Source organism: Malus domestica, chromosome 03 (genome assembly GCF_042453785.1).
Source record: "Malus domestica chromosome 03, GDT2T_hap1".
Taxonomy (NCBI): domain Eukaryota; kingdom Viridiplantae; phylum Streptophyta; class Magnoliopsida; order Rosales; family Rosaceae; genus Malus; species Malus domestica.
Window position 1 is genome coordinate 4,363,819 of NC_091663.1, and position 66,182 is coordinate 4,430,000.

A 66,182-nucleotide genomic window follows, 5' to 3' on the forward strand; every position below is an offset into this window, starting at 1 on the left:
ATGACAAGAACTCGTTCGCTCGAGAAAGACGAGAAAGAAGATCTCAATTTCATCCAATCATAGAATCTTTGATGCTGTTATAGCTTGGTGCCTGATGGCATATTGTAAGTTGTATTGTAAGCATACTGGTGTGAGCGATCTTTGTTCAAAACCTGCAACTACTGCAAACTGGTTTCAGATGTCCTACATCTTTGAGTTAGTTTTACTTTCTCCAAAACCTGCTCATTCTTGAACTTCTTGCGGTAATTAAGGTTTGTGCTTGCGCCTAATGAAGTCGGATTTAAATTATAACTAGCTGCAGACAAGAAATTATACGTTTTGAACAAATTGAAAAGGAAATCAAGTTGAATTTAAGAAAGCAGTTCTCCATTATTTGGTCATCAAATTTACAAATCATCAGAAGTAAAATTACTGGAAAAACGGAGACAGTTCATTGATAATTTTACATGATCATCCGTAACAAAACACAATAGGCAATTGACGAACACTAAAATTAATAAGAGGGGAAATTAAAGCCGGTGAAAATCGTGTTACAAATCTTCATTCAGTACCAAGTTCTGCAGGTAGTGAAATTAATTACATCAAAATATGTGGCATGAACTGATCTTCCGTAAACAAATAACTATTCAAGTAGCTGCTTCCGAACAATGATTGGTCAACCACATTGTCGAAGGCACTTGGATGATAAGCTTCCTCTACTCCTGCTCCATCAGCAAACATAAAATCCCTGTAGAGACTTGGATTCCGAGGTTCCTCTTCTTGGGTTTTAGAAAGCCAATATTGCTCTAATAAACTTGGATCCCAAGCTTTCTCTTCTACGGTTCCATCTTCAGCAGTCCCAGATGATGCTGGCAAAGGCAGTTCTCGGGTTTCAGGAATAAACTCCCCTGACATATTAGTATACAAAGCTTGATCTTCTCCTCCATCGGCAACGACGGATGAAACCGGCAGTTGCACATCTTTTCTTTCTTTACCCAATAACAATTCCTCTGAGGCAGAAGCTGTTGGAAAAGGCGCTTCTACTGCCCCATCGGTCGGCTCTTTAGCCAATAGGTCGTCTAATTCGTCAGCAGTGATGGTGAATCTCGGATCATTATCATCATAACCATAATCAACATAATCACCGACCATAAACTCATTGTTCTCTTGATCAGAAACCACAAAATTACTAGTTAGACAAGAATTGCCTTGTCGTCCTTCCTCGTCAACAACATTGATCGCAAGCATGTTTTGTTCGATCTCTTCGTTAGCCCGCTTCTTCTTCATCTTCGGCACTTCCTCATCCTGTGAAGATGAAGTCGAACACTTCCTCTTGTTAATACCAGACGTGTTCCTCAACCGACAAAGCACAAAATCGAAGTCGTAACTTGTATGGCTGTTGCGCTTCCTCGGAGATGCAAAGAGACTGTATTCGTCTAGTTTCCACCCGCCGTGGTCCTCGGTGCCTTCATTCTTGTACCAGAAGGTTCTCTTTAGTCCCATACAGGAAGAATTGCCCTCAGTCCCTTCAACCCAAGCGGGCACCGACTTGCCTTCCCAAGTACCTCCGAGCCCCATCTTTCGATCAAGTTTGGAACCCTTGGGGGTTATCTTCTTGAGCTCAGAGAAGAAGTACAAGGCGGGTTGATCAGTAGCGCCAAGTTGAAGTGCCGCTCCTCCCCCAAAAGCTTCCCAAATCTGAGAGGGTTGGAATTTGTTGCCGAAGAGGTTGCACTTGTGCATGAAGGTGCTGTGCGGCGGCGGGGGCAGTAGCCGCGGTGTCTTCACCAAAAAGTAGTGGAGAAAGCCACCGACGAGTTCTTGATCGGTGGGTTTGAAGCGGAAACCGGGCCGGAAAAGGGAATGGTTCTCCATTAACAGCACAACGCAGAAAAAGAAGAGAGGAGTCGAGTAGTGAAGTAGGTTTGTGCTGCGGTTGCTGTGGATTTTTATGTGACGATTAGAGAGGGCGTTGTTTGGGTATTTATAGAATGCAATCTCCTGAACCTATTAGGATTTACTGAATTTGAATTTAGAATTTTAGAGAGAGAGAGAGAGAGAGAGAGAGAGAGCAAAGAGTGAGTGGTATATTTAGAGAGAGATAGAGAGGGGAGTGGCAGTGTAGTTGCTTGGAGGGTAAGTAAGAAATTAGAAACCCTAAATTTTAAGTCGTCCTGATTGTATTAGGAAATAGAGAGAGAAACCCAATTTTAGTAGGATTCTCTTCATTTATGTCAAGTTTTATAGCCGTTAAGTCATTTTAATTTTAACTTATTTTAATTCAAATTACCCTATATTTTTCGTTAGTTGTTTTAATTTCAAAAAATTGTATACGGTCGTTCTATTTTCTCTTTTATATAATTTGCTTATATATATATATATTTTTTTTTTCCATAAAGAGAGACAACTGACGGCAAACCACAATTATCCACCTTTTATGGGCCAGAGAGGCTATGGGGAGTTTCACTCTGTGTGGCCACAGTCAAGCCGATTCACTAGCTTGGAGCATTGAACCGAACCTTCCATTTTTTGTTTATTGGGAGTCGTAGTCCGCACTCTTACCACTGGGCTAGTTGATGTGGTTTATTATTAAGAAATTTCGAGTTTTGGTATTTACCAAACTCAAACTCCAACTTTCTTTTTCACTGCGCTCCTCGCCGCGCCAATTTCTCTAGCAACCGGCACTGTGCCATAGGTCCCGCCACAACAATGACTACGGAACTGGAAGTTGGAAAGCCGGGTTGGGTCGGAGCTCAGGTATTAACTTAATCTCTATATGTAATTTGGATTGGGTTGTGACCAGTCAGTTGTATGCATGTAAAATGTTTGATAAAATGCCGTACTGTCCAGCTTAGTGGTTGGTTTGTGTTCGCTTTGTTCTGTTTTGCTTAAATATAGCTTCTTTTAGTCTTCTCACAATTGCTAACTTGCATTGTAAGTACATATGCGTACATTGTTGGTCAGTTGTGGCGTACATGGCTTGTGTTTCGGGCATTGCAGCATTTGCCTCGAGACAAGGTTCAGCTGGCTACAAAATTTGGTCTCGTAAGGTTTGACACTGATGACGCTGTAGTAAATGGCACTCCTGAATATGTCCAGTCGTGTTATTGAAGGTAGCCTGGAACGCCTTGGTGTGGACTACATTGATCATTATTATCTGCAACGTGTAGATACATCAGTCTTCATAGAGGACACTGAAAGTGTTACCTATACTTCCTCACATTTAGTTGCAATGTTAAGTCTTTTAGTACCATAAGGAGGGCACATGCAGTTCATCCCATTGCTCCCAAACAGAATGGCGGTTTTGGACTCTCGGCATTGAGAAGAAATTATCTGGAGCTAGTCCAGACACAATAATGTGATCATTTTCCCTCCCATTGTTGGCAGGAAAACCATGTAGAGGCACCTGAAGAGTTCCCAAAGAAGGCTAAAACTGTTCTTCGCTCATGCTGCTGAAATTTGGAATGCTGAGTTTTACTCCAAATTCAACGATGATGTTTATGCAACTGTTGGTCAGTATTATCAGTTATTAGACGGACACGATCACTTTTCAATTTGCATTTGTATGATACTTGAGTCCAAATTAATTCAGATATAGTTTCTTTCAGTCCTTGTTTTGTTTTTCAAATTTTAAACTTGCTGAAGTTAAAATGGTATTTCTTTTATTGAATACAGATTAATATGATCATATTGTGAATGGCTCTGTCTGGAGATTGCACAATTCACTATTGGCACTTGAGTCGGATATATGTGTCCCATTCATGTTTTGCAACTAGCTCTGGAACTATGTTGCAAATAAACGGCAATCATTGGCACCTTCGGACTACCAAAATTTGATCTCCTGATGCTGCTCATTGCCATCGTATCTTCTCTTGTGCTAGGGATTAGTTTCCTCTTAGATTAGTGCTAAGACTAATCTCCTGAGGCTGCTTTGTAATTGTATCTTTCATGACTCCTATATGCCATTTGATGCGGATTCAATGTGAATCCAAGGCATCAAATGCGAGAGCACAATGGCAAAGCGTCCATGGGAAATCTATGGTTTCACAACTGACGCGTTGCTCTCCAGGTTTCTTCATTTCTTTTCTTTCCGCCTAAAATTAGATATTCTTTAATCATGTGACTGATTGGGATCAAATTAGAGTAAATTAATCTTTGTTCAACCTTTTTGAGTTTTTACTGGAATAACAATCTTTCTACTTGTACTGCCCTGCTTTGATATCTGCAAGTACTGCAACCTGGTTTGAGCTGTCTTACATCCTGAGTTAGTTTTACTTTCTTTCGCGAAATCCTGCTCATTCTTTACCTTCTTGCGGTAATTAAGCATTGTATTCGCGCCTAAAGAAGTCGAATATAAATTATAACTAGCTGCAGAAAAGAAAGTATTCTTTCTGCACAAACTAAAAAGAAAATCAAGTTGAATTTAAGAGAGCAGCTCTCCATTATTTGGTCATCAAATTTACAAATCATCAAATGTAGAATTACAGGAAAAACGGAGCCAGTTCATTGATAATTTGACATGATCATCCGGAACAAAACACAATAGACAATTAAAGAAACACTAAAATTAATAAGAAGAGAAATTAAAGCCGGTGAAAATCGTGTTACAAATCTTCATTCAATACCGAGTTCTGCAGGTAGTGAAATTAATTACATCAAAATAAGTGGCATGAACTGATCTTCCGTAAACGAATAACTATCCAATTAGCGGCTTCCGAATAATGATTGTTCGACCACATTGTCGAAGGCCCTTGGATGATAAGCTTCCTCTACTCCTCCATCAGCAAGCATAAAATCCCTGTAGAAACTTGGATTCAGAGGTTCCTCTTCTTGCGTTTCAGCCAGCCAATATTGCTCTAGTAAACTTGGATCCCAATCTTTCTCTTCAACGGTTCCATCTTCAGCAGTCCCAGATGATGCTGGCAAAGGCAGTTCTCGGATTTCAGGAATTAACTTCTCTAACATATGTTGTGCTAGGATAGCACCAAAACCTTTTTGGAACCAACTCAAGCTAACCCACAATAAATTTATCAAATGAAAATGCAAGAACAAAATATTAAAAACACCAAGATTTTAACGAGGTTCCTCAACAGTCAGTGTAACTGGAGTACGTCCTCGGAGCAGTAGGAGCTCACCCACTAATCCACTATCAACCAAATGGGAGTTTACAAAGTGTTGGCAATCTCACAACCCAAATAACCCAATACACCCAATAACTCTCACACTCTAAAGAAACAAATAGAGAAAGAAATATAGTGATTAATTTTTTCTCTATACAAAGCTCAAAGCTATTACAACAATAACACTTTGATGGAGTGAGAAATATCCAATGAAAGGAACAACAACTCCTTCTCTGAAAATGGTACTGCAGCAGTACCTTCTTTCTCTCCCTCTCTTCTCTTCGGCTCTCTAATTTTTCTGCTCTCTGCAGCTTGCACTCCTTTTCTCTGCAGCTCTCTCCTATCTCTTCTCTAAAACAAAATGAGCTTTTATTTCTCACCCTTTCTTCTACCCGTGACTTCTCACATGGACCAAAGAAAAACTTTAGACAAAGTGTGCTTTTCTTTTCCCCAAAACAAGGAAGAAACATCATCATGTTGTCTTTTTTTCTTTTGAATTGTTTATAGCCAAAAGTTGGCCACTTGGCCACATACTCCAACAACATATTTGGATTCAAAGCTTGATCTTCCACTTCTCCATGGGCAACGACAACGGTGGAAAAAACCGACAGTGGCACTTCTTGTCTTTCTTTACCCAATAACAATTCCTCTGAGGCAGAAGCTGTTGGAAAAAGCACTTCTACTGCTCCATCGGTCGGCTCTTTAGCCAATATTTTATTTAATTCGGCAATAGTGATGGTCAATCTCTGATCATTATCATCATAACCATAATCAACATAATCACTGACTGGAAATTCATTGTTCTCTTGATCAGAAACCACGGAATTACTAGTTAGACAAGAATTGCCTCGTCGTCCTTCCTCCTCAACATTGATCGCATGCATGTTTTGTTCGATCTCTTCGTTAGCACGCTTCTTCTTCATCTTCGGCACTTCATCATCCTGTGAAGATGAAGTCGAACACTTTCTCTTGTTAATGCCAGACGTGTTCCTCAACCGACAAAGCACAAAATCGAAGTCGTAACGTGTATGGCTGTTGCGCTTCCTCGGAGATGCAAAGAGTGTTGGAAATTCAAATAAAAAAGGCCATGTGATGTCTAGCTGTTTGTCCATGTGATGCTAGCTATTCTTTCCAGGTTGTTTCCAGTAACTACAAACATCATTGCTCCCTCCATTTGTTAGCCGAAAGGTGATTACAAGACAGTAGTTGTTGGATATATGTCAACAATCCGCAATAAAATAAATATCCACAATTAGTTGAGTCGATTTGAAATGTGCTATTCATGTTTTGCAACTAGCTCTGAAGGTGAGGAGGTTAAGACCAAGTTGGATGACAAGAACTCGTTCGCTCGAGAACTGCACCTACAAGATGATGAACACTGTGAAGGATGAGAACGAAGATCTCAATTTCATCCAATCATAGAATCTTTGACGCTGTTATAGTTTGGTGCCTGATGGAATATTGTAAATTGCAAGCATACTGGTTTCAGCTGTCCTACATCTTTGAGTTAGTTTTACTTTCTCCAAAACCTGCTCATTCTTGAACTTCTTGCTGTAATTAAGCTTTGTGCTCACGCCTAATGAAGTCGGATTTAAATTATAACTAGCTGCAGACAAGAAATTATACATTTTGAACAAATTGAAAAGGAAATTAAGTTGAATTTAAGAAAGCAATTCTCCATTATTCGGTCATCAAATTTACAAATCATCAGAAGTAAAATTACTGGAAAAACGGAAACAGTTCATTGATAATTTTACATGATCATCCGTAACAAAACACTATAGGCAATTGAAGAACACAAAAATTAATAAGAGGAGAAATTAAAGCCGGTGAAAATCGTGTTACAAATCTTCATTCAGTACGAAGTTCTGCAGGTAGTGAAATTAATTACATCAAAATATGTGGCATGAACTGATCTTCCGTAAACGAATAACTATTCAAGTAGCTGCTTCCGAACAATGATTGGTCAACCACATTGTCGAAGGCACTTGGATGATAAGCTTCCTCTACTCCTGCTCCATCAGCAAACATAAAATCCCTGTAGAGACTTGGATTCCGAGGTTCCTCTTCTTGGGTTTTAGAAAGCCAATATTGCTCTAATAAACTTGGATCCCAAGCTTTCTCTTCTACGGTTCCATCTTCAGCACTCCCAGATGATGCTGGCAAAGGCAGTTCTCGGGTTTCAGGAATAAACTCCCCTGACATATTAGTATACAAAGCTTGATCTTCTCCTCCATCGGCAACGACGGATGAAACCGGCAGTTGCACATCTTTTCTTTCTTTACCCAATAACAATTCCTCTGAGGCAGAAGCTGTTGGAAAAGGCGCTTCTACTGCCCCATCGGTCGGCTCTTTAGCCAATAGGTCGTCTAATTCGTCAGCAGTGATGGTGAATCTCGGATCATTATCATCATAACCATAATCAACATAATCACCGACCATAAACTCATTGTTCTCTTGATCAGAAACCACAAAATTACTAGTTAGACAAGAATTGCCTTGTCGTCCTTCCTCGTCAACAACATTGATCGCAAGCATGTTTTGTTCGATCTCTTCGTTAGCCCGCTTCTTCTTCATCTTCGGCACTTCCTCATCCTGTGAAGATGAAGTCGAACACTTCCTCTTGTTAATGCCAGACGTGTTCCTCAACCGACAAAGCACAAAATCGAAGTCGTAACTTGTATGGCTGTTGCGCTTCCTTGGAGATGCAAAGAGACTGTATTCGTCAAGTTTCCACCCGCCGTGGTCCTCGGTGCCTTCATTCTTGTACCAGAAGGTTCTCTTTAGTCCGATACAGGTAGAATTACCCTCAGTCCCTTCAATCCAAGCGGGCACCGACTTGCCTTCCCAAGTACCTCCGAGCCCCATCCTACGATCAACATTGGAACCCTTGGGGGTTTTCTTCTTGAGCTCAGAGAAGAAGTACAAGGCGGGTTGATCAGCAGCGCCAAGTTGAAGTGCTGCTCCTCCCCCAAAAGCTTCCCAAATCTGAGAGGGTTGGAATTTGTTGCCGAAGAGGTTGCACTTGTGCATGAAGGTGCTGTGCGGCGGCGGGGGCAGTAGCCGCGGTGTCTTCACCAAAAAGTAGTGGAGAAAGCCACCGACGAGTTCTTGATCGGTGGGTTTGAAGCGGAAACCGGGCCGGAAAAGGGAATGGTTCTCCATTAACACCACAACGCAGAAGAAGAAGAGAGGAGTCGAGTAGTGAAGTAGGTTTGTGCTGTCGTTGCTGTGGATTTTTATGTGACGATTAGAGAGGGCGTTGTTTGGGTATTTATAGAATGCAATCTCCTGAACCTATTAGGATTTACCGAATTTGGATAGAATTTTAGAGAGAGAGATAGCGAAAAATTAGAGGTATATTTAGAGAGAGGGGGAGTGGCAGTGTAGTTGCTTGGAGGGTAAGAAATTAGAAACCCTAACTTTTAAGTCGGCCTGATTGTATTAGGAAATAGAGAGAGAAACCCAATTTTAGTAGGTTCTCTTCATTTATGTTAAGTTTTATAGCCGTTAAGTCATTTTAATTTAACTTATTTTAATTCAATTTACCCCATATTTTTTCGTTAGTTCTTTTAATTCCAAAAAATTGTATACGCTAGTTCTGTTTTCTCTTTTATATTATTCGCTTTTATATATTTTTTTTCATAAAGAGAGACAACTGGTAAAAAACCGCGGTTACCCACTTCTTTCGGGCTAGAGAGGCTATTGGGAATTTCATTCCATCCATGCCGTGGCCACATTAAAGCAGATTTACCAGCTTAGAGTATTGAACCTGGAACCTCTCATTTTTTGTTTATTGGGGAACGGTAGTCTGCACCCTTACCATTGGGCCACTTGATGTTGTTTATTATTAAGAAATTTTAAGTTTTGGTATTTACCAAACTCAAACTCCAACTTTCCTTTTCACTGCGCTCCTCGCCGAGCCAATTTCTCTAGCAACCGGCACTATGCCATAGGTCCCGCCACAACGATGACTACGGAACTGGAAGTTGGAAAGCTGGGTTGGGTCGGAGCTCAGGTATTAACTTAATCTCTATATGTAATTTGGATTGGGTTGTGAGTCTTGTGACTAGTCAGTTGTATGCATGTAAAATGTTTGATAAAATGCGTCCTGTCCAACTTGGTGGTTGGTTTGTGTTCGCTTTGTTCTGTTTTGTTTAAATATAGCTTCTTTTAGCCTTCTCACAATTGTAAACTTGCATTGTAAGTTCGTATGCTTACATTGTTGGTCCGTTGTCGCGTACATGGCTTGTGTTTCGGGCATTGCAGCATTTGCCTCGAGATAAGGTTCAGTTGGCTAAAAAATTTGGTCTCGTAAGGTTTGACACTGATGACATTGTAGTAAATGGCACTCCTGAATATGTCCAGTCGTGTTATTGAAGGTAGCCTGAAACGCCTTGGTGTGGACTACATTGATCATTATTATCTGCAACGCGTAGATACGTCAGTCCCCATAGAGGACACTGAAAGTGTTACCTATACTTCCTCACTGTTAAGTCTTTTGGTTAGTTTTTTTCCCCAAATTCCTGGTTGTTTTAGTTGATTATTGAAGCTAGTCCAGAACAATAAGGAGGGCACATGCAGTTCATCCCGTTGCTGCCAAACAGAATGGTGGTTTTGGACTCGCGACATTGAGGAAGAAATCATCTGAAGCTAGTACAGACACAATAATGTGATCATTTTCCCTCCCATTGTTGGCAGGAGAACCATGTAGAGGCACCTGAAGAGTTCCCAAAGAAGGCTAAACTGTTCTTCGCCCATGCTGCTGAAAATTGGAATGCTGAGTTTTACTCCAAATTCAATGACGATGTTTATGCAACTGTTGGTCAGTATTATCATTTATTAGACGGACACGAACGCTTTTCAATTTGCATTTGTATGATACTTGAGTCCAAATTAATTCAGGTATAGTTTCTTCTCAGTCCTTTTGTTTTTCAAATTTTAAAATTGCTGGCAGTGAAAATGGTATTTCTTTTATTGAATATAGCTTAGAGTAAATTGTATGATCATATTGTGAATGGCTCTGTCTGGAGATTGCACAATTCATCATTGGCACTTGAGTAGGATATCTGTGTCTCATTCATGTTTTGCAACTAGCACTGGAACAATGTTGCAAATAAACCGCAATCACTAGCACCTTGGGGGTACCAAAATTTGATCTCCTGATGCTGCTTATTGCAATCGTATCTTCTCTTGTGCTAGGGATTATTTTCCTCTTAGATTAGTGCTAGGACTAGTCTCCTGATGCTGCTTTGTAATTGTATCTTTCATGACTCCCCCATATGACATTTGATGCAGATTCAATGTGAATCCAAGGGATCGAATGCGAGAGCACAATGGCAAAGCGTCCATGGGAAATCTATGGTTTCACAACTGATGCATTGCTCTCTAGGTTTCTTCATTTCTCTTCTTTCCGCCTAAACTTACTTAGTTCTTTTAATCTTTGTTCAACCTTTTAAGGTTTTACTGGAATAACAATCTTTCTACTTGTACTGCCCTGCTTTGATATCTGCAAGTACTGCAACCTGGTTGGAGCTGTCTTACATCTTGAGTTAGTTTTACTTTCTTTTAGTTTTACTTTCTTTCTCCAAATCTTGCTCATTCTTTACCTTCTTGCGGTAATTAAGGTTTGTGTTTGTGCCTAATGAAGTCAAATTTAAATTATAACTAGCTGCAGACAAGAAGTTATTCTTTCTGTGCAAATTAAAAAGAAAATCAAGTTGAATTTAAAGAAACACTAAAATTACTGGAAAAAAGGAGCCAGTTCATTGATAATTTTACATTATCATTCGGAACAAAACACAATAGACAATTAATGAAACACTAAAATTAATAAGAAGAGAAATTAAAGCTGGTGAAAATCGTGTTACAAATCTTCATTCAATACCAAGTTCTGCAGGTAGTGAAATTAATTACATCAAAATAAGTGGCATGAACTGATCTTCCGTAAACGAATTACTATCCAATTAGCAGCTTCCGAATAATGATTGGTCAACCACATTGTCGAAGGCACTTGGATGATAAGCTTCCTCTACTCCTCCTCCATCAGCAAACATAAAATCCCTGTAGAAACTTGGATTCAGAGGTTCCTCTTCTTGCGTTTCAGCCAGCCAATATTGCTCTAGTAAACTTGGATCCCAAGCTTTCTCTTCAACGGTTCCATCTTCAGCAGTCCCAGATAATGCTGGCAAAGGCAGTTCTCGGGTTTCGGGAATTGACTCCTCTAACATATTTGGATTCAATGCTTCATCTTCCACTTCTCCATGGGCAACGACAACGGTGGAAGAAACCGACAGTGGCACTTCTTGTCTTTCTTTACCCAATAACAATTCCTCTGAGGCAGAAGCTGTTGGAAAAAGCACTTCTACTGCTCCGTCGGTCGGCTCTTTAGCCAATATTTTGTTTAATTCGGCAATAGTGATGGTCAATCTCTGATCATTATCATCATAACCATAATCAACATAATCAACATAATCATCGACTGGAAATTCATTGTTCTCTTGATCAGAAACTACGGAATTACTAGTTAGACAAGAATTGCCTCGTCGTCCTTCCTCCTCAACATTGATCGCATGCATGTTTTGTTCGATCTCTTCGTTAGCACGCTTCTTCTTCATCTTCGGCACTTCATCATCCTGTGAAGATGAAGTCGAACACTTTCTCTTGTTAATGCCAGACGTGTTCCTCAACCGACAAAGCACAAAATCGAAGTCGTAACCTGTATGGCTGTTGCGCTTCCTCGGAGATGCAAAGAGACTGTATTCGTCCAGTTTCCACCCGCCGTGGTCCTCGGTGCCTTCATTCTTGTACCAGAAGGTTCTCTTTAGTCCGATACAGGTAGAATTACCCTCAGTCCCTTCAACCCAAGCGGGCACTGACTTGCCTTCCCAAGTACCTCCGAGCCCCATCTTTCGATCAAGTTTGGAACCCTTGGGGGTTATCCTCTTAAGCTCAGAGAAGAAGTACAAGGCGGGTTGATCAGCAGCAGCAAGTTGAAGTGCTGCTCCTCCCCCAAAAGCTTCCCAAATTTGAGAGGGTTGGGATCTGTTGCCGAAGAGGTTGCACTTTTGCATGAAGGTGTTGTGTGGCGGCGGGGGCAGTAGCCGCGGTGTCGTCACTAAAAAGTAGTGGAGAAAGGTACCGATGAGTTCTTGATCGGTGGGTTTGAAGCGGAAACCGGGCGGGAAAAGGGAATGGTTCTCCATTAACACCACAATGCAGAAGAAGTCGAGTGGAGTGGAGTCGAGTAGTGAAGTAGTTTTGTGTTGTGGTTGCTGTGGCTTTTGATGTGACGATTAGAGAGGGCGTTGTTTGGGTATTTATAGAATGCAATCTCCTGAATCTATTAGGATTTACCGAATTTGGATAGAATTTTAGAGAGAGAGAGAGAGAGAGATAGTGCAAAATTAGAGGTATATTTAGAGAGAGGGGGAGTGGCAGTGTAGTTGCTTGGAGGGTAAGAAATTAGAAACCCTAACTCCAAGTCCTGTTTGTATTAGGAGATAGAGAGAAACCCACTTTTAGTAGGACTTCGACTCTCTTCATTTATGTTAAGTTTTCATAGCAAATGAGTCATTTTAATTAATCGCGTGTTTAATTTATTGTAATTCAAATTTCCCCTTATTTTCGTTGGTTCTTTTAATTTCAGATAAAACTGTATATGCTCCCTTCCTTTATGTGGATAAAATTTTAATTGTGACGAGAACATGAGTGGTACACCACGTGTTTTTATGTAAATGGTGGGAAATTTAATTTTTTAAGTTATTAACTTTTTAACACACATATCCCACAATTTAAATAGTGACATGTGGTGTACCATCCTGTGTGCCAGTCACACTTAAAAATCTCTTCTTTATGTGATGTTTTCATAGCTGTTAAGTCGTTTTAATTACCCACATGTTTAATTTATTTTAATCCAAAATTTTCAACTTTTTTTCGTTAGTTCTTTTAATTTCAAAAAAATAAAAAGTAGTATGTACGCAAATTTATGAAAAAAATAGTATATGAAAATTAGTTAATTCTTTTAATTATGATTGATTGAGATCATATTAGATGCAAATTTATCGAGAATTGTATCCTAATTGTCTTTTACATATTTATATTGCATGTACTCTTTCATGGTTTGATTAAATAGAAGTGTAACGCTTCCAGCAATATGATAAATAGCCACAAATTTTCGAACATCGATTTGCACCCATTATCGAACTTCATGAAGAGGATGAGAGATTGTTACAAAGCTGAAGGTGAGGAGGTTAAGACCAAGTTGGATGCCAAGAACTCGTTCGCTCGAGAACTACACCTACAACATGAGGAACTTCATGAAGGATGAGAATGTTGCTGGGAAACTGGACCCTGCACGCATGCTTTTGCTGCTACGGACTAATAGAAAGTTATACCTGTACACCAAGTATTCTGCTGGTTGTCCACACCTGCCGGAATAGATGAAGGCCAAGCTTTGAATGACCGTACCTGCAGGAAGAAACATCAGATTTTATAGTTCGTAATCCAGCAGTTGATCAGCAAAATGATACTGGAAAGATAATAACAATGTATATGGATGCAATCAAGAAGTAAGATGTTGATTGCACAAAGCAATTTAGTTTCATCACATCAGATAAAAGCGTAAAGTAGTGTTGAACTGGGACAAAGGGATCAATTAGCAACTATAGCTGCAGATAATGATCAGTCGCCCAGCAGAAGCTATCTCAGGCCTCGGACGTGGAGCTGTGGTAATGTACTTACAGCTCCAGCTCCGCTATGCAGAAACATTTTATTGACCTACAACAAAGGAGAAGCAAACAAGTGCATGATTGTTCTTATTGTTTGGTCAAATAATTTAGAGGAGTCATTGTCATATTTGCCTGACGGCACATTGTAGGAAGCAAGTGTGAAATATTGTTTAAATCTTACAGGCTTCAGTGAAATAATTTTGTTCCCGTTGCCACTCTAATCACATTGTGTTTGTTGTATATTACATTCCATCTGTTCTACTTATGTAGAGGAATTCTGAAATTTGACAATGGCGGTGTTTCCAGTTTTATGGGGTTGAAAGAATTTCAGTACAATTAGCACCTGACTTGGATTCAACTGAAGAATAAATGATTGATTTCCTGCAAATTAACTCTTAACCTGCTTCCGCTTAAATTTTTTGTGTTCAAAATTTGAATGCTATGTTTCCTAAACATGATTAAAAGCAGCCAACAAGATCTTGCAAATTAAAAGGAAACTGTGAACACGTAAAGCAAAGGAATGACGACATAAGACTCAACTTATAGAACAAACAAAGTTAGTTCATCGTTGAAACTGAAGAAACACAAAAAGTACTAATAGAAGAAATTAAAGCCGATCAAACTATGGTGGCATGAACTGATCATCCATAAACGAATTATTCCAATGGTTGATGTCGAATAATAATTGGTCGACCACGTTCTCAAAGGTACTTGGATTGCAAGCTTCCTCTAAATAAGGAAACATCCCAGTCGTAGTCGGAAAAAGCTCTTGTTGGGTCTCAGCAAGCCAATATTCGTCTAACAAACTTGGATCCCAAGCTTTCTGTTCTACGGCTCCTTCTGCAGCAACTACAGAAGCTGCTGGCAGAGGCGGTTCTTGGGTTTCAGGAGTGAACTCCTCTAACATAAGTGGATTCAAAGCTTGCTCTGCTACTGCTTCACCAGAAACAATCCTGGAAGCTTCTGGCACAGGCAATAATTCATCAACGGTGAGTGTTTCATCAAGGAGATCATGATCATAAACAACATCATCCGCATCTGTAAACTTATTGATCTCACTCACGACCACGATCTCACTACTTAAACAAGAACTGCCGTGTGGTGCCTCCTCCTCAGCAAGATTAATCACATTGGTATTTTGTGATGATGAACCTTTTGACACCACTTGATCATCTTCTTTTTTCATCTTTTTGTTTGTACCGCGCTGCTTCTTCGAATTCGGCAGTTGATCCTTTGATAATGATGAAGTCGAACACTTTCTTTTGTTAATTCTGGACCCTTCCTTCTTCCTCAACCGACAAAGTGCAACATTAAAATCGTAACTAAAATTACTCTTGTTATTCCTAGGACCAGCCAAATGACTATATTCATCTAACAGCCACCTCTTGTGGTCCTCCGAACCTTCGTTCTCGTACCGAAATGTTCTTTTTTGTCCGATATCGGTAGGCCTTCCATCAACTATCCCCTCAACCCGTACGGTGACTGATTTTCCAGTCCAAGTGCCTCCACGTCCCATCTTGCGATCGATGTTGGTACCCTTAGGGTTTAGCCTCTTGAGCTCGGAGAAGAAATACAAGGCTGGTTGATCATCAGCAAGTTGAGTTCCTCCATAGGCTTCCCAAATCTCTGAGGGTTCTGATTTGTTGCCGAAGATGTTGCACCCATGTATAAGGGTGTTGTGCGGCGGCACTAGCGGTATGTTCTCCAAAACGTTGTAGAGAAAGTGGCCCACGAGCTCTTGATGGGTGGGTTTGAAGCGGAAGCCGAACGGCACAAGGGAATTATTCTCCATAGCTAAGGTAACACCAGAAGAGACTGAGTCAAGTGAATTAATGTTGTCTGTTTTCTTGTGGTTTCGATCGGACAAGAACTAGCGCAGTTTGTTTCTTCTCCCTGTAGTTGTTTTGGTTTGAGCAAGTGATCGTGAGATTAGTGAGTGGGGTTACTTGGGTACTTATAGGTTCCAACGAGTACAGGGATTTTGGTAAGTTCCATGGAGATTAGGGATTTAAAACTCCTGATGCTAGTAGGAATTACTGACAGGATTATGGTGACACGCATCGATCCCGATATTCCCCGAATACCAGGATAGGCACGTGCTGGCCGACACCCGAGAGTGACGAAAGCTATTTATTGAGTGCAAAAGCTGAAAATAAGGGATAGATAAGACTTATAAATATAAAATATAATGAATGTACATTTAAGGAATATGTTCAGAGCATACAACTAACTAGAACACTAAAAGAAATAATATAAAATGGAATGAAACAAAGGATAGATCCTACACTGAGAGGACTTGAAGATGCCGATGCGGAAGTGCCTGGATGCCGGGATTGTATGCCTCGATTCTAAGTCCTGAAGGGGACGCAAAACAAACATGAGTGGACCAAGTTTATATATATATATATATATATATATATATATATATAATATGAAACAGTTATCAACATATTAACCCTCATGTTTTATGAAAACACATATATATCATGATAAACATAGGTTTTCCGAAACCTAGCATGCCGTGCAATGTCTCAAATCGTAACTTGTATATATAATAATCACTAGTGAATGTCCGATAACTCTCCAGGCCCCATGCCGGCTCCTCGTCTCTGAGCAAACAGTCAGAGGAAAATAACCCCCAGGTCCCATGCCGGCTCCCTGTCCCTGTGCTAATAGCCAGAGGAAAAACACTTCAGGTCCTATGCCAACACCATAATTGTCGCTCGGAAAGGACTAGAATCTATCCATACATCCCGTAGCAGAATAAGGACCACTAGTTAAGTACAAAACCATTGAACATACACATATATTGAAAAACAACTTCATAGTATAAAGTCATCCATCATCTATACTATAAAGAGGTGTTCAAAACATATTCTAAATATCATATCGTCATCCATCAGATATTCTACAAGAACACGAGCTATAGGAAAAATAGTAATAATTCAGAATAGCCTCAATAAGCATGTTATCTCAAAGCGTTTCATAAAATGTAATCATTAAATCATGCTTTTCATGTATGCATTTCTACTATTAAAACATGCATTTTAGAAGGGATCCACTCACAGATACTTCGTCGTTGAAGAGCCACGCAAATTAGTGAAGACAGAAACGCCGCAATAATTGTCCCTAAGCACATACAGGGCCCAATTAATAAAACTCTATTATAACAATTGAATTTGGGAAAACGGACGTCGAAAACGGATTCAGGACCTTAAATTATCCTAAGAAGGGTCCCAGATAAATTTCGTAAAAGTCAATAGAATATTCCCCATAAAGGGTTTGGGCCGGCTAGGGTTTAGGGTTTGGACTTGGGTTAGGTTTAGGTTTAGGTAGGTTGGGCTTAGGATAATGTGTTAATGGGTTAAGGGTTTTCTAATTTAAAAAGGGTTTTGGGTTAATAGGTTAGAGGATTGGGTTAAGGATTTAGTTTCAAACAAATAAAATACATAAATAAATAAAAGGGTTCCAAGGCCCAAAGGCCATATCTGATGGATTTTGGGTTAATGGGCCGAAGGCCTTAGGCTGCACAAAAGGGGCTTGGGCTTAAAGGCCCGGCCCAATTCATTTGGGTTTTTATAAAATTAAATAAATAAATAAATATAAATAGATTAAAGGATTTGGGTTGGGTTTAAAAGGATAACGGGCCTAAGGCCCTACGTTTAGCACGGCCTAAAAGGCCTGGTTCAAAAGGATCTCGGCTTGAAAGCCCGGCCTGAGTTCAGAACATGGGTCACCAGACCTAATTGAAAGAGAAGGCCGGATTTCGGCCGGAAATCTGGACAAACTTTAAACGTTTATAACTTTGTCAATACTCAATGAAATCAAGTGATTCAAAAATGAAAGTTGTAGTCTTAGGGAGACGAATAGATTGATACGTTGCACACCGCCAACTCGCTGTGGTTTGACCGGAAATTAGCTCGAAAGCCGTCAATTTATCGCCGGAAATCCAGGGAAGTCTCCCCGACGTATTTCTTCATGATTTGACGTCCAAAACACAACCACGGGGTCAGAAAAGAACTACAGGGATGAAAAGAGAAGCATTTGGAGTGTTTTGAGGCTTACCCAAAACGGAAGGACGAGGAACTCGCCGGAGTTTCTCTGTGCTCCACAGAGACGAAGAGAGAGAGAGAGAGAGAGAGAGAGAGAGAGAGCTAACGTGGTGATGATGGTGATGCTATCGTTGTTGATGGGGTGTGGGCACATGTGTGTGTGGGTTGGTCCTCGGGCAGAAAAAGAGAGTTGCAGAGAGAGCCGAGAGAAAGATAAGGGAGAGAAGAAGAAGAAGAGGGAGAGAATAAGAAGAGGTTGACTCGAGGGAGAACATAGAGGAGAGAGACCGGGGACACAAAAGCAAGGTGGGCCCCCTGGGCCTATTAAAATCCAAAAACAATTTTAAAGCAAGGTAACCTCAACCTTAGTGAATATACAAATTAAATGAGGGGGGGGGGTGTGTAACATAGGGTTTTGGTAAGTTGCTTGGAGAGCAGGGAATAAAATCCTAAAGTTACTAGGATTTAGTGGATTAACCATAACCGTTGACGGTACATGAGAGGTCTGAAAAATTAAAAGTTAAATTTTGCATAGGTAATTAAGAGTCACTCTGTTAGGTAATTAGTATAACTATACTATGAATCCTTAACTCAATTGGTAAGTCTTCATTGCTCAATCTTAGACGTTAGATAGTGATAGTTTATGCTATGATTTCGTTTTATTTTCATCGTTAACTCCAAAAAATTTTAAAACGGAAATTGAATAAACTATGGAAATTTTTAAGAAACAAAGGGAATAAGCTTTGGAAAAATAATTTTTAACATTTCTAACTTAACTATAAAAAATGGTCACCCTTTTTTCTTTTTTACAAGAAATAATATGCTTCCCTAAAGAGAAGAGGTTTATGTGACATTATCAAACAGTCAATAAAATTAGGAATCTTCTGAAACATGAGGCTTGTGCAATGGTTAAAAATCTTAACTTATTCAAATTTGTTTATCTTCTACTTAATACATGCTCTATTTTTAGTACAAGAAGTAAAAATAAATTAGCTCTAGCTGTTTGGAATGATATTCAACATCTCTTCATGGATTGCCACTTCCTATATAGGATAAAAACGTGACTCAACTTAGAGATTCTCTCAAGAATGGCAGAAGAACTTTAGAGAATACTATGCTGAAGGCGATTCTAAATTAATTGTTGATTGTATTATGAGAAATAGTTTTTGAGTATCAAAGAACGTTTTACAACTCACATCTTTGTTCCTAAAGCCCAACTCTAATGTGGTTGAAAACAATCTTATTATAATTTTGTTCCTATATTTCCGATATGAAGTCTCATCCAAAGCATTAGATAAAGCTGCTATTGAGATATTGGTCCCTTATGGTATCTCGTACACATATGTAGAGAATTTTACTATATTCTATGGGCATCATGTCTTTCGAAAAACAGAAGATGATTCTCTATTTAATATCATTGTTTGTTTGTATAGAACTGTGTGTGTAAGAATCAATGTTCTTAACCACTTTAACTGCACAATCTCCTATGCCACTAAACTTCCTCGTCTATACAAGATGGTGTTCGTTGCTTTACTGTACATATTTTCTCACTCACTGTCCTAAAAGACTCCCGCAAACTGAAGTTTGCTGGAAAATCTCCAACATCCTTTGACAAGGAAAGAGGCAGAACCTAGTCAGATATGGGCTTAAAATAGTAACAAAGGAAAAGCAGCCCATTTACCCATTCCTGTGGGCCTTAAAATCAGAAACATAATTTCTTAAAATATTAATTACTCTCCATGAATTCGGGAGAAAAAACAATTTTTTTCTTTTTCTTTTCTTTTCTTTTTTTTTTTCTGAAAAAAAAAACCCTAAAATCCGATTTTCTCTGGAACCCTAATTACCCAAATCTCCCAATTCATCTTGTATCCCAACTTACCTTTCGTTGTGGTTGGCTCAGTAACCCCATACCGCCCTTCTGCTCTCAGACACTATTAAATCCGAAAGATGCAACCTTCAACCTCTCTCCTTTGATAAACCCCAGTTTATGGAGATAAATTCCCAATCCACTCCAACCCAACACCAAATCAATCAATTTATCCGAATCCGACCCGAACCCATTTCCAAAACCAAACTTTCCGACGACCCATCTCGCCGGCCGCCGCTTTCTCGCTCCCCATGGCCACCGACGCCACCGCCAAGTTCCAAAACCCGGACTTTCACCCGGTTTCGAAGCCGCAGGATTACGTCCCAACCCCCACTGTCTCGCCCCACGACGGCCTACACTACTGGCAGTTCATGATCGCCGGTTCGATTGCCGGCATGGTCGAACATATGGCTATGTTCCCGGTCGACACCGTTAAAACCCATATGCAAGCTCTCGGGTCGTGCCCGATTAAGTCTGTCGGGGTCCGGCAGGCCCTCGGGTCAATTTTAAAGTCCGAGGGACCTGCCGCGCTATACCGCGGTATTGGAGCCATGGGCCTCGGCGCGGGTCCGGCGCACGCCGTCTACTTCTCGGTGTACGAGACGTGCAAGAAGTATTTCTCGGGCGGGAACCCGAACAACCCGGGCGCCCACGCAATTTCCGGCGTGTTTGCAACGGTGGCGAGCGACGCCGTTTTTACCCCGATGGATATGGTGAAGCAAAGGCTGCAGCTGGGGACTAATTTGCACAGCCCTTATAAGGGTGTGTGGGATTGTGTGCGGAAGGTGTTCAGGGAAGACGGGTTTAGGGCGTTTTACGCGTCGTACAGAACGACGGTGCTGATGAATGCGCCATACACGGCGGTGCATTTCGCGACGTATGAGGCGGCAAAGAGGGCTTTGAATGAGATTTCGTCGGAGCATGCGGACGACGAGCGGTTGATTGTTCATGCCACTGCTGGTGCTGCCGCTGGGGGGTTGGCTTCGATGGTTACTACGCCGCTTGATGTGGTGAAAACTCAATTACAGTGTCAGGTATGGTAATTGTTGGCCTTTCCATATTAAGATTCACTTGTTGGTTTGATTTAAATACATTCGGATGCAATTGATAACCTTTTAGTTTCATTATACAAACAATCACTTCAATGCCCCGTTAGTTTCAAGCCCACGGTACTAGGCTCGGCGATAATTGATAGCCTGTAGTTACTAAGAAAATGTAGACACTGATTGCTCAGCTGTGTGATCTTTTCGATTCCTAGCATCTAATAGAGATGTTCCATAGCGATAAGGTGGTAGTTCTGTTTTGTAGGTTTTAGCAAAATTTGTCTACTGATGAAATCCTAGGTTATTGTTACGTGGACTGGATGTTTGTGCTTGCATATTGTGTTTTTCTTTTTCTCATTTAAAGAGGTAATATGGGGCGGAGAGATCAAATAATCTTGTCTAAAGTCGATTGGTTAAAGCGCTCTCTTATGTGATTCAGTGATTGTATCTTTTTTTGTGTATAGTCCTGTTTAAGCGGTCTCTTGAAAGTGGGATTCTGTGTCACAATCACGATTAGTTAGTCTGGTTGGACGACATACTATTAAGAATTGGAACGAATGGCTGATAAATCATAGGCCTTAGTTGTAATGGAATTATGGTAACTGATGATTCATATGCCTGTAGTTGTAATTGAATTACTATATCCGTTGATTCTTCCGATGATTCACATACCTTTAGTTGTGATGGTATTACTAGGCGTTGGATGATTTGATTGAATGTTTAAATACTCGTATGAATACAAACCTGTCTGAAGCTTTTCTGCTTTTCTTAACATGGATTTGTTGTACAGGGTATTTGCGGATGTGACAGATTTAAAAGTGGCTCGATAAGTGATGTTTTCAGAACAATAGTGATAAAGGATGGATACAAAGGGCTTGTGAGGGGGTGGGCTCCGAGAATGCTTTTCCATGCCCCAGCTGCTGCCATCTGCTGGTCCACATATGAAGCCTCAAAAACCTTCTTCCAAGATCTCAATGGTGGTAGTAACAGCGGCACTGTAACCTGAAGAGACCTCTAAAGACAAACGAGATTTGTCCGCTTCATTAGCGATACATCTGTAGCCTGTATAATGGACAATCGGAGTTGCTTCACACAAAGGATGAGTAACAGAGTAAGAAAGTCGATCGGAATTTTTTCATACCTGACTCCAGTCTAGTTAATGGGCGGTGGTAGTCCGGTGAGTTGGATTCATTGGTGTAGGTTAAATTAATTGTACTTCAGCATTGTTGTCTGTTTTAATAATTTTTTTCCCGGTCACAGATTTTGTTCTAATAAACGTAGAAATCAAATGTTTTGTTCTTTCATTCCTCAGAGTTCGTCTTACATGAACGAAACCCTTTGGAGTCTTTTTCATCATTGGGTTTCTTCTTGTTGTATGAATCTATCAATCAATCACTCATAAAGTTTGGAATTATATTTGATCTCTCGAAAATAATTTTGGCGTGTGTTGTTGATTTCTGCTTCATCATAGAGCCGTATCGGTCCTACTTTTCTAGACACTTTCTGTTAAAAAATTCAAGTGCTTCTCGGAAAAGCACTTTGAACGTACTATTTCCATAAGTACTTTTACATCTTTTTGTCAGGCGTTATTAGAAGTGCAATAATGATATAAAATGTTAATGTGGCTTAACCGTGACTGCACAAAATAGGAGGGGATGTGATTGTATGGAAACTGGGAGAGCAGAGAAGCCGGGTCCCAATTTTAATGGGCAAAAGTTTCACTTTGCTGTAAGTTTCCGTGGATCTTTCACTGTTACAAGACCATAAAAATAACAGATGAAAATCGACGAAACCAGGAAAAGGGAAAGTTTGTATTTGAAGTTTCAATCTCTAGGAGGAGACCAAAAATGCTTCATAAGCTTACAACCTGATCAACAATCAGAGTGATATCATCCGGCTTTCCACCTGCACAACAGAAAACTCAGGTCCGTCATGACATCGAAGATTGAGGTCCTTATCGTCATAGTATAAACCGAGATAGGTCGTGCCTGTAAGCTTCATTCCGAGAATCTTCTTCCATAAAGGAGGCTCGAAACCCTGAAAGGTGTTACGGAGGAAGGGAATTAATACGTAATTATGTTTTCGTTGAGAGAGAGTATTATGATTTCGAAGTTGGTTAAGTCGGATAGATTACCTTACCCTTGATCTAGCCTCCATGGAGTAGGGAGAATCAAAGTTTGAATCCAGTGAATGATTGTTTGCCCAATTAGCTAATGCCTTTGCTAGCATTAAGATCAGTTTCAGTTAGAAAGAACATAAATCTTACGCTAGCTGACCCTCTCACATTTGTTTGATTTCGGAAATACATACCGGCCTCAGCAACGTCTCTGTATCCGGCCACTATCGAAACTATTTCATGGTGCAAAACGTTGTCAAAAAATCCGTCGGAGCCCATGACTACGGTGTCTCCTTCCATCAGCTCAACATTGGAAACCTGCAAATGGAATGATTACTCCACAAGCATAAAGGTCGTACCCAGTGCACAAGGCTCCCGCTTTACGCAGGGTCTGGGAGAGGTGAATGTCGGCTAACCTTACCCCCATTTATGGAGAGGCTGCTCCCAAGTCTCGAACCCGAGACCTACCGCTCATGGGCGAAGGCACTTGCCATCGCACCAAGTGCGACCTCTGATTACTCCACAAGCATAATCACCAAAAATCATCATATCACAAAAAGGAATTAGATTTAGGGCAAATCCAAGACGTTTTGGAAATCTGTTTATTCGTTTGTTGTAGGTTCTATGCAACTATGAAGTAGTGATTGTTTTCATACCAGTACTCGAAATTCGTAGATCCGTTATGTTTCAATGTAGAGAGCAGCTAGAGGAGATATAAAACTCCCTAAGATATTTGTGTATGTGTGTGGAGTTGATTCGAAGTAGAACGCAGGACTAGAAATGTTTGACAGTAATCGTGTACTGTTAGTTCGGTGTAAATACCATCGCATCATGGTACGTTTGGCCAACGATCTCCGAATAAAGTTGGTATGGACAATCGAAATAGTGTTCTTGTGGAGATGTGGAAAAATTAATTTTACCTGCAATTCACATTTACATGTCATTTGAAGATAGAGCAATCGAGGGTTGATCAGAACTTGTGCACAAGAAAAACATCCGGTGTTACCTTCACGAATAACCCTTAATCCGCAATCCCCGACATTGGCAATTTTCAGAGTCCCATTCCTCTCCAGCACGGCAATCATTCTACTTAGATAAAGGAAAGCTAAAGTAAGAATCTCTTGAACAAATATGGCAAACTACAGCGAAGATTTCTTGATCGAAATGATGAACTGACACCGTAGCAGAACCTATCGAGGAAGTATAAGCATGTGCCTTTCGTATCAGAATATGAGGATTGTTGTTCACCTGCTATATGGACGTGCATTGGGTTTCTTAGCAAACACGAAATTTGCACAAGCTCGAAAATCTACTTAAAAATAGTGAAAGTGGTACTTGGTTTTGTGAGAAACTACCTCCTCATCTCCCACAAAATTTGAGGCATTGGCCATCAATTCTTTGGGGAACGAAGAAGGATCCACATCCTGTTCAGCACAACTGCCAAGCCAAAAAATGAGAAGATCAGAACTTCCAAAATCAACAGTTGAATTATGTGTCCACTCCTTGGAGTTTCTTAAACCAAATTTCCCTGGATTTCTTGTTCTTTTTTGAATCGTAAAACGTAATAGGGTAGATAAGCAAGCCAACATAAGTTCCATACCCAGAAACACCATCAGCAATAGCAAGAACTCCTCCATTGTAGCTGCTCACAAAGAAAACATCTTCCCCACCTTTTTCAACACACAAAAAAATATATAAAGTATCAAGTATAGTATACACTGAATTAGATAATTCAAAGTAGAAAATGGATTAGACGTGAAGGATCTTATCCCTCTTAGTCCCCTCCCCACAAATGGTAGAATTGTAAGGTGTAAGATCCTTCAATTAAAATCCCTGAAACCTCTTCAATTAAAATCCAAGTGGAAAAGTACCTACCTTTTTCTAGGGATAATACATGTGTCTATCTTTAAGTTGCACGTCATTGTTAACTGTTGTAATTAATGTATTGTTTATCGTATAAATATTAGTTACTTTCAAAATTATTAATTTATTTCATACATATACATGATTCAATGATACTAATCTGATTCTTTTCTCTTTTTTTTTTCCTGCAAATATAATGTTACAATGATGCCTGTTGTGATGTTTGAACAGTGAAATATACGTCATAAAAAAATAAAAAATACAAAATAAAAACTGTTGTCATAGACTGACAAAAGTATTTTGTAAAATGATAAATACACTTTTTTTAGCTTCTCACACAACCCTATTTAATTTTGGCCGCCGTTTTTATTTGATTTATTCAATCCCATAAGAAAAGACAAAGAGGAGTATGTATTAGGCTAAAAGGAGTGTGTGAACATCACTCGAAAGCAATTTATTGTATTTACCTCTCAAGTGACATCAAAGCACCAGTGGTCTAGTGGTAGAATAGTACCCTGCCACGGTACAGACCCGGGTTCGATTCCCGGCTGGTGCATACCTTTTTTCTTTTTTTTTTGTTTCTTTATATAAATCGCTTCCAGTTCACATTTTCCGGTCCGTTTCCCCCAAAACGCTCTCACTCTTCTCATATTTTTGGTTCTCTCCGCCACCGAAACGACGACGATGAACGCCACAGCTCCGCCTGATGTCATCCAAGGTTTCGTATTTCCCACAAATTTCTCTTCTTTTTCACTTAATTTTCCCTACTCGATTATTTACTATTATTATTGATATGTGCATTCTAATTTCAGTCACAGATTACCAGAACGGAAGCGATTCCGACACCAACATCGACGACGATGACGGCGATGCAGCCGCCGCCGAGTTCTACCAGCCAGTCTCCGCCGTCGACTCCGAAGACGACGAAGACCAGATCGGAAACGACGCCGTCCCGATCCACTCCCAGCTGCACTCCAACGGCGTCACCGTCAATCAGATCGACAGAGGAATCTCGTCTCTCCAGCTAAACGACGGCGTCGGGCGCAATGATCGCTTGAACAGCAGCAGCGATGACGAAGCGGAAGCAGAAGAAGTGGAGGAGGAGGTCGCTTCCGACTCGGAGATAATTAGGGCTTTCAGAGAAGACGAGAATCGCAGAAACGCGCCGCTTACGGCGGAGAACGCGACTAGGGTCAGGGAGGCCATGCGTGGAATTTCCTTCGCCGGAGCTCCTCCGCATTGGGCGGGTCTGATCCCCGAGAACAACTGGATGGACCGCCTTCGCGGGCTCGGGCAATCTTCGTCCCGGAGGTGAAAATGTTTAAATCTTTGTACCTCGTTTTCTCGGATTGGAGTGGATTGCAAATTTTCAAATTTGTTGGATTTGCGTGTAATCAGACTTATATGTAAAATGTAATTTCAATAATATTAGTTCTACTAATCCAATTCTTCCAGCTTATTATGCACTACTAATTTTGATTAGTTCTACAAAACTCTAAAACAGTAGTAAATTCCGGCAAAGTTTTGCCGTTGAAGCGGCTTCATCTGCCCCGTGCTCTCCATTTGCCGCCTACAGCCGCCAGGTGCCGCCATTAGCAAATGTATTGCATTGTAATCGGATACCGTTGGAGAAGAAGGTACATTATGGCCTTTCTCAAGCAGCAATGTTCTCAATGTCTGCACTTCTGTCCATTCTCTTCACAATGCCAGCTATAACCTGATACATGAGCCATACAACTTTAGAATCGAAGAAATTAAGCAACCTACGACGAAGATCAACTGAAGTTCTATTAGTGTTCTGTGTAGTGTTGTGTACCTTTCCGGGTCCCAATTCATAACTCTTCTTCAGCCCCTTGCCGAGGAGGGTCTTGACGGTTGTTTCCCATTGAACAGGATAAGTCACCTATGATTTTGAGTTTAGATCTTGATCAGTATCTTGGTTATGGGACGTGATAAGGAGGGGACTGTTCTAGCTAGCTTACCTGACGAGCCAATATCTTCTTAATTGTCTCGGGATCTGAATGTGGCTGTGCGTCAACGTTGGAGATAACTGGTATTCTTGGTGTCCTGATCTGTGTTTCTGCCAACTTAGCTTCCAATCTTGACACGGCTGGTTCCATAAAACTAGTGTGGAAAGCGCCAGCAACAGCTAGACGCACCTGAGCATAATGGAAAAGGGAAGAAGTGCGTTCGTCATCACTAGTTAATAGGAGAAGAATGAAATTACATCGAAGTAGGAAATGAAGAATGGTACCGTCATTCGGGCCTTGAATGACTTTGCCTTGGCCTCTACTGCTTCTATTCCCTTCACACCACCAGATACAGCATAATTTCCCTACCGCAACAAAATCATGCCACGGTCAAAAAATTTGTTAAAATCGACGAAGATGCAATCAACAAGTCAGGGTTACTAAGTTGAAGTCCTTACGGTGCATAGATAATTTGCAATCTGAACTTTGTTAGCTTCATCAACTTCTTCATTGGCCGCATCACACAACTGTTGGACCTTGTCTGAGTCCAACCCAATGACACTGACCATGGCACTTTTGGCAGCATCGGCAGCTGCCTGAAGTAAATTGTATAATAGGAAGCATGTTAGTGTAACAAATTATGAACCCATTCCCTCGAGGAACATGAATCGACACGCAACCAAAAATTTACCTGCATGGCTTCTCCCCTCAGTTTGACCAACTTGAGCCCATCCTCAAAGCTTACATATTGAATCAAGTCAACAAAAAAAATTAGTACAAGAAGGCGGCCAAGTACTACGACTACATTAACATTACTCTTCTTTCCTAAACCTAGTACTAGGTGAACAACGAAAGCAATGCTTCCTCTCCCTCATATTATAAACATGGAAAGGCGGGATAACAGTTGAATTCATGTGTAAACTCTTTCATGCTCCCGCCATAACAGAAATGAGATCAACAAGTTTAACAGATTTATTCGTTCGGTATGCATCCGTGATGTTGCTCAGTTCGACGACTCACCTGAATGACTCGGCAAATGCTAGAGCAGTATATTCTCCCAAACTTAGGCCACATGTGACATCAACTGAATCAATGATCAGCTGACCACCTTCACGTGCACGTAGTAACTCAACGGCAGCTAGACTTGTGACATAGATAGCTGGCTGCAAAGTAGTGGATACTTATCAACGACAATCACAAAAAAAAACCTCATCCTCGAACATTTGACATAGAAGAACATAAATGTTGCATCCCGACCCCCAAGATCATTGACTATAGTTTATAACGTGCACATTCAATACATATATAGAGTAAAACAATCTTGTTTCTGTAGAACTAAACTACCTAACAAGTAACTCATCACATACCTGGCTTATAACGGTTGAATCTAATTTCTCTTTTGGTCCATTGATACAAACATCCAAAAGATCAAACCTGCACACAGCATAGACGTTAAATCACTCAAGAAAACCACTTTTCGTTCACTGAAAGAAAATAAGTATATTTTCAGAGCAAAAACTAAAATAAAAAGAACTGTATTTGAAGTTACCCTAAAATATCGTTCGCTTTCTTGTATAACTCTGCAGCAGCAGGAACACTTTGAGCTTCCTTTCCCATTCCAACTGCTTGTGCACCCTGAGTTGCAAAAACAGTACAACATTAACAGAATGAAGCTCAACCTAGAATTCGAAATCTCTATCTTTAGCACCATAACATGATGAAATTCCAAACAAACTAACACATAGGGCTCGTTTGTGAGTGTTTCTGTAGGAAGTAATTCTACTCATAAGCTCTTTTGTAAGAAGAGCTTTTATTAAAAGCATGTTAAATAATTTATCAAAAATCCAATTGCTTACTAAAAGTACTTTAATGGGCCATAAGCACGTTTGACTTCTTCTACAAAACGGAGTTCAAAGCGCTTTTGGTTGTTTAGAAGAAGCAAAATTGAAGTATTCAATTATAACCCAAATTACAGTTTTTCCCAAATTAAAAACCAGCATTCTAATTTTAAATTCTATTCCTACATGAGAATGACTAAGTTTCTTGGTGAATTCAGAAGTCACTATCTTTAGCACCATAACATGATGAAACTCCAAACAAACAAACACGCATAGTCTGTCCGGGTAGGAATTATTTCTACTCAAAAGCGCTTCTGCAATAAGCACTTGTAGCAGAAGCATATCAATGTATATAATAAAACTCCAAGTACTCCTTGTAAAAGCCCTGCACTAAAAAGTACTTTTATGATCCATAACCACTTTTGAGCTTCTGAGTTGTTAAAACTATTCAATTAGTTACCCTAATTACAAACATTTCATATAAACTAGCATGCAAATTTTGGATTCAATTACTAAATTAGACTGAAATTTGAGCAGTAAAGTAACGACATTGTTCACGTTAAAGAAATCAGATGGCAGCGGAGAAACAAACTCACTTGGCCAGGGAAGAGGAAAGCAGAGGAGGGCTTATAATCGGCGAACAAGGCGTCGCTTTGCAGAGTCTGCGATCCGACGGAGGCGGCCATGGAAACTCTAGATTGTCCGAAGTTTCGGACTCCGAGCTGGGCTCCGGCGCCAATCCGGATCCCCGAGAAGGATGAGGAATTGAGAGAAATGGAGGACGGGAGGGCTATGGAGGCGGCCATGGTGGCAAGTGAGGTGCGAAGGATAAGAGGGTGGTGGAGGTTAAGCCTGAGGGAGGTGTGCATATAAGGAGGGGTAGGCGGATTGAGTGATATAGTGCGCAGAGGGTGTTGAGGTTAGCGGAGTTTACAAAGGTGGACGTTGGAGGTGGCCATCAAAATCAAGAAATACCGTCCAACTGCTTTTTAGTTTTTGTGTCTTGGTTTGGTCATCAGAAATTACTGTAAATTTCATCTTTCATTATTAATTAATTAATTAATTATAAAATTCGAAAAAAAAATCTGACATAAGTTTAGCCGAGTTGAATAGAGCATTGGGATCATTCTTATGCACTCAATTTCGAAACCATTTTTTTTGGGTCAAAAAAAGGTCGAATCCTCCCTAAAATCGAGCTATTAGAATATTTATGATGTTCAAACAAATAACAATAGTGAGATGATTTAATGAGCTATCATAGTGTTGAAAAATATCCATGTCAACAATATTGAGATGGATTTTCAAGAGAATGCAGGGCTTTTTTTTGTTTAATTCATACTCTTTTAGATGACTGCTCACGTATCGTTAGAATTAGACTAGTTGGTCTTTAGTGTTTCTTTTCTCTTTTTCTTCCATGTTGCTAAAAAAAATTTCAATTTAAACACCAACCCAATGATTAACATTTGCAATTACAATTCCCAACTCTTGTAAAGTAAGAAAAGTTTAATTTTACATAATCTTCAAAAAAATCTTAAAGTAATGAAACTGAATGGGTAGTAAAGCCAAATCAACTTGATTAAAGTAAGAATTCAAGACTCTTGTGGGAATATATATAAATATATGATACAATGGCATCTTTTCTCTCTATTTTTCTGCTATTTTGGTTGACAACGGGGCAAGCTCGAAAGAAAAAGAAAAATTACATAAAAATATCACGAGATCATGAGACCTCAGCTATATCTGCAACTAGCAATTGATGATAAAGAAGAGAAGCTTGCTTAAAAAAACTGAGCCCAAATTGCATGACAAACCCAAATGAGTCAAATTAGCAGCAACAAAATTCTTTTCACGGTAAATATGACGAATTTGAGCAAAAAATGGTAAATATTCTTCTCCTACTTCTGCTCTTAATATGGTAAAAAAAAAGGCGTTACTCCTTTACCGACGTTGAAGTTACTCTTGTTTCTGTACAAACAATTTGAGTCATGGAAAACAACTTGTTTGCTCGTCTCTATATATAATCAGACAACCATTAATTCACTGGATGGATCCTTCTTGCTTCTTATAACTCTTGCTTTGTTGTCTTTTATCTCTAGAACCTGTAAAACATAGTTAAAATACAGATTTAAAGAATTTAATCCCCGTTAAGCATTCAAGAAACTAGCATCTGACAGTAATGCACGGAAGCAGCTGAACTTAAGTTTACCTCGGGTCTTGAATTAAGAACTCCGCTGGACATCCCAACATCAATCCGCCATATGCTACAATCGTACTCACTGCAAAGAAGTCCATAACTCAAGAACTGTATCTACAAAAGTACTTTCATTTGGAGCACAAGAACCAAATTGCACAGAAGAACGATTGGTGTCATACCAGTTTGCTCCCGTAGGTTGAGGAGTATGCCCCCACAACCATTCCCTTGGCGCCAACTGCTTGTAGCGTCTGTTGAAGAATGTAATTGATCTGAAAGATGATTTAAACAAGTCAGTATAAGACAACATTCAGGAGGACAAGAACTCAATCTTGAACCCCAATCTCGTTAGAAGAAGAGGGACCGACTTATATGATAGTGAAACAACCAAGGATTTCCAAGATATTGTCCAATGCAGTCAATGAAATCTGCTGGCGGTTCTTTTTAATTCTAATCGAGTTATTTTACCCTGAGTATTGAAACAACTGAATATGAAAAGAGAACCAAAACATTGTCACTGACATGCCTGGTTAATTAATCTGATAGTCATCTAAATCTGATGTATCTCTCGAGTACAAGCGGTTCCAAACTACACCGTCATATCCCTTGGTGGCGATGAAAGGGAAGTGTGGGTTGTCATGTTGTGCTAGGATAGCACCAAACCTTCTGGAACCAACTCTTTATAACCCACAGGAAATATATCAAATAAAATGCAAGAACAAAATATTAAAGACACCAAGATTTTAACGAGGTTCCTCAACAGTCAGTGTAACTGGAGTACGTCCTCGGAGCAGTAGGAGCTCACCCAATAATCCACTATCAACCAAATGGGAGTTTACAAAGTGTTGGCAATCTCACAACCCAAATAACCCAATACACCCAATAGCTCTCACACACCAAAGAAACAAATAGAGAAAGAAATATAATGAATAATTTCTTCTCTATACATATAGCTCAAGGCTATTACTACAACAATTACTTTGGTTGATGATTACTAATCAAATGAAGCAGCAGCTTCTTCTTCTGTTTGGACTCACTGCAACTCTCCCTTGCTCTCTACAAAAAGAGCTCTTGGTTCTCCCTTGTTTTTCAACAAACCGAAATGAGCTCTCTCTATTTTTCTGTTTGCTTCAAAGGCAACTTGTACCCATATTGAACCAACACCCACGGGTGTTGAAGAGAACAAAAAACCTTTTCCCTATTTTCCTCCCCAAAACAAGGAAAGGTGTTGTCCACCTTCTTTCTTTATAATTTTTTTATAGCCAAAAGTTGTTTGGATTTTTGTGTAGCCGAAAGCATTTGCAAGTTGGCCACTATCCAACAATCTCCACCTTGGCCAAATTCCGAAAAACGCCATGACAAGCCAACCAACACAATTGATACACAACATCACTCCTAAACACTAGCAAGAGAACAACTCATGCCGAGCCAATTGCTCCAAAACTCCTACTGCTCAACGCCTTCTTTATATAGGCATAATGTGAGCCAAGTTCAAACAGTGAACAAACTTGGCTACACCAACAACCTTAGTCAACATATCAGCGGGGTTGTCTTTAGTTGGAATCTTCTGGAGAATGATTTCCCCTTCACCAACAATTTCACGAACAAAGTGATGACGCACATCTATGTGCTTGGTCCTCGCATGATGAACCTGATACTTAGCCAAATAAATGGCACTCTGACTATCACAATGTACCTCCACCTGCTTCTGATCAACCCCCAAATCTCTAATCAGCCCATGTATCCAAATGGCCTCCTTTATAGCTTCAGCAACTGCCATATATTCAGCCTCTGTAGTAGACAAGGCAACAGACGACTGCAAAATGGACCTCCAACAAACTGGTCCTTTAGCCATAGTAAACACATAGCCTGTAGTAGACTTCCTTCCATCCAGATCACCTGCATAATCTGAATCAACATAACCAACTGCAAAATGACCAATACCAGAGTCATCTCTCTCAAAGCATAAACCAACATCTCGAGTACCATGGAGATATCTCAATATCCACTTAGCTGCTTGCCAATGCTCTTTACCTGGATTATGCATATATCGACTCACCATGCCAACTGCATGAGCAATATCCGGTCTAGAGCATACCATTGCATACATCAAACTACCAACCAAATTTGCATATGGTATATTTTTCATTTGCAGCTTCTCTTTATCATTTTTAGGACACTGTAGAGAACTCAATTTAAAATGAGGAGCCAAAGGAGTACTAACCGGTTTGGTTGAATCATGAACTCCAAACTTCCGAATCAACTTCTCAAGGTATTGTCTTTGATTCAAACTGACCAAACCCTTCTCTCTATCTCTAGTGATCTCCATGCCAAGGATCTTCTTCGCTTCACCAAGATCCTTCATCTCAAACTCATTCTTCATTTGCTTCTTCAATTTTTCAATCTCTTCAACATTTTTTGAGGCAATCAACATATCATCAACATATATCAACAAATAAATGAAAGACCCATCTTGCAACTTCTTGAAGTACACACAATGATCATATTGACTTCTAGAATAATTTTGGCCTCTCATAAATTTATCAAACCTCAAATACCATTGCCTTGGAGATTGCTTCAAGCCATAAAGCGATTTCTTCAATTTGCAAAACAAATTTTCCTTCCCTTTCACTATATACCCATCCGGTTGACACATATAGATCTCTTCATTCAAATCACCATGTAGGAAAGCCGTCTTCACATCGAGTTGCACAAGCTCAAGATCATATTGTGCAACAAGAGCTAACATAATACGAATTGAGGAGTGTTTCACAACTGGAGAAAATATTTCATTGTAGTCAATGCCCTCCTTTTGTGCATACCCTTTAGCAACTAATCTTGCTTTAAATCTCACATTGCTTTTCTCATCAGCATCTTCCTTCTTGGCATACACCCATTTGCAACCAATAGCTTTCTTGCCCTTAGGCAATTTAGCTAACTCCCAAGTCTTGTTCTTCAAGAGAGAATTCATCTCATCACCCATGGCATTGCACCACCTATTCTTCTCCTCACTCTCAATAGCTTCCTCAAAATTGGATGGAATCTCTTCAGTGATAATAGGAAGAGCAAAAGCAACATAATCACTATAACGAGCTGGCTTAGTAATTTGTCTCTTTCCTCTGTTCTTGGCAATAGACTCTTGAGGTGAAACTTGCTCTTCAACTTGAATAGAATCTTCAAGTTCAACTTCTTCATCCTCATGGTCTCCCACTTCTTCACTTGTAGTGGCTTCGACATCAGCGGAAATAGGATTTGAAGTACCAGAGGTAACTTTCTCAAGCTCCACCTGTTGGACATCTTTCACATTCTTCTCAGAGACTTTGTACATACTTTCTTCGTCAAATGTCACATCTCTACTAATTACCAGTTTCTTCATCTCTGGACACCACAACCTGTAACCTTTGACACCACTACTAAAACCAAGAAAAATAGCCTTTTTGGCTCTAGGATCAAGTTTATTTTCAGTCACATGAAAATAAGCAGGTGAACCAAAAATACGGATATAGTCATAATCAGAAGAAGGTTTTCCAATCCATACCTCCATTGGTGTCTTACCCTGAACAGCAGCTGAGGGTAACCGATTGATGATGTGACATGCATAATTAACTGCTTCTGCCCAAAATGACTTGCTTAAACCCGACTGAGACAACATACATCTAACCTTCTCAAGCAAGGTTCGATTCAATCTTTCTGCAACTCCATTTTGTTGTGGAGTTCCCCGAACACTGAAATGTCTCACAATTCCTTCCTCTTTGCAAACTTTAAAGAAAGGATCGGATGTGTATTCACCACCATTATCCGATCTCAAAATCTTAATCTTTCTCCCAGTCTGGTTCTCAACCATTTTCTTCCAACTCAAGAAAATGCTCAATACCTCACTCTTGTGCTTCATAGTGTAAACCCAAGACCTTCTTGAATAATCATCAACAAAGGTCACGAACCAATGTCTACCACTCAAAGAGGGAGTCTTTGTAGGACCCCAAACATCCGAATGCACATAATCAAGAATGCCCTTTGTCTGATGTACAGCAGTACCAAACTTCACTTTAGTTTGCTTCCCCAAGACACAATGCTCGCAGAAATCAAGCTTACAAGTCGTGGCACCTTTTAGAAGACCTTGTTTCACAAGCCCTTGTAGAGCTTTCTCACCGGCATGGCCTAATCTCATATGCCACAATTTAGTAGTATCTGAATCAGATGTGCCCATATTTTCAGATACTACAGATGCTTCACCTGTCACAGTGCTTCCCTGCAATAAATACAAATGGCCACATCTAGGAGCTTTCATCACAACAAGTGCACCATAAGTAACTTTCAATGTCTGTCCATCTGAATGAAACCTGAAACCCTTGGATTCCAAAGTACCTAAAGAAATAAGATTTTTCTTCAAATTCGGTACATACCGAACACCTGTCAACTCTTTAACCATGCCATCATGCAACTTCAAACGAACTGTACCAATCCCTTTTGTTGTGCAAGGATTGTCATCTCCCATGAACACAACGCCACCATCAAACTCTTTCAAGCTTGAAAACCAATCCTTGTGAGGAGTCATATGATGAGTACAACCCGTATCCAACACCCACTTAGTAGCACAATCAAATGATGAGGAAGTGGTTAAAGCAAAATCAGAAAAATCTGTTTCAACCTCAGCAACATTAGCTTCAGAACTTTCTTTGCCTTTGGTCTTCAATTTTGGACAATCTTTCTTCCAATGGCCCTTATTATGACAAAAGGCACATTCATCCCTTTCCAAAGGTTTTCTACCTTTAGAGTTTCCCCTAGGTCGAGACTGTGATTTTTTCCTACTAGAAGATGACCTCCTCTCCGATGATCTACCTCTAACAAATAAAGCTTCAGAGGTACTATCATGATTTTTATCTCTATGCCTCATTTCATAATTCATCAAGGCATTTGACACATCTTCAAATTTCACAGTTTCTTTACCATGCATAATAGTTGTAACAAAATGCTCATAAGAGTCCGGCAAGGAATTCAACAATATTAAGGCCTTATCTTCATCCTTAATATCCTCGTCTAAATTTAACAAGTCGGCAATCAACTTATTAAAAGCATCAAGGTGTCTAATCATTTTTGTACCTTCTTTGTATTGGAAGCGGTAGAGCTTTTTCTTCAAGTGTAGCCGGTTCTCTGCACTCTTCGTCATATACTTGTCTTCCAATTTTTGCCACAATACACTTGCTACCGTCTCCCGCATCACAAAATACTTCTGAGTTTTTGCAAGACACAACCGAATTGAAGAGCAAGCCAACAAATTTAATTTTTCCCATTCCGGCTTCGACATAGCTTCCGGCTTCTCTCCTAAAGCGGCAAGTAGATCTTGTTGAGCCAACACATCTTTGACCTCACATTGCCACATCCCGAAGTTGTTTGTGCCATCAAACTTTTCAACTTCAAACTTTGCATTTTGCACCGTAGTTCTTGCAAACCCGGAGCTGCTTCCAAAAGGATTTTCATCTTGCCCGTCTGACATCTTTGGCAACTAAACAGTACCCAAGAGCAACTAGTGCTCTGATACCAATTGTTGTGCTAGGATAGCACCAAACCTTCTGGAACCAACTCTTTATAACCCACAGGAAATATATCAAATAAAATGCAAGAACAAAATATTAAAGACACCAAGATTTTAACGAGGTTCCTCAACAGTCAGTGTAACTGGAGTACGTCCTCGGAGCAGTAGGAGCTCACCCAATAATCCACTATCAACCAAATGGGAGTTTACAAAGTGTTGGCAATCTCACAACCCAAATAACCCAATACACCCAATAGCTCTCACACACCAAAGAAACAAATAGAGAAAGAAATATAATGAATAATTTCTTCTCTATACATATAGCTCAAGGCTATTACTACAACAATTACTTTGGTTGATGATTACTAATCAAATGAAGCAGCAGCTTCTTCTTCTGTTTGGACTCACTGCAACTCTCCCTTGCTCTCTACAAAAAGAGCTCTTGGTTCTCCCTTGTTTTTCAACAAACCGAAATGAGCTCTCTCTATTTTTCTGTTTGCTTCAAAGGCAACTTGTACCCATATTGAACCAACACCCACGGGTGTTGAAGAGAACAAAAAACCTTTTCCCTATTTTCCTCCCCAAAACAAGGAAAGGTGTTGTCCACCTTCTTTCTTTATAATTTTTTTATAGCCAAAAGTTGTTTGGATTTTTGTGTAGCCGAAAGCATTTGCAAGTTGGCCACTATCCAACATGTCATCACTCTCAACAAGGCCTCTCATCCACTCAGATACTTCCCTGTTCATCCTCTCTACTCCGTATGCAACTGCAGAAGGATCAATACTCCTATCAGGCAATGCAAACAAGAAATATATAAGCTTCTTCTTTAAAAGTTTGAACAGCCATTGACACCAGAAAACCGCTTTGTTCAGATTGTAGTACTATTTTACGATGTTGAGGAACAAGACCACCGTGACAGAAGACCCAGTCATTAACCTTAAGAACAACAGCATGATGTGCTAACTCGCATGCCAGTGGACCTCCTGGCCTTAGAAGGATTGATCTGGCAATCACACCTTTTTGCTTCTGTCCTAATATTCGGAAAAATTTATCAGAAGAAACATTACGAAATAGTGACGGGAAAAGAATAATAAGTGAAACAGTGGATTTCAGTACCCTCACTAGATTCCATGGATCCCAATAATTTTGGGGCGTTTTCCTCTCTTCCTTCATCCTTTTAGAGACACCAACCCAGGCAACAAAGGCTTCTTCCCAGTCATCTCGGTTGTCATCCAAGTATTCCAGGAAATCAAGACACTCATCAAATCCTCCAGCATCCACGAATCGGAAATCCCCTTCCACATTGATAGTCTCGTGATTTCCATTGACCTACAACATTACAGAGAACACCGTTGAGATTACTAACTAGGAAACAATCTACATACACAATTCTCAAAATTACATCAAGATCCCCAACTGTATATACACAAGCCCATAAACGCACAAATATTTGTGAATAATGCTACAATGGTAAGCCTACGAGCTGAACCTGATATCGAAAACGCTAAAGATAGTGCTGATCACACCAAGCATGTTAGCAAGAACCTGTTCATAATATCAGATTTCCAATTCCAACATTGGCATGTCTTCAGGCCAATACATACCAAATTACAATGGACAGTCAAAGACTTAATATGTTCTAAATTGCAGCCATTACGAAGAGTTTCGACATGGGTTAACGGATACACAAGCATCAAATCGTCAAGTTTCAGCAGAAAAAAAAAAAAAAAAAAAAAAACTGGTACATTGACTAGCTAGAATTGAATTTGATCATACAAATTCTAATGCATTCTATATTTTGAATTTGCAAATTCAACCACAAAACTAACAGAAATTCAAACTTAATCCAACAACCTAGAAAATATACTGACAAACCCAACTGCTAAAATCTAAGATGTAAATTCAACAGTTAAATACAAAACAAAGAAGAGAAAACAAAACCACATAAATGTTTAGTTTTTCTTCCATCAACTAATAAATTAATATTCGTACAAAGATAAACATAAAATGAAATGCAAATGAAACGAAACAGCGACAATTTGGCGGCCGGGGGCGGAAACAAGGGTGGGTGGGCTGCCACTGATGACAATGGGCTTTGAAGGTTCTCCTCTGCTGCCATAATTATTAACATTCAGAGAATTGGAAGGAGGAGGAGGAGGAGACTCTGAGAGTTTGCGGGGTTGGGAAGGCGGAGGCAGAGCAGCGAGTTGAGACAGAACGAAGCCATTGTTTATGGGAATATGTAGAAAAAGATATATGGGAAAAGTATTTTGTATTGATACGTGAAAAGAAATATATACAAGTACATTCCTTGCAGAGCAAGATATTATCCCTACAAATTAGGAATATAACTACAATTAGGATTACAATCAAATCCAGACTTCATCTAGGATTCTATTGTCTAACACTCCCCCTCAAGTTGGAGAGTGAATGTCAAGAACACCCAACTTGCTGTCAAAGTCGAAAACTTGTCCTTCCCAAGTGGTTTAGTGAACAAAACAGCCAACTAGTGTGCCGTACCAACATACCCAATTGCTATAGTTCCATCTGTAATCTTATCACATATAAAGTGACAATTCATCTCAATGCGACAAGTCCGTTCATGAAAAACAGGATTAGCGGCTATATGTAATGCTGCTTGATTATCACAAAATAAAGTGGAAGGGCCATCCTCTAAAGGAATGTTCAAATCTTTTAACAAGAACCGAAGCCAAACTAACTCACAACAAGCACTTGCCATAGCCCTATATTTTGCCTCAGCTGAAGAAAGTGACACAGTCTTCTGTCGCTTTGTGCGCTACAAAATCAACGAATTTCCCAAGAATACACAATACCCAGTAGTCGAACGGCGTGTGGTAGGACAACCTGCTCAGTCAAAGTCACAAAATGCAGCTAACTTGATCTGATTGTCAGAATGGAATAATAAGCCTTGACCTGGAGTGGATTTCAAATAACGAACAACACGAAGAGCAGCATACACGTGGCTCGTGCATAAACCGACTCAAGACATGCATAGAATATGTGATATCTGGCTGAGTTATGGTGAGATAAATCAACCGTCCTACTAAGCGCCGATACTTTTCAGGATCCTTGAGAAGTTCTCCTTGATCAGATAATTTAGTATCATCCCTAGGGAAAGCAATGGGCCGTGCTCCTAGAAAACCATAATCCTTGAGAATCTCTAATGCATACTTTCGCTGTGAAATATAAATCCCATGTTGAGATCGAGAAACCTCAATACCCAAAAAATATTTTAACTCACCAAGGTCCTTTATCCGAAAGTGATCACCGAGAAAAGACTTCAGAGAATCAATGGCACTGACATCGTTGCCTGTAATTACAATATCATCCACATAAATGAGTACAGCAGTGAAAGAAGTACCAGACTTTTTGGTGAACAGTGAATAGTCAGCCTTTGATTGTTGGAAACCAGCCAAAAGAATGGCAGTAGTGAATTTGGCAAACCATTGGCGAGAAGCTTACTTGATACCATAAAGAGATTTGTGGAGGCGACACACAATCCCTGTTGCCGAAAACCAGGAGGAGGAGACATATAAATTTCCTCATGTAAATCACCGTGCAAAAAAGCATTATTAACATCGAGTTGATGAAGAGACTAAGACTGACTAGCAGTAAGAGCGAGAAGACAACGCACCGTAATCATCTTAGCAGTAGGAGAAAAAGTGTCATGATAATCAGTACCTTCGGCCTGTGTGTAACCTTTAGCAACCAAGCAAGCTTTGTAACACTCAATGGAACCATCAGAGGTATACTTCAATTTGTACACCCATTTACAATCAATGGGAACTTTGCCGGGGGGGGGGGGGCAAGGGAGTTAATGTCCAAGTACCATTGGCATGTAAGGCTTGAAGCTCCTCATTCATGGCATGACGCCAATTAGGATCACTGGCAGCCTCGGCAAAGGATGAGGGCTCCATATTCCGACTAACAGAATATACATAGGAAAGATGTTGGGGAGAGTAACGATGATAAGAAATAAAATTACAAAGTGGATATCGCGTACCTTTTGGAGAACGAGGTTGCGAAGTTGAGGATTGGCGTAGTGGCAGAATCACCTGCGAGTAAACATAGTCCTTTAAGTAGGAAGGGGGTTTATGGGTACGGGAAGGGGTACGGGGAAGTGAAGAGGTGGAAGGATTCGTGAGTGGGTTGGTGGAAACTAAGGAAAGTCGGGAGAGGGAACATGTGGGGCCGAGTTTAAAAGGGAGTGATGGTGGTCATGTGAAGTGGCAGTAGGAGATGTAGCCGTGGCAGTAGGGGAATGTGGTGTAGGGACAAGAGGTGGTGGATAAGAAAGGTCCATAGGGGAAGGGAGAGGCAGGGTAGTTGTGAGGGATGAGGTAGGAGGAGGTTGAAGGGTATAAGGGAAGGAATCTTCATGGAAGATGACGTCCCTACTTGTGAAGATGCGGTGAGTGTCTAGGTTATAAAGTTTGTATGCCTTCTGGCCAGGAGGGTAACAAAGGAAGATGCAATGATGTGCCCGAGGGGAAAATTTCGTAGGTGGAATGATAGATGTGGCATAGGCTAGACAACCAAAGACGCGGAAGTGATCATAGGTGTGAGCTTTGTTGTGGAGGACCTCAAAAGGAGATTTATTATGGAGAAGGCAGGTAGGGAGACGATTTATGAGATAAGCAGCAGTAAGGACACATTCACCCCAAAATTTGAGAGGAAGATGGGACTGAAAGCGAAAAGCGTGTGCGGTTTCTAAGAGATGCCTATGTTTGCGTTCAACAACGCCATTTTGTTGAGGAGTATAAACACAAGAAGTTTGAAAAAAGGACTCCATTATCTAAGAAAAATGGGCGAAGAGAAAGAAATTTGCCGCCATTGTCAGTGTGAATACATTGGATTGTGGTATAGAATTGGGTATTGACATAAGCAAAAAAATCCTTGATTAATTGTTGAGTATCCGATTTATGTTTCATGAGAAAGATCCACGTAAAGCGAGAAAAATCATCCACAATGGTTAAAAAATAATGAGCTCCAGAAAGAGAAGATTGACGATTCGGGCCCTAAATATCACAATGAATTAAAGCAAAAGGAAAAGTTGTTGAAATTGAACTTAAACTAAAAGGTTGACAAGTTTGTTTCGCCAAAGGACAAACATCACAAACATGACTAGAATCAAAAGAACAGTTTAAAAAATGAGAAGCTAAAGCTTGCAAACGAGGAGGGGAAGGGTGACCAAGACGCATATGCCATAGGGAGGACGGGATGTTGATGATATTGCAGAGGGGGTGACGGGGTGAGATGGAGAAGGCAAAGGCCATAAGGTAGTATAGGTCGCCACGTCGCTTACCCACACCAATCATCGCCTTCGAAACCAAGTCCTGCAAAACACACCAAGAGGGAAAAAAATGTGACGGAACACGATAATCCATTTGTAAGCTTGCCAACCGATAAAAGGTCCACTTTAAAATTAGGGACACAGAACATCTTTCAAATGTACAGAAGAATTTAAACAAAGGGTGCCAGTTAAAGTAATAGTTGTGGTAGCACCACTAGGCAAAGAAACAGGGGGCAATTGTGAAGTAGAAGTATTAACCAAACACGAAGCCGAAGAAGTAATATGGTCTATAGTGCTGCTGTCAATGATCCATTGACCATGACTAGAAAAGACGGGAAATAAACCTTTGGCAAAATCCTTGCTTAAAACAGCATGAGCCTGAGGAGATGAATGAGGGTTGGCAACATCAGTGAGAACAGCAAGAATGCGGGATTGTTGGTCAGCCGAGAGGTGAGGCATAGCAACTTGCACATCATGCAGCGTGTGTGATGGGCTGAGGGAGGGATTGGAGGCTTGTAATGGACCGACTATTAGGGCTACGGGAAGAACCAGCAGTAGCACTATTGCTGCGTAAAGCACCAGCAGAGGTATACCAACGGGGTGGCCTCCATGGCTGGCCATGAAGAGGGTGACCAACAGAATAACCATGGAGCTTGTGACGATTTTCACGGGTGTGAAAATCATAGTTGCAGTAGGTGCAATGAAGAGGAGGACGGTCAGAGGACGAACGGGATGATCCACGGACCACCATTGTTGCAGGTTGATCGGGTGAACGAAGAGAACCCATGGAACGCTACTTCTTTGCCTGAGACACGGAAGAACATGCTTGGCGAACTGTGGGCAGAGGGTTCATAAAGAGGATATGATCATGAACGGCAGAAAAAGACTTGTTAAGCCCCATGAGAAATTGCATAAGCTGCTGTCGGTCGTTCTTAGTGCCAAAAGAACATGTGCAGTGGTCATTGTAAGAGGCAAGTTCGTCCCAAAGACCCTTGAGACGAGTGAAATAGGCGGAAATAGATGAAGTGCCTTGGAAGATGGTAGCAATGTCACAATTGAGGTGAAAGATGCAGGGAGCGTTGCTTTGAGAAAACCGTTCACGGAGGTCGTCCCAGACGGCTTTGGCAGTGGTGGAAAAGAGGACAGACTCAGCAAGGTCAGACTCCAAAGAATGAAGGAGCCAGGAAATAATCATATCGTTGCAGTGCCACAAAGCAGCGTGCGTATCAGGGTCCTCGGAGGAGGACGGTTCCCCAACATCACCATTAATAAAGCCAAGTTTGTTCTTGGCGCTCAAGGAGATCTCCATGCCGCGCGCCCAAGTGGTATAATTGTCACCATTTAATTTTTTGGAGACAAGAACAAGGTTAGGATGATCAGAATGGTGAAGGTAAAAAGGGGTATTGGAATCTGAGTCTCCCATGATGGAAGAACAGGAACGGCAAGAGGCTGCCGAAAAAAATTTAAAAAAAAGCTAGGGTTTTGAAACCTGCTCTGTATACCATGTAGAAAAAGATATATGGGAAAAGTATTTTGTATTGATACGTGAAAAGAAATATATACAAGTACATTCCTTGCAAAGCAAGATATTATCCCTACAAGTTAGGAACATAACTACAATTAGGATTACAATCAAATCTAGACTTCATCTAGGATTCTATTGTCTAACAGAATAGCAGTGGACTCAGGTGACTCAGGTGACTCAGTGTCAGTGGCCATTCATATTGCTCTTCTATTTTCTTTTACATACATACATATATATATATATATATATGTATATATATTGATAGTTTTATGTATTATAATTTATAAGGGACATAAAAAATGAGGCAGATTCTCTGCCCCCCCCCCACTTCCCGTGCCCTACTGTTTGTATGGTCACGGTTAAGTTACGTCAATATTTTTATATTATTATTTCTTTTTGTCTTATTATCTCTATAAAAAATAATATAAAATGTTGACGTGGCTTAATTGTGACCACACAAAACAGGAGGGCACGAGAAGTGGGAGGGCAGAGAATCTGCCTCCCAAAAAGAAACCCAGAATTCCTTCTCTCTCAGCCAGGTATTTGGGAATATCTTTCTTTGATAGTATTTGACTTCCGAAAAAGGTGGATTGTCATTGCTTTGTCATGGATCTTCTTTTCGAAAAAGACTAAAAACAAAAGAAAATGAAACTTGTTTCTTTTGTTCTTTTCTTCACTTAATTTTCTAGACTCAAGTTTCGAAATTGAAAATTTCCAAACAAGACAGAAAATCGTAAGTTGAAAATTTCTCATACAAATATTTAACAAGCTTTTTAACAATTGATCTTTGAAGGTATATACCAAAGATCAAATAAGTTGATCTTTGAAGGTTGAATTTGAGTAAGTAAACAAATTATTTTCTCTATATTTTAAATAGGTAACTAATATAAACTGAGGTTTTCAATATCATAAGCATCTTAGAAACCAAGTTTTGAGATGTTATATATCGGAGGCTAGTGAATGCAAAGTTGCAAACGCTTCATCCTCGTTTTCTCTCACAACTCACAAAAAAAGCATAAGAGTAAAGTGCGTGCTAAAAAATGTCAAATGTCGGACATCCCTCAAGGTATGTGTTATCACTTATACAGTACATACTGTGTTTTGAACCATGCATCTACTTTGGTCAAGTGACAATTTCTGTACATAATTTGAATCACGATGATCTAGCTTTATTGCTAGTGTGAAACGTCGAGTAGTAGTTATGTGGTTTAGATATCACCAACAATCGAAGCATATTTCATGGGTGGGACTTTATATGTATTAGGATTAAAAGAAGATTGGAAGTTTCCCAAAAAAAAAAAAGATTAGGATTCACTAATAATTTTTTTAGAGGTGTGATATCCACACACCCTTTTTTACTTCTCCCACACCTTTTTAGTTTTCGGCCATTGGATCGGAATAATTGAAGAAGATCAACGGACATAAATTAACAAAGGGTGTCTGAGAAGTAAAAAGAGGTATGTGGATTGCACACCCCTTTTTTTAATAAGAGATCTTATGTTTGATTCTTACCAAAAGCGAATTTGAACCATATTATTGCTAGCATATTGTGAGACTTAGTCCACTTACCCACTTTCTTAGTGTAGACAATATCGTTTGTTTAAAAAAAAAAATCATTTTTTCTTCTGTTGAGAAATTAGATAGAGTACAAAGGATTTAGATTAAAAGAATTTCTAAATAAAACGGACAGTGGTGGCAAAAGCTTCATGTGGATCGACAATAGTTGTGTAAGGTTTGGCCCAGTATTGTGTTCTGGACTTAACCCACAGCAAGCAAAGCTCACCTCCCTTTTATTTTCCAAAAAATAAAATAAACTAACCCAATTGGGCTCTAACGGGTGAGATTGCCCAAAGCACTAAACCGAATGGCTACTTTCAAAATTTCACCCAAGTCATATAAATTTGAGTGGGGGCGCGCTATCCACACGTCATTTTTTTTATCTTGCACACACTTCTTTCAATTTCTGATCATCGGACCGAATGAATTGAAAAATATCAAAATACATAAATTAATAAGGGGTATGTGGAAGTAAAAATGGGTATGTAAATAGCACCATCCATTTGAGTAAAATAGTTGGGTGTTTAGAGATAACTGAATTTTTCAATTTAAAATTGGCCTATACACTTTTAGCTTGGTTTAGAATTGATCTCTAAATTAAAAACTCGTAAATTAGGGTCCTTGAATTTAACAAAACGTGTTTTATTTAATCCAACACTTGATATGAAATTATGAACGCAAGAGTCACTCAATCACACAAACATTCACATGCCAATAAAATAAGAGCTAGCATATCTAAATCGTCCAAACCAATCACATATTGACATTTCTTAAATGGTTAGTAGTATCTCATCATCATTTTGAATAAATTTGAATGAAGGGACAAACGGTGAGCTCCCAAAGACTGTAGGATCATTCACTTTCGAGATTGAGGATAGACGCTTTGCGTTCTAAATTGTTCTACTTTGAAGAGTTAAAGTTACTTAATCCTCTATTTTATTTAAAAAAAAAATTCACATTAGATTGGATGGAACCTTATGCATTTACCCACAAGCCAATCCTTAAATTAGCCATGCAATAGGAATATTTTAGTCGTGCCATTCTCATGTAATTGAAGAAAATATTAATTGACATTTTGGGAATCATGTCAAAGTAAACTAGGCAACTTTCATACATGGTGAAATCACTAACCGTATGAGATCGCATGATTAAAACTCAAAAGAACTCGTACTTTTGTGAGAAGTAATCTACAGATGTTATGTAGTTAGACAATGTACACAAATTTTTACTGTAACCCAATATAGTTTACTTTGTACAAAAATATTTTGGTAATTAACTAGTTTTTTATTCCTTAATTATGACTGGTAAACATTTTACTGAAATCATCTTCATTTCCTTTCCGATTCCAAGTGTGTGTATATATATATATATATATATATATATATATATATATATATATATATATATATATATATATAGGAATTGCTTAAGGGGAGGGATCCCCATTTTTTCAAAAAAATGGGGACACGCTCCCCACCGTTGGATTTGAATTAAATGAAATCATGTGGTTGAGATTCTATGGCCTGTGTTTTAATCTCAACCACACAATTTCATTAAAGTCAATCTAACGGTGGGAAGCGTGTCCCCATTTTTTTTGAAAAAATGGGGATCCCTCCCCTTAAGCTCTCTGTATATATATATATATATATATATATATATATATATATGCTATGGGGATCCGAGTAGTACACATGTAAAACCTCCAACAAGAAGATGACAATTGAGTTGATGAAAAAGGTGAAACGGCAATGGAAGCCGGAAAAAAGGGCTTGAAAGAAGAGCTGCCACAATGTCTCGGGTCTCTGCAGATCAGGAAAAGGCTAACGAGATATATGCATGTGATGATATTATAAGATTTAAGCCCTCCACTGCCTCTCGGCCTACAGCATAACACGGACCAATACATGTCCAGTCACTCTCACTCAATTCACGTACGTAACGCATGCATATGCAGAGTCTAGGGTTTCAGATATTGTTATCAGGGCCAGTCCCGACATCGATCCAGCTCTATATGTAAACCTGTATTAGATATATTGTGAAGAACCCTAATTGAATCTAGTGGGTTTTTACTAGCATTTATGTTTCTCTTTTTTCATGATTGGATTAGGTTATTATCGTTCCTTAAGACCTACTCCAACCCTGGGCTAAATGCCAAATATTTAGCCCAAAATTCCCCCCAAACACCCCCCAACCCAAGCTAAAATATTGGGCTAAAAGGGGAATGCTAAAATTGGGCCAAATTCCCCCCCAAATTCCCCCCCCAGCCGCGTGGACTCGCCCAGTTTTGGGCCACTCTCGGCCCGTGGACTCGCGCACGTGCCCCACGCCCACAGCTTGCAACCGGAGCCCGACAAGAGGGGGTCCCACCGTCAGGCCTTGTCGGCCACTCTTCAGAGCCCCAACGGCTCTTTTCGAAATCAAACGGGCAGGATTTAAGGACTGTTGGTTGATCCAACGGTCCAGATTCAAACTTTATTTTTAAAAAATATATTATTTTAAAATACATTGAATCTAATGGTTGAGATTGAATATACTCAAAACTAATGGTAAAAAAAAGATCTAACGGCCCAAATTTAAATCCAACGGCTAAAATAATTAAATAAATTTATTCAACACAAAATTTACCCAAAAAATCTATAAATACCTATCTATTTGTTCAAACATCCACACAAAATTCAATTTTCTCCTACAATTCTTCCAATTTATCTTTCTATCATTTCTTTCCATTTCCAAATTGTTCAACATGGCAAGAGAGCATGTTAGAGGTCGTAATTGGACCTTTGAGGAAGATGTTTCTTTATGCTTGGCATGGGTGTCTGTTAGTGAAGATGGAGCTCAGAAACGCCCCGTGAGAGAACCACGACGGCTAGATTCGCCATGGTGCTCATATTGCATAAACGAGTTTACAAGTTCAGCTTCGGCGTTGATCAGTTCTAAATCCTCAATGTCAAGCCTTGCTTGGTATTGTGCCATCTCCATTGCCCTGCTACGCCTTCTTCTATCACTCATTGATGAGATATTGAGAATTTTTAGGAAACAAAAAACTCTTTGAAAGTTGAAAGATTGGTGAATATAGAGGATGATTGAAGGTTGAAAGATTGTGTGATCAACTAATATTGGACCTGTGTTTATATAGAGGATGATTGATGAACGGTTGGTGAAAGTTGAAAATTTTGTGTTGAACGGTTGGTGAAAGTTGAAAGTTTGGTGTTGAATGGTTGGTGAAAGTTGAAAGTTTGGAGTTGAACGGTTGGTGAAAGATGAACGGTTGGTGAAAGTTGAAAGGTTGGTGAAAGTAGTTTGCTTTGTAAAAAATTTAATGATTTTTCAATATTTATCGGAATTTAAATTTTTTTAGATTAAAATGTTCATAAAATTAATTTACAATAATCTACATATTTATTTTTAAAAAAAATATTGATTTAAGAAAAAAATTAGCCTAAGTTCATTCTTTAATAATTCCGGGCTAAAATTTTAGGCCAGAAGGGTTGGAGCAGAAAAAATGTTTCTGGGCTAAAAGCCAAATTTTCCGGGCTAAAAAATTTGGCTTTTAGCCCAAGGGTTGGAGATGGTCTAATGCAGCTGGACCGTTGGTTTAATAAACCTAATTTGCAAATAAACAAGGTCTATCATAGAGGTACGCGCGGTTAGAATAGTGAAACTATATAAGGTGTATAAACCACTGGTCGTGTGGTTTATCATGCTTTTTAATTTGAACAAACGACAATATCTACATTAGGGGGTGAGGGAGTGGACTAAATCTTACAAGTTACAAGGGCCTTGCCATTGTATAAATCTGGTCATGTGGATTATAATGTTAATAAACCTGTCATGAAGGGTAGTAAACTTATGGGTAATGCAGCTAATGTTAGGTAGACTAAATTTGCAAAGTAATTGATGCGTTACCGATAAGAAACACTTAAGTAATAATTCAATTATTAACTTCTGTGTCAGTTAATTACAAAATTTAGTTTACAAATTTAATCTCTCTAGCATCTTTGTAATGTGATAAACGTATCCATATAGTTTCTAACAGTGATAAAGGGTAGCAATCCATTAATTAGGTTCCAAATTTGATAAACCTATCCATGCTAGACATAACTATGCGAAGATGGCTATACGAATTAGTGCTATCCCATGTTATCATCCTACTTGGAGTAGTATGGTTAAAACTTTTCCCTATTAATTACATGCTACAAAATGTTCAAAAGCACCATAACATCAATAGTGCACATCAACTAACAGTGCAAGATGCACTAAAAAGGGTGCAAATTAATTGTACTTGAAAAAGTTGTAAACATACACCCTAAAAAATAGGCCGAGTCATCGTTATAAAATAGAACATTTGCTTAGTTAGATCATAAATTAATAGACCTAAAATGATAAGCGAAATCTCAAAGATTAATAATTGACTACATAGCTGGTCTTATATCTAATTATCTCGCTGTATATTGTTACGGGAAGCTAGCTTTTGCTTGTCGGCTACTAAACATTGTTTATTTTAAATCTTACTATATTATAAAAGATTAATCTCTTATTTGTAACAAGGTTTATTGTTAAAGTTTATTGAAATTCTAAATCTATTTTTGAAAATGTGGTCCAAAGATCTTAGTGACAATCCATTTCAAGAAAGACGGCTCTCTAATCATGGGAAAAGTAGTCAAATAATGCCATCAAAAGAGATCTTACATATTTCTAGTATACTTTGGAATATTGTACGATGATAGGATTATTAAAAAGTTTAATTATTATTATGTGGTGAGATTGAGAAAACCAAAATAATAAGGGTATATAGTGTATGAATGGGAGTTTGACTATGAGTGTCTTGACTCTTGATATGCATGCGGCACCGCATTTGTCCAGCAAGGCCACAGCCATGAATTTGAGGGCAGAGAAGGGGGGACCGGGTGCCCGATCCAGGGGAGAGCAACAAATGTAAAGGGATTGCCGGGACCAAGCTGAGAAATTTTTTTATTGTGACAGGAATATGAGTGGTACATCACGTGTTTTTATGTAAATGGTGAGAAATTTTATTTTTTAAGTTATTAATTTTTTAACGCACATATCCTACTATTTATATAGTGACATGTGGTGTACCACCTTATGTAACGGTCACACTGAAAAATCTCTAGAAGGAGCCCTCCACTTGACCTAGTTTATGAAAAGAAGATTTAAAATTTTATTTTTAATACATTGCACTGAAATTGCTTAGTAGTTGAACTTTGTAATATAGAAGCTAGGATAACTTGTTGATAGGATATCATGATGTTTATGTCAAAAATTACACTGTTTTGGTGATTAGGGATAGCCATTCTGGACTTAAGCTGTTGGCTTATATTCGGGGATAAGGATTATCTGCCCTCCTATTTTTCATGCCCTTCCATGCTCTTATGTTTTGTGTGGTCACGGTTAAGCTACGTTAACATTTTATATTTTTTTTTTATAAAGATAATAAGACAAAAATGAATAGTAATATAAAATGTTGACGTGGCTTAACCGTGACCATACAAACATGAGAGCATGGAAAAAATGAGGGCAGACAATCCTTGTCCTATATTCGGTACAAATAAAATGCTAACTGTGAGGATGTGAACCACTGCTCTAAAAATCACCGCTTAGGCACTACGCGGCTGGTCACCGCCCCGATTAATATCTAGGTGTTTGAAAGTTAAGAAGGGGCGCCTAGACTTGCTGAGGCACCCGCCTAGACCGCCTAAGCACCCGCCTAGCCCATCCAGACCCGCTTGGGCACCTACCTAGCTCGAAATTACTTTCAATTCGATTTTCTTTAGTTTTTGTTCAGTTTGGTTTGATTTTGGTTTATTTTTTATGGTTCGGTTTCAGTTCTAGTTTTTCTAATAAAACCTAAATTTTGGTTTAAAAATAAAAATAAAAATCTGAAAAATCATAGCAAGGAGGAGCTTAGTGTTGGCATTTAGCTCTCGATTTATTCAAAACCATGTGTTAATAATATTATAAAAAAATTTATTTGAACCCATATAACATCTCTCTACACTTAATTTAAACTTTAAATATGAATTATCTTTTTTACCCTATTACAAAATTACCATTAGATGAAATTAACAACAAAACTAAAATTTATCATAAACTCACAATCAATAATCAAACCCTACCATCATGCAATTTTTATCCTACTGATTCTCTTGATGTGCTTCATGCCATTGTGACATGTTTCCTATGGCCTTTTAGGGGAGAGGTCAATCGTGTATTTGTTAGTGCTAGTCTATAGAACTAGGGGTGGGTTCGGTTTGGTTTTTCTTCCGTTTTTTTTCGGTTTTGATTTTTTTGGTCCAGTTTGGTTTTTTCACGAAAATTGTTTTTTTTTTTTAATCTGGATATTAGAAAGAGAGTCTTAATCTGGATATTAGAGAGTCTGCAAGACTGAGCACTTGCTCCCTAGAATTAGGTTGTGAGAGTAGATTCTCAGTGTTTACCCCGATAGACTGAGTCAGTGTAGGATCAAGAGCGTGCTTAGCGTCAACAAAAACACATGTCCAATATTACGACAACATCCAATATAACAATCACCAACATAAGATAAACCTACAAGTTAATTGATATTAACAGATTACCCCGCACCAAAAGATGGTCTTAATCGGTTCTTCATGATTAAATATTGAAACATGAAGAATTTACATTTTACACACCAGCCATAACCATTAAATGTGCACCAAACCAAATCCCTACATGCCCATTGTATAACATTGCTTCAACATTTCAAGCTAATAGATTACAGAAATTTACTAATTTGACCAGACCAGCAAGAAAAAAAAAAGCAAAGGTATCGTAGATGCAGGGGAAGAGACACAATGATAGATAGCACCGGAGAACTTACCTCGGCGAGTGAGTTCCGCCGATTTGACTCGAAAATTAAGGGGAGGTGGGAATTGGAGGTTGGGGAAATGGGTGAGCTTGATTTCTGGGTTGTATTTGGTTGGAAGGAGAAAGGGAGAGAGGGAGAGAGGGGACAGAGAGAGAGAGGGAGAGAGAAGAGGATGATGAAAGATAGGAATTGGGAACGAAGCGGCTAGGGTTAAAAAAAAGTTGGGATTGGGAATTGATAACCTATTAAACAATTATGATCTAGTGTTTTTAAATATGCTACTCATAATGGTATTAGTAAGAAAAAACTTGTTGTCAAAATGGTTTAAGGGAAAGACACTCAACCAAGCGAGAATGGGTTCGAAACCCCTTGGCTACAATTTTTTTTTGTGTTTTTTATTATTAAAATATATTTCGGTTCGATTCGGTTTTCGAACCTTAGAAACCGAAATTGAACCAACCAGATTCAGTTTGGTTCGGTTTGGCAGTTTCGGTTCGATTTTTTTTTCGGTTCGATTTTTTTGGTCTCGGTCCGGTTTTCGTTCCGATTTTTTTTTGGTTTTCGGCTTTTTGAACCCACCCTTATATAGAACAATAGTTGTGGGGTTTTGTCTGTCACACCTTGTATCCATTTAGCATTTTATATGCAGTTTCATGGTTCTTCATTCTTGTAGAAAGGATTTCATTGTGTCCTAGGATTTTCTTTTCATTCCTTGATTATTGTTTGATTTGTTTTTGTTTTTTTAGAGCTTTCGAAATTGTTCAGTTTTAGAGAGAGGCTACAATATGAGTGATGAATTAGCCAATTAAGCCAACAAGCCAATTACCTCTTTGAATGATCGTTCACATATTGTTCTCTTCATACCTTGAATGATTTGGAGAACATTGATTTTGGTTTTTTTCTGTTCTTTTTAAATGAGTGTAAAGATAAATTTACTTATTGAATTAGGATTGTGAGAGTAGCTCAGGTTATATGGATTCAAATAATTTTTTTTTAAATATTATACAAACCAATAAATACACATGTTTGTACCATACTTCACTAATCTCGAAATTACCTAGAACCGGTTAACTTTATACCTTCAAGGCACATTAAAAGATTCGTGTTAAGAGACCCGTGCCGAAGCACAAGAGTATTTTTATAACGAGAGGGCCAATCGTAATGAGACACGTGTCAACGTTAGAATAAAGCTCTTAGAGTTCCACAGAGGCTCTCCTCAATTATAAAAGGAGATCATTTTTCTACACTTAATCTCTAATGCCATTATTGTATTTAAACTCGTCATTAGAACTCACTAATAAAGATTATGCTTTAACATATGTATTGTGTAAACTCTTAACTACTAAATTACTAATAAAAATTTCTCTACACTCGTGGATGTACCCCAACTTAAGGTGAATCACATACATCTTGTGTTTTCTTCCCTATCTCTCTACATACTCATCTACACTTAGGGCTGGTTTGGTATTGCTGTGCTTTGAAAAAAAAACTACTTCTGCTGTGCTGTGAGAATAAGCAGCTGTGAAATAAAGCAGCAGAGTGTTTGGCAAAGTTTTTTTGTAAAAGTTCTTTTGGAAAAGAAAAAAAACAGTATTATAGTGTTTGGTAAACTTTTATGTAAAACAGTTGTGACTATGTGAAATGACCTAAAAATGTATAATAATAGATATGCCATTAATTTAATTTTCTTAAGTCTTCACCCTTTATTTTCTCCATCTGCATCGAGAAGTCTCTCCCACTACCCCACTATTGAACCAGACTTTCCAAAAATGAAAAAAATCTCTCTAGAAGTCTCCCCCACAACCCCAATTTTCTCAGTTTTTTTTTTTTTGCTCCGTCTTCTTCTTTTTTATTTTCTGCTCCGTTCCTCAATCTCTCTCACCTGTCATCTGATTTGCAGTACGTACATGGTCTAGTTGTTGAGTTCATTATATACATCGGGCAGGGCCAACGCTCCAGGATGCTGGTTTCTTTCTTCTTCCAGGACTAATCATTTTTTCTTTTTGAAACTATATAGTGTGAATTTGATCATACGAAGTAGTTTCCTGTATTTAATTTTGGGTATTTGGAATAACTGAGTTTTGGTGTTCGTTTGGGCAATCTGGGCTCTCCTAATTTGCAAAAATACGAAGATAGCCACCTATAAGCGGTGCAATCTGGGAAATCTGGGCAAATCTACGATGCCAAAACCGAATCTTGTCCTCGCCCAAAAAGATGGTGGTATGGCGCGATTTTGTCAACATGGGAGTGAGAGAGGACATAAGAGATGTGAGGAAAGACGGAGGCAAAAACAATGTCCTATGGTATGGAATCCAAGGTCAATAACAGTGATTTTGAATTTGGGAGTGAATGACGTTGTGGCGGGATCGACGAGGACGACCTCCCAATTAGAGTCGGCGACGTTTTCCAATTGGTATTATGTGTAATTATTTAATTGTTTAAGGTCATTTTGGGCGTTTGAAAGTTTCATTAAAGGGCTCAGCATCTCTTACAAATTAGGTTTGCGCATAAGTTGTGGAAGCATAAAAACTTGGTTTTTCAAAGCTAGCTTTTGCTGCTTTGAACTTTTAGTTTTTTTTCACCAAAAACTGCGAAAAAAAAAGCTGAAGTTGAATGTTTACCAAACATAAAAAAGCTCTTTACCGCTTTTTTAAAAAGCACCTCAGTACCAAACCAATTCTTAATGACCGGAACTTGGTCCCCCGCACCATAAACATCCCTGAAATTCAAATCAATCCTGATAACCCCGTTCTCATCCTCTTCCGAATCTGTCTCGAACCCAACTAGCCTCACACAATCCTGTGTAAGCATCATCATCAGCCTACTTAAACAGAAAGTTTCCTCACCAAATTCAGACCCACAAACCCTCCTCCCTACAAAGAAATCATCGTATTTGGATCATCAATCCCATCGCAATCCAAACAATACCCAAAATCTCGTCACCACCAATTCTTCCTCCTCCGCCACAAGATCACATGCCACCTCACTCATAAAAATCCTATCTTTCTCTCAAGTATGTGTTTTTACATGAAGGAGGCTTATAAAGGACGGATCTCTAATTTTTTGTTTTTTTAAAATGGGGATTAGTTGTGGTGCCAACACCACATTGAACTTCAATAATTTGAACCGTCTATTTTTCAAGTTGCATCTTATAGATCCTTGTTGCAAAATATTAGCTAAATCAAAAATATTAAAGACATCTAATTGAAACTTACAAAATAGATCATTCAAATTGTTGAAGTTTGATGTGAACCGGATCCACAACTAATCCTTATTTTTTGAAAAAAAAGAGAGAATTTCTTTGCATAAAGGGCATGTTGCATGAGATAGAAAGAGAGAGAAAGAGAGAAGTCGTAGACAAAAAAAAAGATGAGAGAAGAGAAAGAAAAAAGAAGTTGTAGAGGAAGAAGATAGGAGAGATGCGGGAGGGGATAAAAAGAGATGATGGAAGATAGGTTAAGGTTTTTAGAATTTTTTAGACTTTTTAAGAGCTTTGGGATTATGTAGGCTTGTGTTGACTTGGAATTGGGCTTGAAAAATGAATACTCATCTTAAATAAATAACTTATATTTTATTCGATTTGGTTTCTAGATCTCTGAAATCGAAATCGAACCAATAACTTTTGGTTTGGTTCTATTTTTCTAAGTTTAGTTTAGTTTTTTTTCAATTTTTCTTCGTTGAATAGTTTTTTTTTTCCAAGCCCAGCTCTACTTAACGTGACACATCCCAACCCGGAATGTCCACCTGGACTCTGAATCGAGCTGTACTGGTCGACACCATGAGGGTGACGAAGCCATAAAGTGTAGTGATGTGGAAAATGTGAATGAGTTTAAAAATAAAAGTGCCTAATATAAGAATGCGCTTGTGAGTGGGAATGAACTCATTTCACACGTGATGTCAGATCATAAGTAAAGTACAGTAAGGTAGGATAAGAATTATACCATCAAAGGTAGCCAACTATATTGAGATTTGCCGAAAATCCTCGTCGATTTGAAAACTCAGCACTAAAACCTGGAGGGATGAAAAACAAGGGTGAGTGGGCCTGAAAATAAACTTTGTAAAAACCTTTTTGAAAACATAATAACCCCTCGCTGTAAAACAAGTATAGTTTCCAAAATATACATACTACGTATAGTAAGAAATACTTCCGTAGCCTGCAATATCTCAAGATATCAATATGGCACAATATTTCGTAAGTAAACACATGACGTTCGTAATTGCATAATCTCGCATAAACAAATATATCATATCGAGTGCTCAAGTGCTCATCGACACATGCTGACACACGAGTTCATGTAGAGATATTCTGACATGAACAGAACTGGTTGTAACAATGATATACTCTATAGTACTACAATCACGTGAAGACTGGTGCTATGGGCATCACATACGAGTCCTAATTGCCTACAATAATCTAGGACAGGGCTGAAACCTACAATGGATCCAAAGTGAGTGTACGGTGTGATGTGCACATACACGTGAAAGACTTGGCCCTAGCCCGGGCGGGTACTAACACCGGTGTAACAAACGATGAGCAGATAACATAAACATAATCATGCCACAGTGATTTGATAACTCTAGTCAATATAACATTATTCATAGTTGTAAATTTAGCTAAAGCATCTTGTAAGATTTATAAAGATTTACTAATTCTCATCGTTACATCATTTACCATAAACATTAATTTAATTACGGTAATCATAAAGAAAATTCATTATTAGATGCATATACGGAAACTAAACATATATATGTATATATCAAAGAAAAGACCCACTCACAAATTATGTCGTCGAGTCGAACCTGCCTTGCGGGCATCGAAGGTCCTTGCGATGTGTTTCACCTAGAAATGCGACGATTTATGTAAATATAGCATACTAACATAATTACACGTTTTCGTACAAAGTACAACTAATAAAGGAACTGTATTAAAACAATCGAATTTTAGAAAATAAACAATGGATTCGGATTCGGCACATCGAGAAACCTCAAGAGGGACCTCGAGTTCCTCCACGAGCCGCTGCACACCACCACAACTCGACGGCTCGGGAGGTTGGCTGGAAAAGTCGCTTGAAGGTTGGCCAAAAAAGTCGCTGCATGACGGCGAAGCGCAGTACCTTTGGGGAGGCATGTGTGCTCCACACGCCGATCATTGCAACACCATGCGCCCGTGAGTACATGCTTACTCGCCTTCCTCACAAGGCCAGAATTTTCCAGATTTTCTTCCTAACTTTCAGAGCTAATATCTAACTCAATACTTAACCAAATTCGATGATTCAAAAGCCATTTTGAAGTTCAAAATGTAGAGAACAAGACTATACCTATTGGAAGCCCAGTTGTGGTCCGTGTTGGCCGAGAATTTGGTCTAAATGTGGTCGGATGGCCATGGTCCCAAATTTTCTAGTAATCTGGAAAATTATCCCCTTCGTCGAAACAGCTTCTAACCCTAACAAAAAGCATCCAAACTTTGAGATCGTTCACTGACAATGAGAAGGGTAAGAGGGAAAGAGGTCCTAACACTTACCTTGGTTGAGATTCATGGAAACTCGCTGGGAATCCATATCCATAAAGGAGCTCCATTTGAGCTCCAAGGCTTGATTCTAGTAACCCAATTGGGTTAAGTTTGTAGGGATGAGATGATCTATTCTGGTGGTGCGATGGTCTGGAGTTCGCCAGCATGGCGAAGGGTTTGTGTGGTGGTGGTGTCCCGATGGCTGAACTTGCAGAAAGGGAGAGTTGACAGAGGTGAACTCACCTGGTTTGATGGCAAATGGTAATGGCCTGAAAACTCGCTAAGGTAGTATTAATGATGATGGCTCGTGTTGCCTCATCTTCTGTGCAGTGCACATAGCTTAAAGATGGATAGTTCTTTGGTTTACAGAGAAGAGAGAGTTTGAGATGGAGAGTTAAGAGAGATAGATAGTGCTCGAGAGAAGAAATGAGAGTTAGGGAAATAAAGATGAGACAGGGAATAAGACACGAGGAAAGAAACACGAGAAAGATGGAAGGACTAGGGCGTGGGCCCCACGTGGTGCACAACCCAAGGACAAAAGACAAAAAAAATTTATCCTTGTAAGTGTGAGATTAATAAAACGCCCTTTACGAACGTAAGTACATAAAATCTCCATCGTAGCTTTGAATTCGATTCTGCTTACGTCTACACGTTCGTATCGTCGAGTATTTCTAGAGTACGGTAAAATAGCAACTTGTACGCATCCTAAAAATGTGGTCAAAGAAAGTCAACAATCTTGCCTCTAGGGACATTTTTGTCAATTCACTCTTTTAAAACTAATAAAATCGTAAAAGTAGGCACGAGTTGTTACATAATGAATCAACTTCTACTAACATAAGAGCACTTCCACATGGGTTCAAATTGACATTTTTCAATTTGCTATAATTGCCCCGAAACCAACAAAATTGGCTCTAACAATGTAAAAAATGGAAGGCAGTTGATGCGCACCACCATGCCTGACTCCTTTCCTGGTGGATCTCAGCCCGACCAACTACCAGAGGGCAGTGGTGACGTGGCTCGTTGGATTTCAAATGGTGTTAGTATCCAACAGTCTATATTACCACCTCGTATACCGATTACACTGAAAAATCTCTCATGGCCACTTTTTTCTCTCTTCCCTCATTAGATCTCTCTCTCCATGTTTGCTCTCTATCTCCTCTCTTTCTCTCTCTCATTTTTCAAGTGACCTCTTGTTTCCCTTCCATTATCAAATTTATCTCTCATCTTTCACCTAGCTTTCTTAATTTCTCTCTCCACTATCACATGTGGGTCAACTTTATTCTATAAATCTTGACTAATTCTCAAATGTTAAATATTTTAGAAATACTGAAACCCCAATTAATATTTTAAAAATAATGATTGTTTCCCAAACAATATATAGAAATAGTGACTATTTCTCAATAAATATTAAAAAAAAATTAGTGATTGTCTAGCAATAAATATTTTAAAATAGTGATTATTTCTCAACAAATATATTTTTTAAAATAATAATTGTTTCTCAATAAATATTTTAAAAATAGTGATTGCTTCTTAATAAATAAATAAAAAGTTTATGGAACGATGATAAAAACATGTAAAAAAGGGAGGGTGATGTGATAAAAGAGAATTTTTCATTGTGACCGAAACATAGGTCGTACATTACGTGGTGGAAAATTTAATTTTGTAAGTTATTAATTTTTCATTACACATACCCAATCATTTATATAGTGATATGTGGTGTACCATCCTGTTGGCCGGTCACATTGAAAAACCTCTCCTCACAATGAGTTAACAATAATGTGGTTTAAATTCGCTTTTGGTGAGAATCAATGTTCATTTTATCTTAACTATTAAATAAAGTTATTTGAATGCTTCAAGTTAAAAATTAAAGTTTTGAAGTTTTTTTATTAGTTTTTCTTTATTTTTTTATACAACAAGAATCCATAATTTTGCATGAATAGTGTTTTAATAAATCTATTTACATGACTTTTAGGTTGTATTTTATTTTATTATGTATTAAAAAAATATATTAGTGAATAGTAATTGTCATGGTAATGAAAAACGAGCGAAGTTGCACAAAAGCGATTACTTTTCATAGTGGATAGTAACTTACATTGTCCTCCCCTTGCTTGGACAATGGAAAAGGGGTGGAAGTGCTGTAATGCATATTATTGGGTAAGGAAATTTGGTCCTAACCAATTAGACCAAAAAATTATTGAATTTTCACATTCTAACGAAACAACTGATGTTGTCCTCATAGAAGATCCTCATTGAACTAGCCACTAAAAATGTGATGTTGGCCTAGATTCTCAAATCATTATTATTAGTTTCTTTCTTTCATTTTAAGAGAAGGAACTCAAAAGTGTAACTGCTCTTCAACAAAGTATTGTAACAAAATATGACTAATTTAGTAATTATATAATATTAATTCTTTTTCTAAATAATTTTGGTTCAAAATAGTATTGTAATTAAATTAAAGAGAACTTTAACGAAAAGCTCCTGGTACTGTTCACTTTAATGAAAAACCATATTTTTCACTAAAAAATCAATTCTGATACTATTCACTTTATCCTTTATTTTGACATTATCATTAAAACTTAAAATCTTCAAAACTTTTTTATTAGTTTTCTTTAAATTAAAAATGATTGCAATCAACAAATTATTGGCTATGAGTCACATCAATAGAAAGTATACAGTAGTGGGTGACAAATATAATCAAAGGAAACAAAAAATGATATTGGTTTCAGCTATAGAGTGGGGTGAGGGCCATATTGCCATATTGGTGATGTTGAATCACCCACACGTGGACTACTTAATATAGCTAGAGAGATATTTTTAATGTGATCAATACACGAGATGGTACATCACATATTATTATATAAATAGTGAAATATATGTGTTAAAATATTAATAACTTAAAAAATAAAATTACCTATAATTTACATAAAAATAAATAATATACTACTTATGTTATCGTCACAATAAAAAGTTTCTCATATAGCTGAGTTCTTTTGATATTCAAAATACCAGAAATATGCTGAATGGCTAGCTAGCTTTGATGTGACCAGCGCACACAAATAGAAATGGGCAGGGTGCCCGGGTCTGCCGACTAAAGTTAGTCAACCTTTTTTTAAGAATAAAATGCTTTGTTAATCCTATACACTGCGCATGACACCCTGCCACGTGTAAAGGTCCAGCCTCCGGCCAGTCCTTTCCATATTTGCTGCCGATCTGCACCATGAACGATAGTGCGTCCAATCTTGAATCTAAAGTTGACGATGCTTCCATTTGTAATAACCAAGATGAACTAATTCATATACACATTGTGTATATGACAACATGTACGGATATGGTAAGTGTGTCGAGCCATTTGTCAAAAAAGTGAAGTTTGACAATTATAACAGATTTGTTGATAACTGTTGGAGAATAATATAGAAATAAACAAAAATAACAGAATTCTAATATTTTATTAATCAAAATATATTTACTATACAAAACGAAAATTACACAATAAATACAGAAATTAATGTTACTAACTTAATTACAGAGGGTAGAGGCTAGCGTAAAAGCTATGTCCTTCAAACAGTATTTTCGTCTCACTCCTGTGCTTGTGGTTCTATAACGTCTGCTCGACCGAGATTCAAATACCTAATTCTACAATCCGCACCGGATTCTAGAACTCTAGCGAATTTTCTTTTTGTGTGTTTACTCTCTAGAAAATTCGTACAGAAGGAAAGAGCAAGAAAAGATAATCCATTTGGAAACTGTGATTGCAGATATATAGGCTGTTTCACACCCTTTCAAATACCTGTTCAGTGTATTTGAAGGTACACAACTGTGTCTTTTAAGCAAAACGTTTTTAATTAATAAATTAATTAAAAACTTAATCTGAAAATTAAAATTAATGAATCAGATTAATTTTAAATTCCAAGGTTATATTATACAAGCCTAATCCACACAACCATAAGGCCCAAGCCTTCAATCCATTTCCAAATGGTCCATGTTGTAATTACTAGACTAAAGCATTAAATCTATATAAAGACCCTTGGGAATCTTGTTTTTCCCCAATGTGGGACAAAAGTCTCAAAACTTCCAACAACTATTTCGTTTTTTTATATTTATTTTGGATATTAAGGAGAAATGCATGGATGAAAAAAAGGATATAGAGAGTGCAAGAGTGAACCATTGAAGATGTAGAAGAAATATATAAAGAAATACACACAAAATGAAAAGTAAGAAGAAAAATGATTTATAGTTGTTTTTACTCAAAATTTTATTTTTTATTCATTCTTTGTTTATTTCTTCCTCTCTCTCATTTTTCTTTATTTCTCATTTTTTTAATATACTTTTCTTATATAGTAGGCACACAAAAACTATATACAAAGACTAAAACATAAAATAATTATCCAACGAATGTTAAAAAAAAAAAAAAAAAAAAAAAAAGAGATATAATACCAAAATTATTGCTTAAAAGACACCTCAAACCTCAGTAATGCTCACTATCCACACAATTTGAAGTTGCTTTCTATAGAATGTTCTTAAAACACACTCAAACTATATATACATGCACTCCGAGCGTGGCCTAAAATTTTAACTTATGTATACTAATCATAAAATAGTGTTCAAAATTTCTAGTATTTGAGAAATAAAGATCTCCATTACAATCAAAATTTCTAGCACACCGAGTAGAAGCCTAGAAGGTAGAGAGACAATTTGCTTCCCCACATGAGAGTAACACGTCAAAATGATTAGTTCAAAATAGTGATGCTCCATGTTTTTATAATCCATTTAGATCCAGAAGCTATGAGATTACTAATATGAGTATATGAAACAAAACCGAGGAATATTGCCGAATTAGAACGAATGTGACCTCTATACACACCCAAATTAAGCAGATTATAATTAGCTAACACATTTGTTTTCAATAGGAGCTTTTTAAATTGACGCTATTTAAGTTGTGACTTAAGTGTCGTGGTGCAGTTGTCATACGTACACCATTTTTTTTTATTATATACAAGATATATAAAGAAATAAAGAATCAAACACCGAATCTTAAATATTAGTGCGCGTAAATGCTCTTAATAAACTTGAACTACAAAAACATCATTCGTATACCAGGTCTAATTTATAATTAGAATACAATTTCTATTAATGATAATTATGATATAACTTATTGTATGTGGTGAACATCTATGGATGTATATAGGTAAATTCAAATATACGAGTGCAACAACCGGATGTGTATGGCCAAGTGCAACGTCCATGCATTGTGGATCTTGTTACTTGTAAGTAGACCTGTAAACGGGTCGGGTTTATCGGGTTTGGGTTGGGTTCAATTCGACTCGTTAAGTTAACGGATCATCCGAATCCAACTCATTAAACTAACGGATCACCTGTTAACAATTATTATTATTTATTTTTTTGCATAGAGTTTATTTTTTTTTTGTTAAGATTTTACTGAAATTACTAAAACATCCTCAACTATGGGTTGACTCAAAGTGACCCGTTATTTAACGGGTTGTTAATGGGTTCACCCGTTAGCGACCGGATCCGTTAAGCATCCACCCAAATACTAATATTAACGGGTCGGGTCGGGTCCAAAATGCCAGGTCTACTTATAGGCGTAGGTGGCGTTGTAGTAGAACTGAACATGACACATTTTATTACCTCTGCACACGTTAGGGGTGCAACTAGGACAGGTTGGAAGGTCAACTTAATCCTAACCCAACTTTTACAATTCGGGATCGGGTTCGGGTTGGGTTTTAATTGGGTTCATTCGGGATCAGGTTTAATCGGATTCAGATTTACTTGGGTTGGGTTCGGGTTGCCAACTTTTTCAAGTTTTAATTGGGCATTAGCATCGAATTTTAAATCATATGTTTCTGAAAGCACCTGCACATGCATGTATACATCCACAAAGACATCAACCTATTTGTATTAGCAAACAACTGACCTTAAATTCACTTTCCCTCAACTTGCTCAATTGCCTGCTTCGTCTAAATCGGCACAAGAAAGCAGCATAAGAAATAATCACAACTCAAACTGTGAAGCAGATCTCAAAGAAAGGTCGAATAGTTGCAATATTAATTTAATAAAGGAAGTTGTTCAACATGATGTGATGTGAAAAGCAGAATAAACTTAATATGATTCCTTTCAAGTCAAATTGTACATCATATCAGTAGGTTCTCATGAAGGTGCGAAGGTGCAAAGGTGCAAAGGTCATTAAGAAGCATGTTGCACAGCTCAACCCAATCGGGTTTGGTTAATCAGTTGGGTTGGGATGAGTAGAAGTTTTTATTCAATTTTTTTATAGCCAATTTATAGAACTTTATATTTATGTTTTATATTAGTCATATTATTATAAATTACTTTGTGAAGAAAGTTAAGCTTTCATTATTAACCAATTGGCAATATAGGAGAAACCGAACTTGTTATAAGCACATGCAAGGTTGCACATTTCTCCATTGAGAGATTGATGTTGTCAATACGTTCACTCAATGCGGCGAATTTTCAGGTTTAGTACGTGGACAACACTAATCGGGGATTTATATTGTCAACAAACCCCCTCACATGTATGTGAACAATACAAATTGAATTACGTGGAACACGTGTGGCCATTGGCTTCGCATGTGGAACCTGTTCTAATACTATGAAGAAAGTTGAGGTTCCACCATAAAATCAATTGGCCATTTGGGGAGTAATCGAACTACTTATCAGCACATGCAATGTCTCTCATTTTTTCAATGTGGGATTGATACTCTCCACATAGTGTAAAGATTATTTTTATAATACATTAATTGAAACTAAGGTCATTTTATCAACCTACTAAAGCAAGTAGATAGATGATTCGTAACACTATAGTTCACAGCCTAAATGAATCTTTAATTTATTTGCTACAATTAATTGACTAAATAATTTTAATTGTAATTAATTTTTTTACACAAATAATTTTTATATAGTAATAACTTGCATAAAATTTAATTTGTAAATCGACTACAAATAATTTTGAGTAGGAACCTGTTGAACCTAAAAACTAACTACCAAGCCTACGTGGTGCGTAGGCCGAGTAACTAATGAGCTAACTACGTCATTCGGTTGTATGCGGGCGTGCCAACTCGTCGGCTGAGCTCAGCCGAGGAGTAAAATATATTGATGTTACATCGAATGCGCTGCTAACTTTTCGATCTTGCGATTGCGGCCGAGGAAGGAACACGTCTCGGCCTTCGGGTTATAGAGCCTAAAGACAAGGCTACTAGTTTTACGAAGTTCACAAATCATCGGTGTCGGATTCAGTCACGATGATTATATTCGTAAAAATATAAGCACACCGAATCGACACTAGACCATATGGACACAAGTATTCAAAGCAGATGTGCGTCTTAATTGTAAATGTGGTTCAGTCGTCAGAATGCCGAACTTTAAATCCAACTTGTGAGTATCCAATCATAAAATAACTCGGCGTTCAACGCACCGAGTCCAGTGATTCGTAACACCTCACTTCGCCGAGAAGGTTCATGAGATGACCTCTGCCAATAAGGATTCGAAAACCCTTCTCGACCGAGACTTGGATAGATAACTAGTCGGCCTTGACGCAGTGCTATTTATCCAAACTGAAAGTACTTCGTGGTCGGCTGATTCTACGGCGACAGTGCTGTTTATCTAAACTGAAGATGTTCGCCAGTTGCCTTCACAGTGCTGTTTATCCAAACTGAAGATGTGTTGGCGAAAAAGAAAATAAAAATCTCAAGGTTGTTGAGAGGTTTCACGTAGAGCGAGGGTTTGCGCAGGGCAGTTTGTGTGTTCAGTTGGGGGGATGTTTTCGTTGTTTGCCTTTTTTATTTATAGCCAAGTTTCCTTGACCGCCAATCCAAAAGAGTCCTTTCCCGACTATACTCCAAAAACAATATCAAAACAACTGATATTATCTTTAATATATTTTGGCAAAAATCTTCTTAGTTTCCTTAAGCCTGTAGACTTATACCAGATGAGCAACAGATGTCCCGTTGAAACCTTTTCACACGACAAGCATACTGTGATTCCATCATCAATTCTTATCACTTTAAACTCATTTGACAACACCCATCACCATGCAAAAAGGCCTAGCCTACCTAGGTTTCCTACCACATCACCAAAAAAACCTAGCTTTCTTAGGCTCTCATCATCACCCTAAGCCATCATCTTTTACCAAAAATCTCCCATGCATCCTGAATGCTGATGTTCATTTTTAATTATCACCATATTTTAAATGGATAATATCCTGACCTACATGCTTCATTATATGATATCGTGCATATCTATCAACCAAAATTAATCCAAACCACATATCCACATCCACATCAATTTGAATTGTACCACCTGTTTCCAGCTTGGAGATATATTTCCATAAGAAAATGTCAAGATAAATCATTATTAAAAGATAATCATGATAAAAGAAAGGCTAAATAGCCAAAATGGTCCTTGAGATTTGCATAACTCATCACTTTGGTCCCTAACATTTCAAATTGATAAAAGTGGTCCTTGAGATTGTCCACCATCCATCATTTTGGTCATTCCGTTAAAAACTCTGTTAAGTGTCCCGAAGCTCTTGGCCGGAAGTTTAGACAATTTTCAAAGCTTCGTAACTCAATCGTTTCTTAACCAAATTATACCCATAATATATCAAAATGAAGATAGGAAAGTGTAGAATAAGATTATACCTATTTGGAAGCCCAATGGCTGCAGGAGGTAGCTGAAAAATAGCCTCAAAGTTGACTAGTCCGAAAGAAAACTAGAAAACTCGCCGGAAACTGGGTAAACTTTAAAAGTTCATAACTTCTTCAATACTTAAGGAAATCAAGTGATTTAAAAACGAAAATCATACATCTCAACGAGATGAAGATAATAGTACCTTTTTCAATGGCTAACTCGCCGTGGTTTGACCGGAAAACGGATCGAAAGTGGCTATCTTGGTCTCTAGTTAGCCACTTTTGAGCCTTTTTCGGTCAAACCACGGCGATTTAGCCTTCTAAAAAGGTACCATTCTCTTCGTCTCGTCGAGAAGTATGATTTTTGTTTTTGATTTACTTGATTTCGTTGAGTATTGAAGAAGTTATGAATGTTTAAAGTTAACCAGTTTCCGACGAGTTTTACAATTTTCCCTCGGACCATTCAACT

At 38.6% G+C, this 66,182-nt stretch overlaps 6 protein-coding genes, 1 non-coding gene and 1 pseudogene across 9 annotated transcripts; 4 read left to right on the plus strand and 4 right to left on the minus strand.

The window, feature by feature from the left end:
• The first annotated feature begins 2,363 nt into the window (after window positions 1-2,363).
• Window positions 2,364-10,644, plus strand: LOC108170165 (uncharacterized). 3 transcript variants are annotated; one of them, XM_029099588.2, is made up of 3 exons: window positions 2,364-2,736; window positions 9,801-10,004; window positions 10,398-10,644. In XM_029099588.2, exons 1-3 carry the CDS (start codon window positions 2,689-2,691, stop codon window positions 10,518-10,520), a joined length of 375 nt encoding a protein of 124 aa, XP_028955421.1. In that variant the 5' UTR covers window positions 2,364-2,688; the 3' UTR covers window positions 10,521-10,644. The 3 variants fall into 3 exon arrangements, 2 of the variants coding, with proteins under 2 accessions (XP_028955421.1, XP_028955420.1); XM_029099587.2 differs by lacking the exon at window positions 2,364-2,736 and adding an exon at window positions 8,769-9,117; XR_003771947.2 differs by lacking the exon at window positions 2,364-2,736 and adding an exon at window positions 8,777-9,117 and having other exon boundaries at window positions 9,801-9,924.
• Window positions 10,645-14,450: 3,806 nt separating this feature from the next.
• Window positions 14,451-15,620, minus strand: LOC114824097 (uncharacterized). The gene has a single exon (XM_029100499.2). It carries the CDS (start codon window positions 15,618-15,620, stop codon window positions 14,451-14,453), a length of 1,170 nt encoding a protein of 389 aa, XP_028956332.2.
• A 3,988-nt stretch (window positions 15,621-19,608) lies between these two features.
• LOC103418739 (uncharacterized) lies at window positions 19,609-22,204 on the plus strand. Its single transcript, XM_008356847.4, has 2 exons — window positions 19,609-20,781; window positions 21,581-22,204. The coding sequence occupies exons 1-2, from the start codon at window positions 19,999-20,001 to the stop codon at window positions 21,794-21,796; spliced, it is 999 nt and encodes a 332-aa protein (XP_008355069.3). The 5' UTR covers window positions 19,609-19,998; the 3' UTR covers window positions 21,797-22,204.
• Window positions 22,205-22,591: 387 nt separating this feature from the next.
• LOC103418784 (probable protein phosphatase 2C 1) lies at window positions 22,592-24,605 on the minus strand. The gene is made up of 8 exons (XM_029100500.2): window positions 24,507-24,605; window positions 24,262-24,343; window positions 24,084-24,154; window positions 23,913-23,992; window positions 23,729-23,826; window positions 23,101-23,224; window positions 22,930-23,012; window positions 22,592-22,827 (listed from the first exon to the last, which is right to left on the minus strand). Exons 2-8 carry the CDS (start codon window positions 24,295-24,297, stop codon window positions 22,669-22,671), a joined length of 651 nt encoding a protein of 216 aa, XP_028956333.2. The 5' UTR covers window positions 24,298-24,343; window positions 24,507-24,605; the 3' UTR covers window positions 22,592-22,668.
• Window positions 24,606-25,254: 649 nt separating this feature from the next.
• Window positions 25,255-25,325, plus strand: TRNAG-GCC (transfer RNA glycine (anticodon GCC)). Its single transcript has one exon. It is a non-coding gene; the product is annotated as a tRNA-Gly (tRNA).
• A 3-nt stretch (window positions 25,326-25,328) lies between these two features.
• LOC103418785 (uncharacterized) lies at window positions 25,329-26,210 on the plus strand. Its single transcript, XM_029099590.2, has 2 exons — window positions 25,329-25,487; window positions 25,582-26,210. Exons 1-2 carry the CDS (start codon window positions 25,454-25,456, stop codon window positions 26,082-26,084), a joined length of 537 nt encoding a protein of 178 aa, XP_028955423.1. The 5' UTR covers window positions 25,329-25,453; the 3' UTR covers window positions 26,085-26,210.
• LOC103418786 (uncharacterized) lies at window positions 26,170-29,594 on the minus strand. The gene is made up of 10 exons (XM_029099589.2): window positions 29,174-29,594; window positions 28,289-28,374; window positions 28,107-28,173; window positions 27,760-27,902; window positions 27,431-27,479; window positions 27,198-27,335; window positions 27,024-27,104; window positions 26,752-26,928; window positions 26,586-26,672; window positions 26,170-26,486 (listed from the first exon to the last, which is right to left on the minus strand). Exons 1-10 carry the CDS (start codon window positions 29,444-29,446, stop codon window positions 26,424-26,426), a joined length of 1,164 nt encoding a protein of 387 aa, XP_028955422.2. The 5' UTR covers window positions 29,447-29,594; the 3' UTR covers window positions 26,170-26,423.
• An 888-nt stretch (window positions 29,595-30,482) lies between these two features.
• LOC108171496 (shewanella-like protein phosphatase 1) lies at window positions 30,483-38,528 on the minus strand (annotated as a pseudogene).
• Between the last annotated feature and the right edge of the window lie 27,654 nt (window positions 38,529-66,182).

Coding starts and splice junctions, on each gene's coding strand:
- LOC108170165 (XM_029099588.2), top strand. CDS start 2,689: ATGACTACGGAACTGGAAGTTGGAAAGCCGGGTTGGGTCGGAGCTCAG. Junction 2,737..9,800: donor CGGGTTGGGTCGGAGCTCAG/GTATTAACTTAA, acceptor CATTGTTGGCAG/GAGAACCATGTAGAGGCACC. Junction 10,005..10,397: donor TTGAGTCCAAATTAATTCAG/GTATAGTTTCTT, acceptor CATTTGATGCAG/ATTCAATGTGAATCCAAGGG.
- LOC114824097 (XM_029100499.2), bottom strand. CDS start 15,620: ATGGAGAATAATTCCCTTGTGCCGTTCGGCTTCCGCTTCAAACCCACC.
- LOC103418739 (XM_008356847.4), top strand. CDS start 19,999: ATGGCCACCGACGCCACCGCCAAGTTCCAAAACCCGGACTTTCACCCG. Junction 20,782..21,580: donor AAACTCAATTACAGTGTCAG/GTATGGTAATTG, acceptor TTTGTTGTACAG/GGTATTTGCGGATGTGACAG.
- LOC103418784 (XM_029100500.2), bottom strand. CDS start 24,297: ATGGCCAATGCCTCAAATTTTGTGGGAGATGAGGAG. Junction 23,225..23,728: donor AAACGTACCATGATGCGATG/GTATTTACACCG, acceptor TTCCATTTGCAG/GTTTCCAATGTTGAGCTGAT. Junction 22,828..22,929: donor CCATGGAGGCTAGATCAAGG/GTAAGGTAATCT, acceptor AACACCTTTCAG/GGTTTCGAGCCTCCTTTATG.
- LOC103418785 (XM_029099590.2), top strand. CDS start 25,454: ATGAACGCCACAGCTCCGCCTGATGTCATCCAAG. Junction 25,488..25,581: donor TCCGCCTGATGTCATCCAAG/GTTTCGTATTTC, acceptor TTCTAATTTCAG/TCACAGATTACCAGAACGGA.
- LOC103418786 (XM_029099589.2), bottom strand. CDS start 29,446: ATGCACACCTCCCTCAGGCTTAACCTCCACCACCCTCTTATCCTTCGC. Junction 28,174..28,288: donor AAAGCGAACGATATTTTAGG/GTAACTTCAAAT, acceptor TGCTGTGTGCAG/GTTTGATCTTTTGGATGTTT. Junction 26,487..26,585: donor ATGAATTGGGACCCGGAAAG/GTACACAACACT, acceptor CTCATGTATCAG/GTTATAGCTGGCATTGTGAA.